The sequence below is a fragment of the Eschrichtius robustus genome, chromosome 11 (assembly GCF_028021215.1).
Source record: "Eschrichtius robustus isolate mEscRob2 chromosome 11, mEscRob2.pri, whole genome shotgun sequence".
NCBI lineage: Eukaryota > Metazoa > Chordata > Mammalia > Artiodactyla > Eschrichtiidae > Eschrichtius > Eschrichtius robustus.
The window spans coordinates 48,291,996-48,364,084 of NC_090834.1; positions in this window are offsets into that span (position 1 = coordinate 48,291,996).

The following is a 72,089-nucleotide window of genomic DNA, read 5'->3' on the forward strand; positions in this document are numbered from 1 at the left end:
CCTTTGTCATAAGTTAATTGATCATCTGTGCATGGGTTTACCTCTGGGCTCTCTATTCTGTTCCCTTGATCTATGTGTCTATTTTTATGCCAATGCTGTAGTGTTTTGATTACTATATCTTTGTAATATAGTTTGAAATCAGCAATGGAGGCATGATGCCTCCAGCTTTGAAGTTCCTTCTCAAGATTGGTTTGGCTCTTGCTTTTTTTTTTTCTTTGTGGTCCCATACAAATTTTAGTTTTATTTGTTCTATTTCTTTAAAAAATGTCATTGGAACTTTGATAAGAAATGCATTGAAACTGTAGGTTGCTGTGCATAGTATGAACATTTTAACAATATTGATTCTTCCAATCCATGAGCATAGAGTATCTTTCCATTCATTTGTATTGTCTTTAATTTCTTTCATTAATGTCTTGTAGTTTTCAATATACAGGTCTTTCACTTCTTGGTTAAATTTATTCCTAGGTATTTTATTCCTTTTGATGCAGTTATAAATAGGATTGTTTTCTTTATTTCTTTTGGATAGTTTGTTGTTAGTGTATAGAAATGCCACAGATTTTTGTATATTGATTCTGTATCCTGCAATTTTACTGAATTTTTTTATTAGTTCTAACAGTTTTTCTATGGAGTTTTTAGGGTTTTCTGTTTATAACATCATGTCATCCGCAAATAGTGCCAGTTCTACTTCTTCCTTTCCAACTTGGATGCTTTTTATTTCTTTTTCTTGCCTAATTGCTCTGGCTAGGACTTCAAACACAGTGTTGAATAAGAGTAGTGACAGTGGGCATCTTGGTCCTGATCTTAGAGGAAAGGCTTTCAACATTTCGCCCTTGAGTATAATGATAGTTGTGGGCCTGACATATATGGCTTTTTTTATGTTGAGGTGCATTCCCTCTATACAAACTTTGTTGAGAGTTTTTATCATAAATGGTTGTTGGATTTCGTCAAATGCTTTTTCTGTACTTATTGAGATGATCATATGATTTTTAGCCTTTGTTTTGTTAATGTGGTGCTTCACATTGATTGATTTATGGATCTTGAACCATCCTTGCATCCCTGGAATAAATCCCACTTGATCGTCATATGTGATCCTTTTAATATATTGCTGAATTTCATTTAATATTTTGTTGAGAGTATTTGCATTTATGTCCATTATGGATATTGGCCTGTAATTTTCTTTTTTCTTGGTGTCCTTGTCTGGTTTTGGTATCAAGGTAATGCTGACCTTGTAAAATGTGTTTGAAAGAGTTCCTCCTCTTCTGTGTTTAGAAAGAGTTTGAGAAGGATTGGTATTAACTCTTTGAAAGTTTGGTTGAATTCAACAGTGAAACCTTCTGGTCTTGGGCTTTTGTTTTTTGGCAAGTTTGTGATTATTGATTCACTCTCCTTACTAGTAATTGGTCTGCTCAGATTTTCTATTTCATCATTCAGTTTTGGTAGGTTGATGTTTCTAGGAATTTATTGATTTCTTCTAGGCCAATTTGTTTGTGTATAATTGTCCATAGTAGTCTCTTATGATCTTTGTATTTCTGTGGAATTAATTGTAACATCTCTTTCATTTCTGATTTTATTTGAGCCCTCTCATTTTTCTTGGTGAGTCTAGCTAAAGACTTGTCAATTTTGTTTATCTTTTCAAAGAATCAGATCTTGGTTTCATTGATATGCTCTCTTGTCTTTCTAGTCTCTATTTCATTTATCTCTGCTCTAATCTTTGTTATTTCCTTCCTTCTGCTAACTTTGGGCTTCATTTGTTCTTCTTTCTCTAGTTCCTTGCAGTGTAAAGTTGGGTTATTTACTGAAGACTTTCCATATTTCTTGAGATAAGCATTATTTTGCTATGAACTTCCCTCTTAAAACTGCTTTTGCTGCATCACACAAATTTTGGTATGTTATATTTCCATTTTCATTTGTCTAAAAGTATTTTTTGATTTATCTTTTTGATTTCTTCTTTGGCCCATTGGTTGTTTAGTAGCATGTTGTTTTAATCTCCAAATATTTGTGAATTTTCCAGCTTTGTACTTTTAGTTAATTTCTAGTTTCATACTGTTATGGTTGGAAAAGATCCTTGATACGATTTCAGTCCTCTTAAATTTATTAAGACTTGTTTTATGACCCAACATATGATCTATCCTGGAAAATGCTCCATATGTACTTGAGAAGAATGTGTATCCTGTTGCTTTCGTATGGAATGTTCTGTATGTATCTGGTATAACATGTTGTTTAAGGCCAATATTTCCTTATTGATTTTCTGTTGGATTACCTATCCATTGATGTTGGTGGGGTATAAAAATTCCCTACTATTACTATTGTTGCCTGTTTCTCCCTTTAGGTCAGTTAATATGTGCTCTGTATATTTAGGTGCTCCTATGTTGGGAGATTTGCATAAATATTTACAAATGTTATATCCTCTTGTTGGATTGATCTCTTTATCATTATGTAACACCCATCTTTGGTGTTCTGTTCTTACAGTCTTTATTTTAAAGCCTATTTTCTGATGAAGTATAGCTACTCTAGCTTTCCATTGGCATGCAGTGTTTTTTCATCCCTTCACTTTCAGTCTGTGTGTCTTTACATCTAAAATGAGTCTCTTGTATGCAACACATAGATGGGTCTTGCTTTTTATCCATTCAGCCACTCTGTGTCTTTTGATTGGAGAATTTAGTCTATTTCCATTTAGAGTAATTATTGATAGGTATATTTGTATTGCCATTTTGTTAATTGTTTACTGGCTGTTTTTTTAGTGCTCTCTGTTCCTTTCTTCTCAAACTCTCTTCCTTTTTGATTTGACGACTTTCTTTAGTGGAATACTTATTTTCCTTTCTCTTTTTCTTTTGTGTATTTATTACAGATTTTTGCTTTTTGGTTACCATAAGACTTATATATAACATGTACTGAAAAATTCTCAGCCAAAATTAATTCCAATATTACTTCTGTCCTTCCTTTTTCTCCTCTTGGAACTCTAAGATATATGTTAGATTTTCTTCAGTATCTGTGGCTCTTTGCTTCTGTTTTATATATTCCATGTCATCTCTCCATACTGTTTTGAGATGATTTCTCCATACTGGTTTGAGATCCATCTTTTACTTTACTAATTCCCTATTCTTCTCTCTCTAATATGCTGCTAAATCCACTTATTCTTTTTGAACTATTTTCAATCTGGTCATTGATTCTAGTTCCTTTTTCTGTATGCATAATTTCAAGCTTGTATTTTATTTCTTTAAACATATTAAACAGTTATAATCTGTATCTGATAATTTAATTATCTGATTTTGTAAGAATGTGTCAGCTGTCTGTTGTTTAATGCTGGTTCTTATTTATGGTACCTTGTTTCCTTGCGGATTTAGCTTGCTGTTTTTTATTTTATTTTTTCATGTACTTAGTTTCCTTGGACTTTTATTCATGGGAATTATTTGAGGCCTGGTATAAAGGTGAGTACTACAGTGGGGATTTACCTTTGCTTTTGTCAATTGCTGCCAATACAGGACCACTCTAATTTAAAAATGTGACCAGGTTTCACGACAATTAATCTTTCAGTTCACTGAAAGAGGTTTTATTGTTTTTCTTTTTGGTTCTAAGTTATCCTCATTTTGCAGAGGTTCTTATACTCTCAAGGTCCTAGCTTTAGTCGTGAAATCTACTCAGCTTTCTTCTTTCAGCAGGCTCTAATGCTTTGTTCCCTGTCTCTTTCATTCCATGCATCCTTGAAAACCTAAATTCAGGTTCATGTAGTTTGGCAACTGTCTTTAGAGTGACTTCCATCTGCAGAGCTCTCGTTAGCTATTCTTTGAATTGCTATTCTTTATCAGTGCCTAACCTAGATTATCTTACTTTCTTGGTAGCTTATTAATGCTTCAAATTTATTTTTAATATACGTATTATCCAGTATTTTTAGGACATTTCAACATGAAGGGGTGATCCAGGAAACCGACCTCCTTCCTATATTACTAATAAAAATAGCCTCGCTGCTGCTCATAGCACAACATGCATCAATTAAAATGTCTTGAATGTATTTGTTTGAGTTTCTTTCTTCCCTACCAGACTTGTAGATTGTCAAAGACAAAGACTGTTGTTCATTTCAGTGCCTGTCTTATAATAGGAACTCAATACATACTGAATTAATGAATATTAGTAAATTCTACATAACATCACATTTTTGTGTCCTTTATTGATTACGTATGAAGCAAATTTGTGGACTTATAATTAGGACAAGGTAAAGAAATTCCAATTTGAAATATGATTAACTGATGATAGAACATCTGCTACTTTTGAGTTTTTGTGTTCCTTTTTTTGTGTGTGTGGCACAGCTTACAGGAGAAGTTGATTATTAATGTAATTATTAAATTCAGCGTATTATCTCATTATAATCTGTAAGAAACACAAACTAGTTGCCCTCACAGCATAGAAATAAAACAAAAAAACCTGTTATATAACATTGATTTTTAATTGTCTCAATGTTGGGTGGCCTGTTGCTATGGAAATCTCCCCATACTATCTGCAGGTATGAATCACATACTGGGTAGCACTACATCTGCAGTGCTGCAGTGTACCATATGGCAAATTTACTGCAGCCAAAGGAAGCAAGTAAAAACTTTCCACGGATGAATTCAACACTTCCAAGGTAGAGGCAACTAGTAAATAGTCTACATTGCCTGTTTTTGGGCAATACCAAAACTTCAAAGGCATTTGTCCTGAAAGACTGAATACATAGGTTCTGAGCTGAATCAGGTAGGAAAAAGGGGCTGCTGTAAGAACAGCTCCAGTAAAAAAACCTCAAACTTGAATTGGTAAACGCTGCCTGTACCCATCACAGTTGTCTGGTCTTCATCTGAATCCAGTTCATCATTAGTGTTTATAGACTGCTACTGATTTATAGATCTATAGCTCTTGGAAAATCTCAATGTTTGTTTCATAATAATTGTTTAACATATGAAAATTGGATGGATGGATGTATAGATAGATGGATGATAGAACTAAGAGGTTAATTCTTGATGTATCTAGAGTTACAGTTGATGTGAACAGATGATGGCTACCGTTTATTGACCACCACACATGCTGGACCTTTATCAATTGTTTTACATAAATTATTTGATTTTCATTTTCCAACATTCCTACAAGGATAGATATTATTCCCATTTGACCTATAAAAATGCTAAAGATAAAAGATTAATTTGTCTGTCACTTATAGTAGTAAATGTGATGTGAAGCTTATGTTTCACTGCAATTCTATCTGACCTCAAAACTTGTGTATACATAGGTCAAAGGTCAACACTGTGCTTTAGAGACAGACTGCCTGGGTCCAAATGTCAGTTCCATCTTTTACTGTCTATGTGTCTTCAGGCTACTTTCTTAACTCTCTTATCTTCAGTTTTCCCTCTGTAAATGGAGGTAATGAAAGTATTTACCCAGGAGGATTCTTGAGAGAATTAAATGACCTATATTGCACAGGGTCTAGTAAGTGCCTAGTTAAGTGCTCAGTAAGTGTGAATTACTATCGTTGTGTTCATTCATTTATTTAAAAATATGGCATACTAGTTTTGTATATTCAAGGATGAGTAATTTTATTTTTCTTTTAGAGCAGCTTGTTTACTAGGGTGGTAATTGTCAAACTGTGGTTCCAGACTACCAGCATTACCATCAGCTAGGGACCTGTTAGAAAAGCAAATTTTCAAGCCATATCCCAGGTATACTGAATAAGAAACTCTAGAGATGGAATCCAACCAAATGTGTTTTAACAAGCCCTCCCATGATTCTGATGTACACAAAAGTTTGAGAGTCATTAGTGAGAGAGAAAAAATGTTGTCTTTCCTAGCTTTACCCAGGGCCAACTCTGCCCAAAGGACGCTTTTGGAACTAATCCTGAGACACTGATTTTTCTAGAATCAATTCCCGTAGCTTCAAATGGATGCTGCAATCACTTTGTTCTATGAGCCCATCTAATCACCAAGATTCTTGATTAATCGTTAATAATTTTGTCTTGACAGAATTTGAAATTATCAATTATTTGATAATGGTTTCTTCTCGTGTGGAATGAGATGTAATGCTGTGATTATCACAGCCATTAGAAGACGCTGCTGGAATTTCTCCAGAGTTGAAGCAGGCATAACATTTGAGTTGCCCCTAAAAGCAGGCCAATTTCTATTTCTCCATAAAAAAAATGAATATTTGATTAATTTTTCTGACTGGTGATTATTTGAATCAACTTTGTAAGGCTTTTTCTATTTAAGTTTCACATTGTTAAGTTTCATATGTGGAAAATGACACATGGCAAACTTTCAGGTTAAGCCTGCTTCAATGCAGAAACAAAGCTCAGTAGAATGTACTTGAGCCTTAGGAAAATTAATTTAACATCAGTCTGAAAACTGAAAATGAAACTACCTATTTTAGAAAAGTCAAAAGAGAGGAAATTAAGTTATAATCATTTTTATCAATATTTTTTACGAAATGAGAATATTTAAATGATTTAAATGTTTCAGCCTCCCTAAATTTTTTAAGCCATTTAACCTTCCTAAGTCCTTTCCTTAGTCTGCAAAACTGAAGGGTTATTTAAATTGATTTCTTAGTTGTTCTTTTTTTTCCTAGCCAGGAGAAAAGAATAGTGCATTGAAAACTATCATTTACATTGAGGAATAGAATGTTTAATTTCTTTGGGAGTCTTTCTGAAGTAGATCCCGCTCTAACTAGGTAAAAACTTTAAGCAAGATCTTTTGAGATGTCCACAAAAACTATCAATTTGATAGACTTTATAGCAGTTCCTGGAACTGCTGGCACCCAGTGGTTATGTAGAAACTCTTGCTCTGAGCAGATGGAAAATCCCAATTAGGTTAAGGGTGTTAATATATCTTCCCAGCTGACCCTAAATATCTTTATCTGATTTATTATTATTACCTACCTCGTAAAGTTCTTAAAGGCCTCCATAATGTTATACATGATAATAAACCTGACGCTTAACTCATGTATGGAAGGAGTTCCACATACATGCTGTTATTGCTCTAGCACAGTGGTTTCTAAACTTTACCATGTCTCAGAAGCACCTGGGAGTGATGCTTGTTTGAAACTATAGATTCTTAGGTGTCATCCCATAGATAAGGTGGGTTCACCAAATCTGCATTTTTAACAAGCTTCCCAAGTATTTAGAATACAGTTTACCCTGTATGTATTAAGGTTTTCCTAAGAAACAAACCCAATAGGGAGATGGGGAGATTTATTTATTTTAGGGAATTGTCTCATGTGATTGTTGGAGCTGGCATGTCTGAAATCTGTAGGACATACTGGGAGACTGGAAATTCAGGCAAGAATTGCTGCTGCTGTCTTGAGTCTGAATTATGCAAGCAGCAGGCTAGACATTCAGGGAGGGTTTCTATGTTGTAGTTTTTAGGAGAATTCCTCCTTCTCTGGGAAACCTGTCTTTGTTCTTAGGGCCTTTAACTGATTAGATGAGGCCCACCCACATTATAGAGAGTAATCTGCTTTACTCAAAGCTTCAAATGTTAGTCACATTTTAAAAATACCTTCACATCAGCATCTGGACTAGTGTTTGACCAAACAGCTGGGCACCATAGGCCAGCCAAGTTGACACATAACATTAAACATTGCAGTATAAGACCACACTTCAAGAAAAAATTTAAATCCTATGAGAAAGAAGTATAGATGTAGCTGAGGCTTCAGTCTTTAGTTTGAGAATGAAAAACTTGAAGAATCTATTATAGTTAGCAGTTTTAGGTCCCAGGAAAGCTGCTAGTGGTAGAGGGAGAAGGAATGATAAGGCTAGATCAGACCTGGAAGACGTAAGGAGGGCTGTATTTTTTTAAGGCATAAATATCAAGACCAATATTATTAACTTCTGAAGGTTAAACAGTATTCAACCTTTGCTTCTCAAAAGCTAGATGCAACTCAAGAGCCCTAGGAGATGGCGGGGGTGTGGAAAGTATCAGTGAGTGATTTGAGGAGTGTATAGAAGGTGAAATAAGAAAAGGTATTAACATTTAGCTTTAATGTTCTAAATTGTTCTGCTGTTTGTGAGTAAAAACTAATGCACGCAATGGGGAAAGACAACACAGAAGCTAATTCTAGTGCCCAGTCACCGCCCAGGGACTGGAGCCAAGATTAGATGAGTCAGATGTTGGGAAGAATAAGCCAAAAGTAACATTTTCAAGCCCCCATCATTCCAAAACCATGTAGCTGCCTCTTAACAGATTATCTTATTTAATTCAAGCAGCTTCATGAGGTTTTTACGGATGAGGAACTTGAATCTCAAATGCCTCAGGTAAATTACCTGGAGACATACAATGTTTTAATAATAGATCCGTAGTTCAGATCTAGGTCTCTCTGACTTGAAAGCTCGTTCTCTCTCTGTTTCATCATTCTGCCTCAGGAAAAGAGGAAGGGAACATGAGTCATGAGGTCAGGTGCTATGGCAAATTTGCACACGCTGCTTCTGTCCACAGCGGGTCTCTCAATTCTGCATTCTGCCTTCCTGGTCACGCCTGATTCTCTCACAAACTAGCTCAGCCTCACTGCCACAACTCCTTGTGGACAGGTGAGCGTATCCAGGAAAGCTTCGGGCCTGGGATCTTGGGAGCCTAGATTTGGTTTGGGGAAAAAGCAAGACTGGCTTCTGAGCTGCAGAGCTTGAAGTCAAATGTGTCTGAAAGGAAGTCCCCCAGTTGGAAATCTAAATTGAAATCCTGGCCAGTAGAACCAAGGTGTCAATCCAATGGAGTGAGAAAGTGTCGGGGTCTGAGGCTATGCGAAAGAAATGAGGCTTGCCAAACCAGAGCAAGAGGTGTAAGAACAGAGCAGAGAAGGCATTCTCCATTCGATAAAGCTCCTGAGATAGTGAAAATCCACTAAATAGCATCAAATAGGTACACTTTGTTTGGATTTTGGTTCCCTGTCACTTATAAGCTTTGTGACCTTGGGCAAGTTCCTTAGACTCTCTAGGACTCAGTTTCTTCATGTGTACAATGTAAATATTTAAGGTTGAATGAATTTATGCATATAAAATATCTCACCCTGTATTCATAAGTGCTCACTAAGTTGCAGCTGTTTTTGTTAATTATTGTCAACCCTGGTTGAGAAGAGAGCTGTAAGAGGTTGGATGTGCTTAATGCTTCAAGAGCCACACCTGACACCATGTTCTCCCAGAGCATTCTGGGAAGTATCCTCTTGCCCCCTTTCCCTAATGTTGGAGACAACGAGACCACAGGGGATCCATGACATGGATCTCACAGGGTCCTAGATGGGGCAAAGAGCTAGGTAACTGTCACTAGTATTTGCAGTGTTTATAGTGCTAAATGCAGATACCAGCAGACATGTCCTGAAGGGGAACTAAGGTGGAAGAAATGCAAACTTGAGGTGTCATCAAAGCAGTTAAGAAGAGGAGTCAAGGCTCACAGCCCAAACCAGGAAACTGGAGGAACCAGGAAAGCTGAGAGTGAAGAGAAAGGAGCATGTATTCAGGAGTCAGCTAAAATGGATCCCCAAGGTGGAGTGCCCACACTGGCTATGGTAGGGCTTTAAGAGGTTCCAGTGAGGTTTTGTTTGGTCTTAGACAGACCAGTTCACTTGAAAGAACCAGATTAGGAGAGACAGAAAAAGGGATAACTGTTAACATCTAGTGTGACCTCTTGAGAAGGCAGTGTTCTTCAAGAATCATAAGCCTAAGTGCAAGTGTTAGATCTTGTTCTACCATACGATTCCCCAATCCTGGAAGTGACGAGAAGTCTTTGGCAACTGTAGCCCTCTATCTCAAATCCTAAGAAACTTCTTCCTGGGGGCACAAGTATGTGCTGGTTCTCATCCACCCAAAGTGTATTCATTTCCCAGGAAAGTGAACTAAGAGCTGTTCATCTGATTCTCTCCCCTACTTCCCACTCTTGATTACCTGTCTCCTGGAAAGGGAGAAAGAGGAGTCTTAACCTTGAATGTGATGAATTGATTTCACCTTAGGACTGGCACAGTTCTCCGTCAACATACTGTGCTGCCTTAATGCCCAGATGGATTTAGAAAAGAGCTTAGGAATCTTCGTCCTTATACCCTACCAAAATTTATTGTTTGAAATAAATTCCGCTGAGGTTTCTCAAATGGTCATTTCTGCTGTTCTCATTGGACTGAAGGATAGGAAATACCATCTGCATTCTCTTAGAATTAGGATACCATACAGAAAAACAGCATTATTTCCTCTACCTCCTATTATGTTACTAAAGTGAGGTGGAAAAAGAACTATGGTTTTGGCTGTGGGTGGTAAGAAGCACTGGGTCTTTTTCAAAAAAGCAGGCATTTCTTGTTATGAAACGACATTGCTTGTTTTCGGAGAATTTCTTTAGAATGTAGCCTTTAAATTTGTTTTTATTCCAGGGGGGGAAAAAAAAAGAGAACCAGTGTTTCAGTCTCTATATTCAACAGGAGAATGTAGAATCCATGATTTGTCTATATTTCTCTAATTTGTAAAGGATTAATTCACTGCTGACCTAAATTCTTCCACAGTAGCAAAGTGAGAACTGTTTCCAAGCAACCAGAAATTACTGACATGAGGATTCAATCTTTCAGCATTTTTCACAAAAGCCAAGAAGTCTATTCTGCTGGTCAGATGAATGGAAGATGTGTGATGAGAAGCATGGGACCTCCGAAAGACCACCAAAGCTTCTTATGACTCTAGAATACACCCTCTGTCTGTACAGTCAGGACCATGCATTTTGGTTGGAAAAACACTCACAGTTCCATTTACCGAGAAATCCCAAAAGACTCTTCATGGGCTTCTTATTCTGATTGAATGTCAGTAATAGGTATATGTAGAACAGTTTTCCCAACAAAAACATGCAACTAAATGTCTTCTTCAGTCTTAGGAATTGAAATCGTGTCTACTTTTTTTTATAACTTGAATTTTTATATATTTGCAGAGCAGGTTAACTGAGACAAAGTGGGCTCAGTCAGACCCGTGCTCGACACACGGGAAGTACTCAATGGAGCTTTGGCGATGATTTAATCATTGGTGATGGAGGGGTGAGGCCAGCCTAATGGCAAATCAGAACCTCTCCATGGATAACAGGGAAGTTTGTGTACTCAGCAAAAAAAAGATTCTTTTTTTTAAGTTGAGTGACCCATTTCATTTTACAAATGAGATAATGAAGTTGTTTGCCCAACTTCAGTGGTGGTCAAGGAGAGATCTTAATTCCTAACTATTGAATTCTTCTCTACTTCATAGTGAATAGCATCCTAATTTGAAGTTCTCTAACAACCTCCTCCAGGTTCATAGTTTGAACTATGGCAAACCATTAGAGTCAGGCTGATCTGAATTTCTAGGAGGATACAAAATGTAAATATTTTGTAACAGAAACAAATAAAGGAAACTCAGATGGCTCACTTGTAATTACTGCCTGAACAAGGTACTATTTGAAACTGTATACATTTCAGTGTCTCCCAAATGTCTATAAATGCTCACACATGAAAGACCTCTAGTAAATTTCTATTTTATGAATCTTAGATACTTAATGTATAAAATAAGAGTATTATTTATTTAGAGAAGATGTTGTTAGAATTTTAAAAACAAATTAATAAGTACAATCCCTGGTGCCTTTTCCTTTTTCCTGATATGAATTCCTTTTCATATCAATAAAATATGATATAATAAAGGCTTGATTAAGGCAACCAAAATGAGGGAACAATTATATATGTAGAGCCAGAAAATAGGAAAAAGAAATTTTCACAGAGGAGGTGAGACCAGCAACCCCTAAAAGATTCCACAGCAAAGAAAGTGGTAAATGGAGTGAGCATTCCGGAAAGAGGGCCTAGCACTCAAGAGTATAGACCATGAAGTGCTTGAGAATAGAGGCAGAAAATATGCCTGAAGGAATAAGAAGAGGCCAATCATTGAATCTGGCCTTTTTTTCTCTACTCAGCATTGTATCATTGAAAACTTTAAGAAGGTGGGTGTATGATGCTATTTGCATTTCAGAAAGAAAGATTTATGAGTAAATACTACTTACTGTCTCCATCTGTGCTAATAGAACTTTGTCCTTACCACAGTGGAAAGAATATAACCATTGGGTTACAGAATTATTTATAACAAAGGCATAGCTAGGACTAGATTTCCTCCAGCTTTATGATCACTGCCTAACTTAAAATAGAATCTAATCTCTATTTGCAACTAAAATCTCCTCTGGGGCTGTATGATAATAGACAATCTAAATTTTTCAGAAATTTTGATGTATTGATGGAAAAATAAATTCTCTCCTACTCTTTTTACATGTCTGAGAAGTGACAGAAATTGGGGAGGGGCTGAAAGACATACAATTTAAAATAGTATCTTATTCAGACAATTTCAATTAATATCTGAGTTATCTTTATTACTTTTAAATACAGAAGAGATAAAGTATATGGAAATTGGATAAGCTTATCTTTTCTAGTTTATAAAGAACAGGAAAATCTTGAGAAAAGGAAACAATCAACATTATAATCAAAGTTATTTTATTTTCAAGACTTAGTGTCCAAATTATTAAGCAGATAACAAGAAATGAAGGACAAAAGGGCAGAAAAAAATAAAACTAGTTTCAGGAATAGACCATTTACCTTCTTGATACTTTCTTTTTTAGAGTTTGCACTATAGTAATTTCTATTCCTCTGAGAATTTGTTTAAAAACGAAAGTACTGTCATTGGGCTTCTGAAAATGGAAAGATTACCCAGGTTGAGGTAAGATTTTCTGTCTTTTCCCATGCGAATGTATGTCTTGATTTGGTATCAGTAAGTCCAAGTTCACATCAATTCTTCATCAAGCTGCACAGAGTGGTGATAAGCAGGAGTCTGAGGCCATGACTTGGTCATTGTTGCTGAAGGCACAGCTCAGCAGAACCACAGGCTGCAGCCCTGGCCCAAGACCAAAAATGGCTTAGTGTCTATCACAACTGAAGGTCTATTTTTACATCCAGGATTGAGTGTGAAGGTTCTTTTATAGGCTGAGCAAAACAGTAGTTGTGCCATCTTTTGTTAGGAGTTCTTGGAATAATGTTTTACATCCTCTTACTTTCAAAAGATCTGTATCCTTATGTTTTAGATGTGGCTCTCGTGAACTCATTTAACTGAGTTTTATCCAATTCAGCATTATTTTTCTTTAAGTTAGATCATTTATCCCAATTATAGTAAATGAAATTCCTCATATGTGGGTTTAAACCCACATAAATCTTATTGTGTGATTTCTGCTTGTCATGCCAATTTTGGGCTCCTTTTTCTCTTTCATCTTGCCTTCTATTGGACTGATTACTTTTGACAATTCCAGTTCCTTCCCCTCTACCAGTTTAGGGGTTATGTGCTCCATATCTGTTATTTTTATGATTACCCTTTAGCATGCATCTTTAATTTATTAAAGTCTAGTATTAATTGACATCTTTTCCCCCCAAGAAAATGCAGAGCTTACACACTTTAACTCTGTCATTCCTCTTGATGGATATATTATTGTCATGTATTTTAATTATACATGTGTAAAAGAATATATTAAAGATTCATGCTTTATATATTTATGTATGTATATATAGATATATTCTACAAATTTTGATATTTTAATTTCAATTTTCATTTAGATTTACCCACCATTCTTATTACTTCATTTGATCTTTTTCCTTCCTATGTTTCTGAGCTTTCTCCTGGTATAATGCTCCTACTACTTCTGCTACATGTTTAGAAATTCTAATACAGTGGATCTACTGAAGGTGAACTGTCTCATATATTTGTTATCTTACAATGTGTTTATTTTGCCTTCATTCATGAGGGATATTTGCACTGGGAATAGGTCTCTAGACTGTCAGTTACTTCCTTTCAGTGCAGTACAGATATAATTCCACTGCTTTGTGCTTCCAGTGTTTTACATTTGAGAAGTTAGCTGTCAGTTTAATTGCTCCTTCAAAGGTAATTTGGCTGATTTTAAGATTTTTCTCTTTATTTTTGGTTTTCCAAAATTTGTATGCACCTATGATTATGTGTATATACATGTATGTGTATGTGTGTATATCAACAGATGATTGATAGATGGATGGAAGGAAGGAAAGGAGGAGGCAAAGAGAGATGGAAGGAAGAGAGAATAGGAGAAAAAAGGAAGAATTTTGAATGTTACTAAGCAGGCTTTTTCACACTCCAGATACACCAATGCTTTTTTGCACTCTCCTTTTGCCACCATCCATGTAGAAAGTACTCAGAAAGTGAGAGGTACTTTATTTACTGCCCTCTGAGGGCGGGCATATACCACTTAGAACACAGAGTCAAAATGTTGACATTGATTTCCAAAGTAGGCTCTTAAAACTCATTGAGGAGAGGACAACCTTGAAAACAAAGGTTTTCATTGAAGGCTGAGATCTTTGAGAGACAAAGGACTTTTTGAGTTTAAACTCAAAGCAAAAAGTTGAAACTAAAAATAATAAATTTGAGAAAAATCATGAAGATTGTAAGACAAGTTTTCTTTATATAAGATGAGGAGGTAAAATAATTTCTTCTTTGGGGAAGCACTTCTTTTTCATGTATATAGAAAATAGAGCGAAATAGTAAATGATTTATAGATCATGGACAAAGGGTTCACTGTCTTCAACCCCAAACTCTAGAGCAAATCCTCTCAAAGGGAAATGATAGAATCCCCAGATAAGTTTTAGAGGACACCTTGAGAGAGGCATTTTTGCCTCACTTCCCAAGCAGAAAGCCCTGTAGAGAAGCTATTTGCTTGGTGCAGTTAAGTAAGAAAGAGCAGAATAGTCTGAGTGGGCTACCTTGGCAAACGGGCCTAAGAGCAACAGCAGAATTTAAATCCTCACAGCATTGTAGAGAAAGGTTTTCTGTGTCCCAGGAGAGCAGTAGAAAAGGCTGAAACTAGGCAGACTAGAGGATGCAGACCTGTTGACCCGTGGCCATGGTGAAGCCAGGATGACCTCAGCAGAGCCAGTGCATGCAAACAAATGATCAAAGACCAGTGCTGAAAACATAAAAGGTGTTGAACACCCACATAGGACAGAAGACAGAAGTGGACCAGATGTCTCAATCCAATACCAGGACAATATATACACTCACTGCTTCTCCCCACCCCAGTGTTTAGATCACCCACTGGAAAGAGGTGGAAAAGTAAAGAAATAAAAGCAGGAAGGAAACCCCTGAACTAGACTGAATATTTTCCTAAAGATCAACAAATATCTGGAAATGAATACGTTTTCCTGGAAGCAAATAGATCAAGAAGTTTGCTATTTATCAGAAGGGAGAGTTAAGCAGTAATTGGCTCAGTTACAGAACAATAAAGGAAGTCATAGCTTTGGTAGTTGCATCACAGTGAAAAATTCGTGCCTGGCATGTAGATATGTGGAAACGATACATTCACTCAGTCACAAGGTACAAGGTAACTGTCAGATCACAGAGAGGTTTGATTGGGTTTTGGCAGCACAAGGGTTGGTTAGCAGTACCTGACAGGGCCTTTCCAGTGAGGTTGAAGAGAGTCCTCCTTCCGGAGGTGTCTTTTCCAATAGACAAAACCTCTAGGTTGTAATACGTGATGCTTAAGGTCTTCATCTACTGAGAGTGTACTCTGAAAAAATTGCTCTACCAAAACATGGTTATCTTTAATAGAAGCAATTAGGCCTTTGCAATATTAGATTGTCTCTATCAGTTGTGGGTCAAAGAGGCAGGAACCAAGTGCATTGGGTGTCCTGTGACTGTCTCAAAAGGTGAGGGTTTATGAGTTCCAAAAGGGATGGATCTGCAGTTTAGAAGGACCAACAGCAATGCTTTTGGCCAAGGTATTTGGAGGGCCTCTACAAATTTTGCCAGTTGAGTCTTAGTAATGCTGTTAGTACCTTTGACTAAAACAGAGGATTGAGGGTGATAAGCACAGTGAAAGTGTTGTATAACTGGCCAAGTAGCACAGACTTGTTGAAGTACCTGACGAATAAAATGGAGTCCTTGGTCACTATGAAGTTCAAGAGGAATTTCCCAGGTAGCGATAATCTTTTCCAAAAGGATTTTAGCTACAGAAGAGGCAGTATCTTGTCTTTAAGGTAAGGCTTTTATGTGAAACATACAGACCATGACTAAAACATATTTATATCCATGAGACAGAGGAAGTTGTATAATATCCACTTGTCAGATCTTGAATAGTCCATTAGGTAATTTCAAATGTCCAGGAGCAGTACGAGCAGGCTTCCCTGGGTTGTACTTCAGTCAGATGAAACAAGTGAGGCAGACACTTTTGAAGCCTTGTTAATATTTCCCAACCAATAGTGATTCTTGAATAATGAGTACTATCATTTTGTCAGTAGATCAATGGTTTAATGCACGTACAGTGGTGAGGAGTAGTCATTTTAGAGTCTCTAGTATTTGGTTCGAGCCAGAGCTTTCTCTTTTTATCAAATCAACAATTGTTAAATTTCCAGTCTTGTTTTTCCTTTTCTGAGGCCAATTGTTGTGCTTCTATAGCCAGTTTTTCTAAGTTATCATTTGAAGAAATATCCCTTTGGACCATGACAGAGCTTTGGTTGCTGACAGACCCTTTAAAGGCAGTGTTCTTTAAGGAAATACCAACAAGGTGATTTCTCTTGGCTTCCCGAGACTCAAGTTTAGAATGCCCCAGAATCATAAGAGCTAGAGTGGCAGGTAAAAGTATTGCATCCAATAATTCCTAAACATAGGGGACATTTAAAATTTTATTCCCACTGAAAGTAAAGAAGCCACATTGCCCCCACAACATTCCAAAATCATGAGCTACTCTGAAAGCATATCTACTATCAGTATAAATGCTGGCAGTTTTGTTCTTAACAAAGGTACAAGCCCATGTAAGAGCATATAATTCAGCCTGTAGCCATAGGTAAAGATGCTACCTCAACAACATCAAAAGGAGCTGCAATAGCCTACCCAGCACAATATTTGCCATTGTTACCGTTTAAATAGGTTTAATACAATCAGTGAACCATGAGAAGTCAGCATTACCCAAAGGTGTTTCCTATAGATCATCACAAGGAGTCAAGAGCTGGTCCATTGGCATTAAGCAGTCATGAGAGACTTCATTGGTGATGAAGGGGAAAAGAGTAGCTGGGTTAAGGTTTTTAAAATGTATAAGAGTTATATGAGGAGCAATTAACAAAAGGACTTTATAGGAAGTGAGGTGGCTGACTGAGAAATGTTGAATGTGTTGAGAGTACAGGAGAACTTCTACTATATGAGGTACAAAAATGGTCAAAGGTGATCCCATAACAGTTTTTTTGGTGTCATTAACCAAAAAGGCAGTGGCCTTAATGGCTCTAAGGCAGTGGGTATCTGAATGACACAGTCTATTTGCTGGCTATAATACCCTATAGGTCAATGGTGACTCCCATGTTGTTAGGTGAGTACTCTAAGGGCATTCTCTTCCTTTTCTTATGTAAATAGGAAAAAGGGAATCTGATAATTGGGATGCCCAAGAGCAGATGGGTTTATCAAACTCTCCTTTAAGATCTTATTGACTATGTCGGCTGGTTCTTCCCATAAAATTGGGTCAAGGTGTTGCTGTTTAGTAAAACATACAGAGGTTTGATTAGAGGAGAGAAATTTGGATTCCAATTTTGGCAATAACCAACTAGCTTGAGAAAACCTCACAGTTGGCACTTGGTTTTGGATTTGGGGAAACTTGGGACACTATGAAGTATATCTGAACCTAGTTGTAGCGCTTGTTCTGATGTCAAATGCCCTAAATATCAAACCAGGGTTTGGGCAAACTATAATTTTTCTTTGGTGACCTTATGTCCCTTTAAGGCTAAAATCTTTAGCAAGTGGTTGCTGTCTTCCTGTGAGGAGGCTTGAGAAGGAGACCAAAAAAACAAATCATTTGCATATTGTAACAAAGTAGAACCTCTAGGGAACTTATACCATCCAGATCAGCCTATGGGACTTTTGAGAAATAAGAAGGACTCTCAGTAAAACCCTGAACCATTACCATCCAGGTGAACTGTTTTTCTTCCCAAGCGATGGCAGAAAGGTATTGGCTAGCTTCATCAACTGTAAAACTAAAGAATACACTGCAAAGCTCAGTACAATAATAAATTTGCTTCCAGCAGAAATGGATGTTAGTAACAAATAAAGGTTATGAACAACAGGATGTCAAGGGATAACAATGTTGTTTATTGCTTGGAGGTCCTGGGCAAACCTCCACCCTTGGCCCTTAGGTTTTTCACCTGTAAAATAGGAGTATTAGAAGGACAAATACAAGGGATAATAGACCTTGAGCCTTGTAATCTTCCATTATGGGATTTATGTCTTAAAGGGCTTCTTTACCTTTAGAATATTGATTAATTCTGGGAAGAGGTTTTGAAGGATATACTTGAATCTTGATAGGAAGTACACTGTGAATTTTGCCAATATCAACCAGAGATTTTGCCCATAAAGAGGGTGATAGCTGATTTAACAGGGGACAAGTGATCAGTGTTTCCAGATTCAGCTCTAGTGCCATCAGAGAAAACACAAATAAAAGATATCAAAGGGTCATTTAATTCATCTGATTGGTTATTTTGATAACTACTGTCAAATTTTAGAATTATTAACCCCTTTTGGGGGAAAGAAGTTCCAGTATGATGGTTCTCTAAGAAGTTTTGGCCTAATAAGTGGAGAGGGGCAGAGGAACTAAGGAGAAAAGGGTGTATATCTCTCAAGGAGCCCAAACAAAAGAGAATAGTTCAGAGACAGGAACCTCTTGAGGTTTATTAGAGATCCCCACTATTTAAACTGTTTTAGTACTTTAAGGCAGGGGCTCCTTTAACAGTAGTGGGGTTGAGCACCAAGAGTGTGGCTCTGGTGTTAATCAGGATGGGAAGAGATTCATCCCAGTCTGGAGAAATGTTTCTCCAAGCCAATTAAGAGGGAAGATTAGGAAGGACCCCAGCAGTTCTTCGGGAGCCCTATCATTGAGAATTGAGAGGATGTTGGAAAGGATGGCTGGAAGGCTGAAGGCGCCTAAAGTGCTTAAATTTGTAACAATCTCTTTTCCAGTGCCCTGGGCTCTTGGCAATAATAGCAGAAACTAAGAGGGTTTCATTTGGGGGCCTTCATTTGCTGGAGTTGAAGAAGTTAAGAATTTTAGCAGTCTTTCTTGTAGGTGACTCATGTAGAGTGCAAGAAAGCTGGTTTGCCAGATTAACTAACTCTGGAGTGAACATGGTTTCCATTCCATCCTGGTCCTTTTTACTAAAAGGAAAGGTCCTGGTTCAGCCCATTAATAAACATAGAATTAAAAGCTACCTGGGTGAAATCAACAGCTGAAGGAAGACTAGAACTTTCTTTAAAAAGAATCTGAAGTCAATTATAATAGTTATGTACCGGCTCATCAGATTTTTGTGTGCAAGCCTGAATTTTGTTCCAAGCGACAGGCTTTGGAAAAGGCCTAGGGATTGCCTGATGAAGTTGCCTAACAATTGCCTAAGCTTGATCATGTAATAAGTTAGTGGGATGGTCTCCTGGTTATAATTCTAGAGACCTTTCATGATTTTCCCAGTTAGCTCTTTTCAGCCAATGCTGGGCCTGGCCTTGAACAACAAGTATGAACTAGCTGGTGTAAGTCAGAGAAACCAAGTTGATAAGTTTGAATGACTATTTTAAATTCCTCAGCAAATCTCTGAGGATGTTCGGTTGCCTTGGGACAATCTTTGACTGTGCTTGCAGTTCAGCTTTCGTCCAGGGAGTATAAGAAGTTAAGCGTTTAGCTTCTGGCGTGTTTTGATGAGTTCAGAGGAATAGGCAATGGGGAGAACTTCCAAAAAAAGGGAGGTGCAGGGGGAGAATTAGTGTGAGGGAACTGAGGGTGTAGAGGAGGTGCAGGCAACGCAGAAGGGAGGAGGAGCCTGAGACAAAGAAGCCAAGGAAGAAGAGCCGGAGGCTTCAGAAGCCACTTTATCTTTCTTTAATCATCTGCTTACCTCAGTTAATCTTAAAATCTTATTTTTCAAAGAGGCAATTTTAGGTTCCTGATAATGTTTGGAAGACTCAAAATGCCAATTGAAATAGGCATACCATTCAGTTCTGGAAATTTTAGAGCTATTGTAATCCAATTCGGTTTAAAAAAGTTAAGTTTGGGGATTTCAAAAGTTCCCCACAAGGGCCATTGATATTGTAAATTGCCTTTGATCAGGTGGGTCCTTTTAGGTAGAAATATGAAAGAGGAAGGACCACGGTTTTTAAACACAAAGTTGGCCACAGTCCCTGTGGGAGCACCCTCAAAATGTTTAGATAACTGGGATCGCATTTCTCCAAGGTTTTTCTCTAGAGTAAAAGAATAATTTTCAAACAATTTAAACAGCTTACAGCTCAAATAACTCAATTCAAACAGTTTGTAGCTCAAATAGCTGCAGGCCTAATACCAGCCAGTTCTAAGGGAACAGCTTGGTCCTGTAGAAGCCAGGCTGAAGGCTTCTCGGCCAGTTGCCATAGAATAGTCCCTTTTCCAAATGAATGGACCGGAGGCTGAAGTGGCACAGTTTCAGTGAAACAACCCCTGTTCCTAAAGGAATGAGCCAAAGCCTTCTCATCCAGTTTCAGTTGAAACAGTCCAATCTCAAAATCAGACTGAAGTGTCAAACAACTCTTCACATATAGAACAAGGCCTTAAACAAAAAGGATGAGACTTTAAAATAGATCCCAAATAAAGCCTGGAGATCTTCAAATGCAGAGGGCGTGATCTTGGATCCAGGAGAAAGACATAACTTCAGACTTCAGGGTTGGTGATAACAACAGTGAGTTCATTGGACTCACTTGTGGGTACCACACTTGCTTGCTCACCGGCCTCCAGGGGTCTCCTCTGGTCCCTGTATGGGCCACAAAAATGTTTTCCTAAAACAAACAGACTGCTAGTTATTTCTCCATCAAAAATGGGTTTATTTGGGATCAGCAGACAGCTGCAACTCAGGGTCTGCAACCATGGCAAGCCACATGCAAGTTGCCACACAGTAAGGGAAAGAAAACACTTTCATACAGAGGAGAAGGAAGTGGGGGGTGGAGGCAGTTCTAAGAACAGTCCATGGCTTTTCATCGGCTGAGTTCTTGCCAGGAAAGAAGAGAAGTCTTTCTTCTTCCTGTTGGGCTCTGCTGTCACTGCAGTGTGTAACCACTCCCTCTTCTGGCCTTCTGACTCTATTTAATTGAGGTTTCTGTTTATTAATTTTTTTATTGAATTTGTCTTCTTTATTACCTCTATTACCTACACCAGGTACACTGATGATATTCAATAAATATTTGTGGAATTTGCATGAGGGATTTGCATTTCTTAATGTCAGCGAGATATAATCTCAAATTGGAAATTACTGACATTATAGAAAAATTAAATCATTTATACAACCATTTAATAAATAGTTCTAAATTCTAGAATAGGTATGATGTGACATGTCTGTGATGTCTTGCATATTTCAAAGTGCCAGATACTTAGAATCACAAACTAAACATATCATTTAACTAAAATCAAACAATCCACCCTCACAGCCACCTTCTCCTGACCTTTTCAATAACATTTCCTTATGCCTCTATGATGACTTAAAAGCCCATACATTTTCTCAATTCTTTCTCGCAACGACTTCAGGTGTTTAAGTGACTTTCCTTATTCTCAATGTTATTTTTATTCATTATACTATTATACCTCTACCATAAGAGGTTAATAGAGATAGTATGGGAAAGCATAAAAATAATTAAAGATGGAGTAAGAAGGTTTATGTCTGGATAGCCACTTGATGGCTTTGTGAACAAGAAGGAAATACTAATAGTTTGGAATATAAGTTCTCATAAGTAAAGTGCAAGCAATCTTCATAACAGTTTTGCTGGAAAGATTAAATGTGATTATGAAAAGTTTCTGAAAAGTGTAAATTAAATTAAATGTGATTATGAATATGAAAGTTTTGGTTAATTATAATTTACTCTGTAAGTGCCAATTATTATTGTGATCTTAGAGAGGAAAGGTGAAGAAACACTTAGATTGAGATAATGTACCCACTATCAGAAATCCACTTAATTGCCTAAGATCTATACTCAACTACTTCAGCTTTCTTGAGGTGATGGTGATTTTTCATCTAGAAAGAACCTTTGTGTGTATGTCAGCTCATCATGAATTATTACATTTGTCAAATAAGCCCAAGGTCATCAGGTTTCTCACTCCCAATGTTCTCTTTAGGGCAGGTATCAAAAGGAAAAGATTAGCATTAATGTAGACGTTTATTGTATTAATGTAATTACATAAATGAGGCCCATATATATATATATATATATATATATATATATATATATATATATATGTATGTATCCTTTGTTAGTGTGAAAATGACTAAATCACATTACTCTTGGAGGACAGGCAAATAAGAGCAGAATGTGTTTATTACCAATAATGCTCAAAGAAAATTTTAATATGAAGGCAGGAGATATGGGGAACATTTAGGTGGAATCATTGAAAGCTTTAACTTTAGACTATTTAATTCAGAAAGTAGTCAGACTCCCAGTTTTGTGAGTTGTGAGATGCAGATATTCAGGAACAGGAACATACCAGAGATCAGAAGTTCTGGGAATCCAGGAAGTTTTGTTACAGCAGTGGTTTGTATCAGCCAGGATTCTGGCACAATTCTAATTCACAGTGGATCCAGTGGGCCTAAGGATCTATCCTCTATGGTGATTTACCTGGTCTCTCAGTTGAAGTTTTAGAGCAGCTGAGAGAACCCTCTCTTTTATCCACTTACCTGTGGAATAAAAAACATTATTGTAGGAAGAGTCATGTGAAAGTTTCTGAAACTGTTCATCACCATCCCCCCAGCTGCCGCCACACCAACCAAGATAGGAAGCTAGAAACAATACCTTATCCGAGGAGGAATGGCTGACATTTAGTGACGTCATCAAAGATTTAAAGAGGTGGAAACCACCATTTCCCCCCAGTTTTATTGAGATATAACTGAATTGACATACATCACTGAATAAATTTAAGGTATACAGCATAATGGTTTGACTTACATATATTGTGAAATGATTACTGCAATAAATTTAGTTACCATCTGTCATCTCATTTAGGTACAATAAAAAGAGAAAGCAAAAAAATAAAAGTAAAAATTTTTCCGTGTGATAAGAACTTATGTAATTTACTCTCTTAACATCTTTTATATTTATCACACAGCAGTATCATATCACATCATCCCTAGTACTTATTTATCTTGTAACAGGAAGTTTTTACCTTTCTCCAATTCCTAGTCCTCCCTATCCCCCCACCTCTGGTAACTACAGATCTGACCTTTTTTCTGTGAGTTTCGTTTGTGTTTTATTTTGTTTTTCAGATTCCACATATAAGTGAGATCATACAGTATTTGTCTTTCTCTGTCTGACTTATTTCATTTAGCATAATCCCCTCAAGGTTCATCAGTATTGTTGCAAATGGCAAGATTTTCTCATTTTTATGGCTGAGTAATATCCTGTCGTATACACAACTTATTTATCCATTCATCCATCGGTGGTCACTTAGGTTGTTTCCATACCTTGACTACTGTAAATAATGATGCTATATGAACATGGAGCTGCATATATTTTTTGGGTTCGTGTTTTCATTTTCTTTAGATATATTGCCAGAAGTGGAATTGTTGGATCACACGGTAGTCCTATTTTTTCTTTTTTTGAGGATCCTCGATACCATTTTCCATAGTGGCTGGACCACTTTACACATCCACAAACAGCGTTCGAGGGTTCCTTTTTCTCCACATCCTTGCCAGCATTTGTTATCTTGTCTTTTTTATCCTGGCCGTTGTAACAGGCGTAAGGTGATGTGTCTTTGTGGTTTTGATTTGCATTTCTCTAACGGGTAGTTGCCATTTAGTTAGCCTGTATAGATGCTGAAGACCCAGGTGGATTATGCTTGATAATGGAGGAGCACTGTAAACTTAGCAGGTGGCAGCCCCAGCCTCAGCTGCTGAGCTGGGTGTGGTCTGTGTCCTGGCACAGATCAGCACAGCCTCTGGTGCTGGATATGCAGCTCTTCATCTGGCAAATGTGTTCTTCTTGAATTTCCTGCATTAGGGAGGAAACTGATTTAGCTACTGCCACTGCAGAATAACAAACCTGCCAGAGCAGAGGCCAGTGCTAAGCCCTCATTATTGGATAATTTCTTGAGGAACCCAGCCAGCCAAGTGGAAGCATGAATACATCAGAACTTTTCTACTTTAAATTTAACCCTACCGAAATTGAAGCCTGGTAAGTGATTTAACCTTACCAGCATGGAAATCTTCTCTGGATATGTATTTGCCTCTCTTGCCCACAGTAACTCTGCCAGAACCACCATCTGAGGGCTTACCAAATGTTTCATCTGTCATTGTAGTCAGCAGGGGAAGTGAGACAGTTGGCATATGACTATAACATCTACTAGCTTTATCTTATAAACTAAACCCATAAAGCAGGTAGCATAACAGAACAGTGTAAGGGCATTAATACTCAAAGTGCCAGCTCAGGCTTGGAGATTACACTCCAGGAACTATGCCCATGGTACTATGTCTCTAATGGTTAGAGTACATGATTCTAGGCACCAAGGGCTAGAAGGGGTATTGACTCTGATCACCATCATTCCAAGTGATCCACTTGTAGGATCTTTCTATCTCCAAAATCTTTGGTCTGCTAAATTAAAAGCTAGGTTCCCAGTGGGTGAATGCTTCCACCAAGGATGCAGTAAAGGCTCCTCTGAACTTGACATTGTGACTACAGCCTGGACACTTTGGGCTGCTAATATCCGTGTACTAACAGACAAAGAAAGCTACTCACATGAGGGAGAGCTGACTGATTACCATGATGAGCTGCCGCCCCAAAATAGAACAGGGCAGGAATGAGTTTTATCTGGAGTCCAGGGAGTTTACCAAGGTGTCTATGTATCTTCTGTACCCAGTGACGAATGGGCAATTGTTGCAAACAAATCTTGACAAAGGCAAAGAAATTAAGGGGCTCAGATCACTTGGGAATATAGGCCTGGATCACCCCACCAGATAAATAACCCAGACCAACTAAAGTGCTGACCAAGGGTGAGCAGTATCTAAAATGGGTGGTAGAGGAGAGGTTGATGAGTACCATTATAGCCACATGACCTGTTACAGCCATGGGGACTATAGCTTATTTTATTTCCCTAGTCCTCTCACATTATCTTTGCAGATATTGTCAGTGCCCACCATCTAGAAGGGACTTCTGCAGTAGGTTGGACTTGAATGAGGGCACAGGGATGATATATAAGGATGACATACAGCAAACACTTCTTACGTACTGTTTGGAAATCTTCTCAGCTACACTACTTATTCCAGCCATGGTTGCCTTAACTAGTTCAGCACAAGTTCCAACGAGTTTCATGCAGTTACAAACTGAGTTATCAGGCTCACACTGCTTAGCCTTTGCCTCGCCCCGCAGTCGGGAAGCAAGTCACCTGTGGGAAGCACTTAATACTTACACATGCACAGACCAGAAATATGGAACAGTTAACAACCTGCAAGGTGACTGTTTTACCAATGGGAAATAGAAGCCAATGGACAAATGCTTTCTTCTTTGTGCCTCTGATAGTTCTGAGACATACTTTGTACTGTTTCTCAGATGGTCTTGGATCAATCAACCAGCCAGTAATACATTTCTGTACTGGTTCTTCTTTCCTGCTTTGCTCCCATGTCCCTCATGTCTGCTGCTAGAATCATACGCCCCAGGAAGGTACTCCCACATAAACCTGTCCTGGGCTCTGCTTCCTGGAGAGCCCAGTCTAAGATGCTCTGTGAGAAAGCTATTATTAGACCTGCAGTCCAGATGAGAAATAAATCCGTGACTTATTACCTAGAGTCTCACAGATGATGATGGTCTGAGCCATCATCCTAATCATCTTTTGACTCAAAATTGCTATATTTAACCCTGGTAGTCTCTACACCAGATCACTTCTCAATGAAGATGGTAAATTCAGTGACTTACCAAAGCTAGGAGATAGATAGGATATTGTCAGTTCTAGTGATTATGACTTAATGTCAAATCATGTTTTCTCTTTTATTCTAGTAAACTCAGAGGCAGAGAAACATGAAAGAAAATAGCAGATTTCTCTACTTTAAACAACAATACAGGAGGGGAATGCTATCGAATCTAGGCAGCCCTCTGTTTCCCAGTAACTGTGACGGCCCTAAGAATCATGGCGTCAAAGTTTGTGAAAAATGATGCTTACTGCCCCCACTTTTAAAAACAAGACACTGAGGCCTGGAGAGATTAAGTTCTAATTTCACTAGCTTATTAGTGGCAAATATTTAAGTTGTGACTAGATAATCTAAAGGATGGAGTAATTATGCTTTTGGTAAGTTTAAATACAGGTCTATAGAGGAATCTGGGAATTTTCGACAAGGCCTCATGAGAGCCCTTCCAACACAGTGTTTCTGTGATTCTAAGTGATCATCACATCCAATGAATTAATTATGCCACATGATATTTTCCCAGTGCAATACAGATGGCTTCATCATATAATTTTAGGCTGTAGTTAGAGATGATTCACTGGCATTTTAAAGGCACTGTTGCAACTGTTCCCCAGAAGACACTCAAAAAGAATGCTTCAAATTGCTGTGTATTGAAAATGTATCACTTATCTAGTGACAAGTCCCTTTGCATCTGAAAGGGTCCATATGGAATGAAATTCTGGCAGGCTGGGTCAGAGATGCACACCTGGTATATACAGCCAAACTGCCCTTTAGAGCCTGAGCTGCAACGGGCATGCCTGTGCATCGGGGTCTAGAAGCCTATCTTGTACCATGTGCCAGCGTAGGTCAGAGCCAAATGACAGAACCCACTGTCAAAAGATCCTGGAAACTCTGAGTCAGGACAGCTAGAAAGCATTGGCAGAATACAGTGCCTCATTAAAAATGTGATGCTTGAATCCCTTCCACAGTCTCCCCGGCAGACAGCTAGGTTCTCTCTGAACCCCACCACTAGCTGAATTAAATAGTGAATCTGCTGCTGTCTGGGTTAAAGTAAACCTTCCTCTACTTGCTGAACATTCCTTTTGTCTCTAGAATTATCTTTGACGTTCAATCCATTCAACAAATATTTATTGAACACAACGTACATTGGGATCATGTTAGACGCTGGGAATATAAAGATGACTACAGGTTTGGGTATATCTCGCTTCTTCCAAGAAGTGTTTGAGGCTTCTGGAACCAAATATAACATAAATAGCTCCCTCAAAGAACTCTCAATACGGAGCAGATACCAAAATGTAAACAAATGATTACTATAAGTGTTATGATAGAAGTGCTTCGAGGGACAGACTATCCACCTGGATGGTCAAGGAAGGCTTCTTGGAGATGGGATGTCTGAGTGGGCTGAGCATTGGAGGATTGGTGGAATTACCTAGATGATAAAGGGGGAAACAGCCTTGCAGACAAAGCAACACATGCAAAGGCAGAGAGTGCACGATACAGTCAAGAAGAGGCAACCAACTCAGGAAGCTGGTGTGAAGTGCGTGAGTAGGCTGGGCAGGCAGAAAAGGCCAAGTCATAGAATGTGCTGTAGAAGCTTAAACTTTATCCTGAAATTCATGGAGAGTGACGAGGAGTTTTAAGTAAGGTAGTGATGTGTAGAGATCAATCACTGAACTGTTACACTAATCATTATAGCATCTTTGTAAACTGGGTCGTAACTTCGGCAGGTCTCCCCATACATGTCTGCTAGTAAGTAGAATAAGTGGAAACTTTCCCTACTTCAGAGCTGAAGGGAAGTCCATGGCAACTATAGCTCCCCATTGTCTTCCCTCTACATCAGAGTATATTTCCTATTATTTCAGGCAGGAAGGAGATACAAATTAATAAGCAATTATAGTGGCAGTACTTTTCACAGATGATAATGTTCTTTCCGACTTTTCCTACATCCATTTCCTATCTCCTGTCTCTGGCTGTCTCCTCTACACCCTGTCTGCATATTTCTCAACCCAATCATATGTCGCTTGTCTTTTGTGCATTTAGCTGACCTCTGTATTCTCTTTCATCCAAACTCACCTGTAGAGGGTTTAGTACCATCCCAATTCTAGGGATAGCTTTACAACTCTTAACCTCTTGGAAAATTGAGTTGGTTGGTCTAGATCACTGTTCCAAAGGTAGAATCACATACTGCCTAATGCTGTTTCATAATGTAATTTAAAACTGGTCCTTAGGGAAACAGAGAAAAAAAGACAATACACTGAGGGATTTGTGGTCTTGTTTTGTTTGCCTTTGGATCTCAGGTGACAAAAATAGATTATTAATAATTACCATTATTATGTAATAATAATATTATTATAATTACTGGTTTGTGACACATTCCCATAATTGGTCAACACATAACCCTTGTTTGTTTGCAACAATAGAATCCAATAAATACAGGTGTATCTCCTATCCAACACAGAAATAGAGCATTGACTCTAACTTAATTCTATACATGTAATTCCCCTTTATCTCATTCTCATGCCTCCCCTCACCTGAGATACCTTATTCTCATTCTTTAAACAATTATAGACGCAGATACACATAAACTTTTATGTTAATCCTAAAAAACATATCATGAATTTTACTTCATAAATAATATACTTTGTTGTATGCAATCTTTTCAGAATTTTTACCACCCAATCTTTTATTAAGATCCATATTTTTTGAATGCAGCTGTTGTTAACTTATTCTAACTACTGTGTCTAATGTAATTATGTAAACATACTATATATGTATTTATCCATTCTTCTGTAGATGGCCATTTGAATTGTTTCCCAGTTACTTCTGGAATGAACAGGGCTGCTTGAACATTTCTGTACATGTTTCCTGGTATATATTGATGAGTCATTCTCAGATAAAAACCTAGAGGTAGAATTGCTAGATAGTAGAGTATGCAAGTTATCCATACAGATGGATGCATTCAATTTAAAGGACACCTTTTATTCTTAGATTGTGCTCTTTTACGGTAGCAAATGCCCTTTTTAATTAAATGAAACTAATTATAGATGGCACTGTTGCTTCTTAAAAATACCTACTTTCAGTAAAATTAACCACCTAAGTTGGGAAGTTTCACTGCTCTGTGAAATTCAAAAGTCTGGGGAACACAAGACTAGGTCGTATCCAAGAGAAAGGCTGAATTTTATCCACATCTGTGAAAGAGTCGTAATCATTGTGTTTATCTCACTGGACTGTCACAAGGATTCATGAGCTAAATAAATGATAAGCTCTGGCATACAATAATTGTTCAGTAAACCACAGCCTCCAGTGGTTTTAACTTCTAAATGTCTGGGATTATTCAGCAGGTTTTGTTGTGCTTGCTGCAGCATTTAGAAACCTCTCTTAAGGTGACAGCCCAGGAGAGCAGCATTTCATGGAGTGTTCACTTCTTGCCTTTACCAACAAACATCACAGCCCTCAGGAGATGGAGTTAACCCTTGCTTGTAGCGATGCCCTTCATTTTGAGGTAATTCTGTTTTATTTTGACAACATGGAGGAAGCAAGGCCACAGCACAGCAGGTATCTTGAATTGAGCTGCCTCTGACCCTGGGTCTTTGTTCTGCTTCACAGTTTCCTTTCCTGAGGATGCAAATACCAGAGCTAGTCAAAGGGGGAGTAGCCAGATCTGAGGCAGGTACTAGAAGAGAAAAGAGGGAGGAGGCTCCTGGTTTCTTAAAAGAGAAATGAACTTTTCTCCAGTCACAAGGCCAAGAGGCATCTCTCACAGGGAGCTCTGTGGTGGTCTTCCCTAGCTGAGTGCTGGGATCTGATGGGCTGAGACGAATTTAACTTCATACAGGAGATAATTGTGGATAGTGGAGAGACCACAGCACCCAGACCTTATTCCCATTCACAGATCAAATCCATCAGTTACATAGCCAGTTATTATTTAAATAATTCAACAAAATACTTACCATTAGTTTACATACCAAGGGAGAATTTTTACCCGTTGTTAATAGTTGGTTCTTTGCAAGTGGAACCTAAGAGAGAGGTTCATTTTGATGTAGAGGTATTTGTACCAGGAGAGGAAGGGACCCTAAAATAGCAGGTAGAAGTGTCTCAGAGGCAAACTTATGGAGATCAGCTCGATGCTTTGTGATGACCTAGAGGGGTGGGATAGGCAGGGTGGGAGGGAGGCCCAAGAGGGAGGGGATATGGGGATATATGTATACATAGAGTTGATTCACTTTGTTGAACAGCAGAAACTAATACAACATTGTAAAGCAATTATACTCCAATAAAGATCTAAAAAAAAAAAAAAAGCCAACATATGCTTGGCACTTACTATGTGCCAAACCCTGTGCTGGATATTGAGGTTACAAACGTGAGTAAGACATTCTTTCTTCTCATGAATTTATGGCTGATGGGGGAGGTAGACAACTTACCAGACAATTACAGCGTGGCTGCTAATTATAACAGTGCTATGGACAAGCACTGGGGAACACAGAGGAGAGGCAACTCACTTGATGAGATTGGCTAGGGAGCCATCACATGGATAGGGTGCCAGGGAGGTAGGACGTTGAGACACAGGTGGCATATTTCCAGGTGGAGAAGGAATTCCTGAGAGAGAAACCATTTGAGCAAAAGCCTGGAGCTGAGAAGATTCGAGGTCTACTCCAAGATCAAGGCCTTCTTCCCAGGTCCCAGGACTCAGAGCAATTTTTCCTGCTCATTTCCCTCCTGTCATGCTCTGCAAGAGTGCAGGTGAAGAGCATCAGATTGTGCACATAAAGTATTCAGTGCCTGGCACAGACACTGGCCATCAAATGGTGATTGTCATTATAATGAGGCTGCTGATGAAAGTCCCCTCTCTCTGCCCAATTTAACTCCCTTTTTGTATCAGGTAGTCTAGACTCCTAAGGTTGTGGGCTCAATGAGGTACCATAATTTCTGTGAAAGAACTTTATTTACCTATACAATAGCATTATTGGTTACACTCTCTGTCGGGCTTGGGAGGTAAAAAAGGATAATCTGCTACAAAATTGGCAGTGCTGGGTAAATCAAACCCTTTGTGACTGTGGGTTTCACATTGAAATCTGAGGTAGGTTGAATCTGTGGGTACAAAAGCATGGATATGGAGAGCCAACAGTGTTTATTTTACTACGCCATTCATATAAGGGACTTGAGCATCCTCAGATTTTGGTATCCACAGGGGCTCCTGGAACCAATCCCCTACTGATACCAAGGAATGACTGTTCCTGCTTTAAGGTCATTGTAACTGAATGAAAAGTTAAACATAAAAGAACCTACGCTCTGCCTGGATCGTGTCAATGGAGAAGGTTACACTGGGGTTCGAGATGACGATGATGACGATGATGATGATGATGATAGCTGACTTTTATTGAACACTTACTACCTGGTAGGTATTGTACTGAGAGGGTTAAGTGTATCATCTCATTTGATGCTCATCACAAATCTATGAGGCTGATATTCTTGTAATTATTATTATATCTATTTACAAGTTAAGAAACTGAAGGGGTAAAATAATTTCTCCAAGATCACAAATATTGTAAATTATTAGATAGACACCAGGATTTGGGCCCAGATATCTGGTTCAGAGTGAGGTCTTAACCTCTACCCATATGATGTTAATAATAGCTGCCATCGTTCACTGAGCTTATAGTAAGTAGTATTTAGGCAAAAGCATGGTGAATTACTATTATATCCATTTTATGGATAAGGAAATGGAGCCTCAGAGAAGTTAAGTGACTTCTCCAAAGGCACATAGTGGTAGAATTAGAAACCAGCCCAGGTCTGCCAGACTAGAAAGCCTATGTGTTTTCTATTGCTCCACATGGCTTCTCATAGTTAATCCATGATAGGTATTCTGGGGTTGACTAAGCTCAAAGAACAACCTGCAGAATCCTCCAAATATGCCCTAAGCCTGGATATTTGAAATATTCTGATTAATGCAGTTCCCGCCTGTCTACCAAGTCAGCATTTGGAAATTGCATCTCTTGCTGTGGCATCACCAGACAAGGATCTCTTTCCAGCTACCCAAGTCACAGCACTTGGAAACTGGCTTCCCTTAGGACAAACATCTCAGACCAAGGCTTTGAGACTCTAAATGATGTTCTTATCAGTGTCGTTTATTTCTCTTCCTTGCCATCATGAATTTCACTCTTACAGAGCAATCATTAGATAACTTCACTCACTTTCTTAAGAGTCCATCTCCTACTGCTGACTAAATCCCAAATATTGAGCTTCAGATTCAGGATGAGAAAACACTACCCTTCAGGCAGTCTCCTGAAGGCTGGGCCATCAAGTGTTTTCAATTTAATTGTGACGAGAAAAGATTGTATGCAGGATTGAGGACTTCCTTTTTCCATTTCTCGGAGAATTTAGGGATCTTTCCAAGCCTATAACAGAGTATGACTCAAATCTAAGGGGAAGTGAGTCTAAGTCATTGTTTACCTTAATTGGGAAGCCCCCCAAACCCCAATCTCTAATCATAACATTAGAATTAACTTCTACTTTCCTCAGCTCTGCTCTTTGAGCATAGGGTTGACCCCATGACCCCATTTTAGCATGCCCTAATGAACTGTAATTTTTCTGCAGCTCATTGTGATGTGTATGTATGTGCACACACCTATTTGATGTAGTGGCTGGGGATAAATATCTGTCTCTTCATCTTGTGAGCAACTTGAGGGTAAGGACACTGTATTATTAGTCTTTGATCACGACATCCCCCCAAGGTTTAGACTTAGAAATGTTCAAGAAATATGTGCTAAATTAACATGACTAAGATGTGAAGTAATTCTCTTTCTAGCAGAAGAAAAGACACATGTCAAAATAGATGTTTTTAAATTCTTTTTACATTCCCTAAACATTGACTGAGCACTGGTATGTGTCAGGCATATTGCCAAGGTGACAAAGGGTCACTTCCCCTAAGGGCCTTTGCAGTCTTTTAGGGTAGATAACCCCCAACACATAAATCTTGTAGAGCAAGGTAGGTGCTGCAGTTTGAGGTGTGTGAGGATGCTGTGGGCATGGCTCGCAGTAGGAGAGTCAGAAAGTACTTCACAGAGGCTGGAGGGTGGAGGAAGAGGAAGGACAATCTGGGCAAAAGAAATAGAGGTAAATAAGGGCAACATGTTACAAGAATGTCACATTAAGTGTGTCCTGGGTGTAGAGATTGTGGAGGAAGAAGAAGAGGTTGGGGTGAGTTTATAAAGGTTTTGAATATCATTAGAGGAGTCCAAAATGTATCTTCTTGTGGTCAGTGATTATTAACCTTTTTTTTAAACTGCAGTCATCATATTGGCACCTTTGTACCATGGGCATAGCCAGGGTGATGGAAATCCCCAATGCATTCCAATCCCTTTCCTTTACATTCAAGAAAGTGTGGTATAATGCCCCTGGGTGAGTGTAGTCTTATATTAGTTACAATCTTGAATCTGTTGTAATAAAAAATAAGTATTCTCAAGCTTCCATATTTTAATTTTTAGTAACAATGATATGTGACAGCCCTTTACCTTCCCCCTCCCTGTAAACTGTTATATCCTAACATCATGGTTGTACTGTGGCTCTGGGGATCATATGACCGGGGAGGGGTGGCTAGTAATGGCATCACATGGTCGCTTATATATATTGTTACCATGGTAAAAGCCATCAATTACCTACCTTGGCTTCAAATCAGGGAATGTTAAAAACATTGGAAATGTGAGGTCAGTTACCACTGAATTCTTGTTCCATTCTCAAGAACTTAGAAGGTTGTTTTTTTTTTTAACTTTCCATTTGCAGTAGGTTTGGATTTTGCAGACCTCCCCTTGGCCAGATTGCCTTTGGAGAGATATTTGCCACAGAATACATCCTGTTTTGTTGTTGTTATTTCAAATTGATCTCCCCACCTTGGGAAAAAGTCACCAGTCTTGCAGTTAGGAGCTGCTGTGCTCACTTGTTTTTAGCTGAAGTCCCATACTGAGAAGATTGCATTTTACTTGGCTTGAGTTCTATTCTTGAGTGATGCTCAAGTTAAGAAGCAGGTGTGCCTGGTAGCATTTAATGCCTTCAGTGGATAAAGTGCTGTAAGTGAGATGGCCCGTGTCAACCGAGCTCTGGTGAATGGAGAGTCATTAATTTTCATTTTCTCTTCCGTACTTCCAATGGGGCCATGATTTAAACTTTTATGATCTCTTGCTTTGACTATTACAGTAGCCTCCCAACTGCTCTCCCTGCTCCAGCTCAAGTGCTTTTCCGGTCAACTCGTGCAGCACTGCAGGAGTGATTCCCCAACAGGCAGCATCTTGTTACTCCCCTTTCATAAAACCATTAATGGACAATCCTGTTTCTGAGAGATTAAAATTGGAAGTTCATGAATCAGTCTCAAGAAACCTTTCAGGTCTTTCCGCTAACCTGAGCTATTATTCAGTGATCCTTCAACACAGCAACGTCTATCTCTCTGTCTCTCTCTCTCTATATATATATATATCCCTCCCTCCCATCCTCCATCCCTCCCTCCCTTCCTCCCATAGTTTCGAATGTTATTCTCTGAGAGTCATTGGTTCTTAAAATGCCCTTCTACCCCTACTGACTTTACTCTTAACCTTAAATTGAGGTTTTAGCATACAATTCAATCATCTTTTTGTCTTTGAAACCTCAAGAATTTCTAAGTAAGGTTCATTGCTCATTCATTCATTCACTCAATATCTGTTAAGTGTCTTCTTTGTGCCAGTTACTGTTCGCACTGCTGACAGTACAGAGATGAACTAGACAAGGTTCTTGTCCTCAATCACCTTACATTCTGGTGTAGGTCACACAATAAAGACGGTAATTAAATACATGAATATATAATTCCAAATAGTGAGGAGTGCATTAAGAATAATAAATCAGGATACATAGATAGAGCTATTTTTTATTTGGAGGGGGCACCTTTTATATATTCAACTACAGGCTGCATATAGTACTTTGGGAAATTGTTTCATGTGTTTTTCTCTTTGTTATAGCTCCTTGAGGTGATAAATGCTATTTACCTCTGTGATCTTTGATCCCTCCTGCAAAACATTCAATAATCATGTCCTGACTGAATAAATAAATGTACACATATATGGATAGGGGAACAAATGAATTATTCTTAGCCATGTTTTTTATTTTTCAATTCATTGGAAAGGAAATCCTCTGTGAAGTGATGAGTAAAATACTCCCAAGATAAACTAATTTCTTAACAAACACTGAGGCTTTGGCCAAAAACCAAATTACCTTCAGCACATGGATTAGAATTATAAGATACTCCTTAGAACCAGGCATCTGAGTCATTTAATGATCAAGGTATCTTCAAAGAGAGATGGAGCCTCTATTAGCCAAACTCTCTCTGTTCTATAATTTCACAAATGAAGAGATTCCCCCCCTTCCTCAAAAACAATAAATTGATCATACCAGTATTATGAATTATTTTAATTCAGTATTATGAATTATTATTAATTATTTTAAACTAAGATTTTGTTGCAAAACAATTTTCCGGGGGAAATAAAGCAAACTTTGGTTAAAGTTTGGAAGAATATATATTATCTAAAGAGATGTTTAAAATGTTGTGATTGTATGGCCACTCTATAAAAGTGCATTCTTAAGTGGATGGCTGATGCCTGGTTTTAGGTTCTAGTCCATTAATTCACTCTAACAGACTGATCAATCTTTTACTCACCTATTTCTCAGTTTCCACATCTATACAATGGGCTTCTGTAAGTCTGCAACACATATCTGTAAGCCCCGGGGACCCTCTTCTCTCTGTATGTCTCTATATTAATCTTTTGAAGCCCCCAACCCTCACCAGTGGTGTGTTCTAAAAAGAGATCAGAGTAAGAATACAGCATAGGACAAAGCAATGTTCTCCATAAGGATTAGTTGTCAATATTTTGTTTTTGTCTTGGTTTGTTTTGTTTTTAATAGACAAAGTGCGGTACACGGCAATGTTTGTTGGAGTTCTTTGGTTGCAGGCAATAGACACCCTGTTATCAACCCTTGTTAATTTATGCCAAAAAGCACTTCGTTGGAAAGTTGTGAGATAGCTCAAAAAATTAAAGAAAAATCTGAATAACAAGGCTCAAAAAGGTCCAAACTAGGGTAACTCTGAAATTTAGACAGCAGAAACTAATGGAGAGTCTCTTTAGGGCTTCATTCACCACAGGGATAAATAAGTCTCATCAATCACCATACTATTCCACACTGTTCCAAATTCAGAGTCTAGGGACAGAGCATTTGATTGGCCTAGCTTGGGTCACTCCCGTGTCAGTACAGCTGGGAGGTGAGGCATTTTGATTGACAGGCTCACTATGAATATATCTAATGGGAAAGGTGTACTTTTCTCCAATGGAAAAACCAGATGCTTTTAGTAGAAGAAATGAGAATAAATGTTCAACAAGCAGAATGCTCACCCCAAGCAAAGTCTCAGGAGATCAAGAAGAGGCTTGTCATACTGGAACAAGCTATGATATCAGCATTAAATGGCCTGGAGTTCAAATCTGAGGTCTCTGACTTAGTAGCTATTCTATGGATGTTATTTTGCATTCCTCAGAGGGTTGTTCTCAGGATAAAATGAGGTAATCTATACAAATTAGTGTCTAGCTCAAACTGAGTACTTAATATATTGTATCTATTATTATTACCAAGGAATGAATGTGTTTAGGGTATTTGGGGACAAGAATGCAAACATATAATAACATGTTACTGGAGGACCCTGAATGCCTCTAGGAGGGCACAGCTGAGAGACAATCAGGAAGCAGCCTCAGGATGTGTGTGTTTCCAGATATCTGATTGCAGAAGTCACTATCCTAAATTAATCTTAGAATTGCCTATGCTGTGTCCTCATTGTAGTGTTGGCCTCTACTTTTCATTATCTTTGGCCCAAAAGTACAATATTCAAATAATGGAACTGAGGGAGTAAATTGTGATGTTTGATTAAACCATGAGATATTATGTACTCTCACTCTACTCATTTGATACTTCCCAAACACAATCCTTTTATAATCAGTAATATTTTTATATGTGCAGAGCATACTGAGATGTGAGACGGGCAGGAGGAATCTGTGTAGGTGCAGACAATAAGTGGATATATTGCCTGTAGAGAATTTAAAAATAACAATAAAACCAACTAAAGGCTATCTGCTTTTTATTGTCATGATGTTCTGGCAGTTCTAAATAATGTCAGTGATAAAGGATTTCTCCTCACTCAGAAGAAAGCTCCCTTCTTCTGCACTCTTTGAGTCATTACCTTATAGGTGTGTCTTGTCTTTCCTATTCTAAGTACTGGGACTATGGGTGGTTTTTACTTTCTTCCCTATAAGAAGGGAGGAAAAAGGAAAGACAAAAATTTTTTTCATTTCAAAAACAACCCAAAAGGTATGATGATAAAATCAGAAAGAAAATGCTATGTTTTTAAAAGAAGGTGAGCAAATAGCATTGAAAATGTATTTTGGAAAGAATGTTATTTTCTAAGCTCAAAATTCTGGTCCCTGGGCTGTAGAAAGCTAAAGGCTACATTTGTTACAAATAAAATTTTATTTACTAGGCTGTACAGTGAGCATCAGCTTCAGCCAATAAACTCTGAAAAATCCTCTACTCTTTGGACCTCTCTCCTGAGTGAGATGTGACTTTTGTGATTGGATTTTAGAGAAGATGGAATGGAAGGTTACCCTGCAGAGGACAGTGAAGGCAAGCTGCAGCGAGATGTGTCTAGTTTTCTGAAGCTTTAGAATGTGTTCTGAATACTCAATGCCATTCTTTCACAAGAAATTTTGGGCCATTAGATAAATAATGAGTCACTGATTTTGAAGTAGACCCTTTCCTACCTCTCATTCTTCTCTGAATACTCTTCTGCTTTTCTACTGGTGAAAGCCTATTCCCCTGCCAAGGTCCTTGTCATCTAAGAGTAGCTCCAGGAGGACTGAATTGGCTCCCCCCACCCCGACCCCCTACTCAGTTTTTCCAGCACTGAGTGTGCATCTTCATCAAAGCTCTTATCACACTGCCCAGAAATATTCTGATTGCTTGTATGTATGGACTGTGGTTACCGTGAGACAGGACCTAGCATTATTCTGTCCTAAATATCCTGTCCTAACACAGTGCTTTAAACATGATAGAAGATGAGTAAATGGTTGATCATCACCTGTCAAATCTGAGTAATATTTCAGTCCCTATCCTCCTTGACAACACTAAGGCTGTTGTCTGCCATTCCTTAACAAATTTCTGTCCTGCTCCATCTACAGCTCTGAGGATTCCTCCCCAGTCCTTTTCATTGGCTCTTCTGCTAATAACTTAAGTGTGTATGCTTTCCAGAGTTCAGTCCGTAACCCTCTTTTCTTCTTCATAGGTTCTGTCCCCGAGTGAGCTCGTTTCCTCCTCTCAGTTTGTCTCCAAACATAGGATAATAATGTCCATATTTCTTTTCCCAGCCCAGACCTCACTGCTGAAATGCAGACTCACCCTGCACACCCTGGACATCTTTATCCAGATATCCTACAGGCACTCATGCTCAACATGGCAAATCAGGACCCTGTTTTTCTTGTGTGCTTCCCCCACTTAAGATAAACATCTTCTTCCTGAGTTCTTTATCTCAATGAACCTCACTCTTTTTCAACTTCTTTTCCCTCTTTCTCCATGTTATATCGATGACCATCTCCTTCCTATTCTGTATCTGTAGCATTTCTTTTATTCCCTCCATCTCTATTCCCACTCTTTCTTCCTAATTTCAGGTCCCTATCAACTCTTATAAGGACTATGGTGATAGTCTAATAACTGTTTTATTAAATAGTATCTCCAAACTGTTACTAAAGTGATCTTCCTAAAGTACCATTGCTGTCATGTTAGTCTTCCATTTCATGTCTCTTCATTACCTACAGAAAGCCTCCTTAGGTAGTAGGTTATATCCTCAGTAAAGCAGTCTCTGAGATAGAGTTGAGCATATAGGATGTTTATTATTATTTGAGGTCAAAACCGATTGAAGGGAGGAGAAAGAAGCAAGAGAGGGTGGAGAGAAAGCTTGAACAGTGATGTGGGCCTAGTAGCAACCTGTGCTTATTTCCTTTCCCTAACGCTCCAACTTCCGACTGTATTTACCTACTTGCAGCTTCTCATTAGCTCAGCTCAAGCTTTCCTGCTTTCCCTTTTAGATAATATTGACCATTTTCTCTTCTGATCTCCCATAATACTCTGTACAGACTTCTGTGTTAACACCCAAACTGTAACATTTTATTACACTTACGGATTTATATGCCTATATCTAGTAGATGCTAAGCTTCCTGAGATCAGGCAGTCAACTTATTCATCATTTACTCTAAGGACAAAAATACATATAATGTATGTGGCATGTAATACCTGCTCATAAAAATCGTGTGGAAAAGATGGATAAATGGATGGATGGATGGATGGATGGATGGTTGGAAGGACAGAAGCATCTTGACCATGCCTTTCCACAGCATGTACATAGGGGCCATCATGAGATATCGAATCGTTAATCAGTTCTAGTGTAGCATTTCATAGAATGATGCCATTTTCTGATGTTAATGGGAGTGAGACAGGGAAGAACAGAGACAATATGACATACAGATGAGACCCAAAACCCAGACAAGTTAGCAGAGCCAAGTATAAGCAATAAACTATAATAGGCAAGATAGGATTCAGACTCCAGCTGGTCTAATCTAAGCAATAGGAATCAGGGTTCTTGGCAGGGAGAGAAAAAAATGGCTAGGAATATAGAGGTACATTTTGGAACTGGAACACTAGCCAATGAGTCATAGAATCCCAGCATACTAGTAAAGGTCTTAGAGGTATTCATCAAACCTTCATTTTTCAGAGAAGAAATGTTAAGGTCCTAGGAAATAAGAAGTCAGAAGTCATCTTTCCATCCATCCATTCATTTATCCATCCATCCATTTATCTATTTATCCACCTACCTATCCTTGCAATTATTCATGCATTCAATATTCATTTGCAATTAATGAGAACCTACTGTGTTTAGATAATCTGCTGGTCACTGGGAATACAAATATGAATTAGTCATGTTTCTTTCCATCAGGTAGCCCACAATATGCTAGGAAAGAAAGCAATATAATCAAAAGAAAGCTGCAATTCAGCATGATGAGTGCTTTAATGTAAGATTATCTAGGCATTGGAGATACCAAGAATGCAGCTCTCAGACTGACCTTGTGGGGGAAATTGTCAAGTGTTCTGGGACTAGATAATGATTGTGAGCCACAAGGATAAAGTCTGATATGAAATCAAAAGTTTTGAGAACCAGCATCTCTGTTTTTTCTCCACCTGTATTCAGAACAGATATCAGACATGGGCAGAGTTGAGAAGATAGAGGTGTCTGGACTGAAGGAGGAAAAGGAGTTGATTTCTGACATGGCAGTATCTGTGTTTAGCTTCCACTTCTGCCTCCTTCCATTCCAGGAGTTACCAAAGGCTATAACATAAGCAGCACTGGACTCGTTTTCGATTTTCTTAGTCGAACTTATTTAGACAGTGTCCACTTATCTGTCTTTATTTAAGTAACAGAAAGAAAGAAAGAGAAGGAGAGGTGGAGTGAGGGAGAGAGGGAGGGAGAAAGCCCTCCTAGAAACACCTGCTTTTCTGAGGCTCAATACTGAACATGGCTTCATGATCACTTTAGTGGCACAGTGATTCCACAAGCCCTTCAGGGATCAGGCATGAAGTCAATACCTCATAAAACTGCTCCTGTGAGTTACTTTAATGAGTCAGGTCAGACTGACACAACACTTCCCAGATATAACCTTAGGCAATAAACTGAGAAGAGGTGTTGCGTATGCATTTAACCCGATGAAAATTTACTTCAGAAAGAGAATAATTGTCTAAGCAGTCATTCTGATTCATGACTCTTAAATTTTTATCAGCAGCTGTCCTAGCACTGAAGCTGTCTCACAGGAAAACAGGGCAGGGTATGGAAAGAGTTAAAAGAAAAAACTTAACAATGTAAAACTCGAAGAATATAAAATATGCTTAATTGTCTCATTTTGGTACTTAGGTATAAGTTGAGAATTTAACTGATAGGTGCCCAAATTAAACTGCACTCACCCAGTTTCACCACAGAAGTGTGTACCCGAGAATACTTAGAAGTTTCCCATATGTTTTTCTTAACATTTTCTTTTCATTTTGAAACAGAAAAACAAGACAATGAAGGACTTACTGAGAAAGCTACTCCTACTTTTTGTCCTTAGGTTAGTTGGCAATTAATAAAATTTCATTTCTAGGACTAGACCCTGAAACTTAATGTTATATCACAAATACAGAAAAAGCCCGTGTCTTTCCCTATTCCTTCACCTTGAACACTAGATCACTCTTCCTTCATCTGGGCATTGTCTCTTCCCACAGAATTTGCACTAAATGGAAAATAATTATAACCACTCTGAAGGCAGGGTCTGAGTCTTTGTCTTTATAATATCTTGCTATCAACCTCATTTATGACCAACCCTTAGTATGTCACCAAGCCCATCTGTGAATCCTCAGTTGACTGGAATGAAAACAATAGGAAGTCACTATAGAATCTGGAGTCAACAGCTTTTTTTACTAATATTCACTATACTTGAATTATTAAGGCAGAAGCAGTAGGCTCATAGAGAACATGAAAAGATTTTAAACAAGAATAGAAATTAAAATGATTTTAATTCCATGTAAAATTTAAAAATAAACTAACCAGAGTCCTTAATTCTTGACTAAAATTTAGCATTTTAATCTCAAAAACAAAACAAAATAAAACAAATCACTTCTCTAGTTCAAATAGCCTCCAAAGAAAATTCAAGGAAAAAGAAATCAGGAGCATAAATACAAATGAGTAGATATTTCACCAAAGATTCCACAACTTCTGAAATTTTCTAGGATCACATAATCATTCCAGAAAAGACACTAGATCTCTCAAGTCTATCCTGAACTTCTTTGTGCAGATATAAATTTCTTCCTTTTTGACCTAATCACAGATATCCTGAAGAATAACTTTTCCCTATTCATATGTAATACTGTGTCTTTGAGATTTATGGAGTTTACTGTTTAGCTTTTCTTTCTAAAGCTATGTCTCTACTAATGAAAAGAATATGCTCTGATGCACACATTATTGTTCAAAATATTTTTTCATACAGGCAGAACTAACCGTTATGCTTGTGTGTAAGTAAAACATTACCTGCCCCTCTCCTGACCCTTTCAACATTCTTGGGGGGCCCTCCACTCTCAGATGGCTTCCCATATTGGATCACAAAATAGGCTTTCTCCAACTACCAGGTGCCTGCAACAACTCAGGGCATGCTTTCTTCCTGAATCCTAAACTCCTTCCAGCCTTTGCTGAGTTCTGGCTGCAGGATTCTAGCTAGAATATTGTAGACATCCTAGGATTCGGCCTCATAACACCCTGTTGATATTATGTGTCTCTCCTCTTACATTCCTGAATGAGGCAACAATAAGGTACAAATCTGCTTTCTCCGTCACAGATGCAGACCTGCCCAGGGAGTTGACTAGGCCAATTTTCAACTTCCTAAGATCTTAATTCCACAAGGTCTGGGGGATCTAGTTACGGACAGCAAAGTTGGAAACCCATTCTGAATGCCAGACAACTTGGGATGGATTGCTGTGGTTGGGCAGGAGTCCTGGGAGATGGAGAAGTCAGGAAAAGAAAAGGGGAGAATAATACACAAAGAAATTGCTTCCATTGTTGAGAGTATGACTTCCAAGATGTTATTCCTGGATACTTTGATAATCTTTGAGATGAGGATCTTAAGCTCCTTGCAGCAGATGGGGCAATGCTACACCTCACAAGGGCAACCCCACAGCCAGCCAGTGCCAAGCCTCATGCAGCTCCTGAAGGGGTCTCAGGTTGTGAGTATACCAGCGTTCTCCCTTTCACTGTTTCAGAGGCCCATGACTGAGCAGATCCAAGTGCTTTCATCCTTTTTGTTGTCCGGGGTAGCTTTAATAAAGGTATTTTGCTATCAGAAGACCTGTTAACGGCAAAATGCCAAGAACCCCATTTCGTTTAATCTTTCTGAAATCACTAAATACACTGTCTTTGCTGTAATTTTTCAGTGATGATATTTTACACAACTGAAAGCAAGAATAACTTCTGCTTATGATTAGTAAAGCCAGATGGACTCAATAATCATTTTTTTAAAATACATTTTAAGTTGGGCTGTTGCCTTTAATCCACTTATCACAGTGTCTCTACCAAAATTTTAAGACTATGAAAAAAATAATTTGTTAAACTCCCTCCAGAAGAAAAAGAAAAAGCTCAGCCAGAAACGATATCAGGGAACTAAGAAAATTAGTTCTTTAGAACAGGTGAAAAGAAGGAATGAAAGGGTAGTGAGGGTAAATCTTGGCTTTCAGAATAGAAAGCCACAAGAGCAGCCAGAAAGAAATGGAATATTTTAAAAATGTGACAAGTGGCTCTATGCTTCTCTTATATTAGCTATTAACTGCTGGGACTCATTAGGTATAGTATGCAAAAGGCAATAATTGAATGTGGGAACGCTCTGCAAGGCCACAATGGGATTCCTATTTCTAGTGTCCACTGTAATTATGAATCATCCTCGAAATATGGGACTTAGAGAAGAAATGCTGCCCTTGAATCAAGCTAGCCTTGCTCAAGGTATTTTTATCCTAGGTTTAACTGATGGAGGTAGACACTCAATTTACTGGATACAGAAAACCTGTTGCTTTAGCCTCTATTTGGTACTTCTGCGTACAGTACAGGAGATCTTATCACAAGGGGTTTGAGGAGATGGGAAAGATGAGAGGCTCCACGTTCTCCCAGAGCTCACTTCCTCCCAGCCTGCACCAGGCCTTACAGCCGTTTCTCATTGCAGCCATATTGTCTCTAAGCCCCTCACCCTCTCCTGCAGGGTCTTCTCTCAGGCAGTCTCCCTTCTTCTACCAGGCCAGCTCCCTGGACCTAAAGCCACTTATCAGTCTCTTCAGCCATCCCTGGACATACCTTCAGCCTGACAAGCCCTTTCTACCTGGAGGTACATTCAACCTACCCACTCCCATCATCTAAACAATTCCTAAAACTACATCTTTCAAATAAGCCATCTCTTCATGAATAGCCCAACAGAAATCATTGTCAAGTCCTGAGTTTCCATTTAAAAAAATCAATCATACATGTGCAGGATATTGGGGTTTCTGTCAAAAAGTTCTCAGATTTCCATTAACAATAAGCTTAGAATAGATCTGGGCAAATGTGATGCCATTGTCAAAACACTCTGAGGTTGCCTTAAGAAGTCTAAGGACCCAATAGAAACAATAATCCTCTTATAGGAGGCATCGATCATGTGTCAGTCAGTATATAACCCCTGGAAAGTGTGTTCACATCTGGAATGTTGACAAAACAGAGAGTACACAAAAAGGAGACAAGCAAAATACTGAGCGACTTAGAAGACAAGTCAAAAGGACTATAGAAACCTGTAGGGATATTGAAGACCAGTGGTCCATTTTCCCACCCAGCCTGCTCCTCTTCCTGACTTCTCATTTCCTCTTCCGTCACCATCATTACACCAACACATACTCAGTCCCCATTATCTGCCCTGCCCTGTGATAGGCACTGAGGAAATAAAGCTGATTGATTAGAGCTTTGTCTCTGATCCCAGTTCCTGAGGCTCCCCGTCGCTCATCCTCAGGATCCAAACACTGGACATAACAGTGCAAACTTTGTCACGAATTCCTTCTGCCATTTTGCTTTGTGATGGGTGGCACTTAAGCACACTTTAGTTAGTATTATTATTTGAATGAATATTATTGCATAGTGGAAAGAACATGAAGTTTCCAGTCAAGTATAACCGGGTTAAAATTCCATTCTGATCATTACTACCTGTGAAACCTCTATTTAAAGTATGTTTGCACTATGTAGTGACGATAATAACGACTCAAATAACACTGGTGATTCACCCAGCAAAAGGTCTGCCACATTGTAGTTAGTCAAAACTGTTAGTTTCTAAATCTCTATCTATTCCTCCTAGCCTGAAAGTCCTTGAAACTTCTTTGCATTTCTCCTGATATATAATCCAGGTCCTAATGTACCTCACATTTGTTTGTTAGGTTACATGTTTTATTGGATGAACCCCCTGAGTTGCAGTTTCTTTGCCTCGGTGGATTGTTATAAAGATAGCTAAGTTAAGGAATAGGCAAGCTTTCTAAAAAGCATAAAGCACCCTATCTACATGTGACAGTGATGATGACTATGATCTTGCTAAAAAGGGCACCGAATACAAGTGTCAACCACAGTGTCAGAGACAGGAAGGCTGAAGTATGAATAAGTGCTAATAATGATTGTGGTAGCTCAGCATGTTAAGTATAATAACAGGTTTAATTCTCAGAACAGCTCTATTATCTTCCCTATTAATGGGAAAGAAATTGTGGTACCAAGGGATTAAGGAATCTTCTTAAGAGAACACATCCAATAAGTGATGGAACTGTGATTCAAACCCACTTGGTTTGACTTCAGGCTAAGTGTAAAAAGCTCCATTGTCAGGTCAAAACCAGGGTGGTGCCACAGCTTTAGTCAATGGTCTCTGTATGCTCAATCCATATACATGGAAACAAGCTGCATTATTTTTTTCAGAAATCTGAGATTGTTTCCAGCTCATGCAATATATCCTTTGCCATGTGGAAATAGGCCTCTGCACCCTGAGAGTAATGGACTGGACTTGGCAGAGATTACCATGATGAAAGCCACTCTGCCTGACTGTGGTTCCATTCAGATACTCTCACTTATTCTGTCAAATCCACTTGTACAGTGCACTTGAAAATGGCTGTGCTTTTTCCACAGGCAACTCCTCAGGCAACAACTATTGCTCTTTCCTTTCATCCAAGCTTCAGGGGTAACTGGAAGGTATCTGTGAGTGTTGGCACTTTTAAAGCAGCTGTTGACTTGCTCTCACTCACAACAGGAGTAAATGCTTTAGTATATAAAGGAACAAATCTTAAGTCCAATCAAATGGATATATATTGTGACAGTTCACTATGCAAAGACAAACATGCTGAGAAACTTTCCTTCAGCCATGTGGGTCCAAATGATCTCTGAAAACAGAGCCAGGTCCGAGATCACACAGCCAGTAAGGGGAGAGAGCTATGATTCTGACCCAGGTTTGTCCGAGCAAAGTTTGTGTTCCCGCTAATCTTTGAAACAAAACTGTGTCCTAAATATTTGCTTTGAAGTGACCTAGATACCCAAATGTTTATCATTGGGTCAGTGCTCTTATTTTCTGTTTTCATGTTACTGTGTGTGCAAATTTATTACACATGCTTGATTTTTCATTTGGTCTCCTCAGGTACATTACATGAAAAAATTTTAGATTGTATACAGAAAAGAAATGAAGTCCCACTTTGGTTTAAAACAAGTAAACAACTAAAATTCCAGTTAAGGAGTCTGTATCTCATAGCAATTTAGAATAAAGGCTTTGAGTCACACAGCCTGAGATTGAATTTTGTTTCTTCAACTTGCTAACTCTGCAAATCATGTACTTCTTCTGAGTCCAGGCTCATCATCTATCATATGGTGCGTGCGTGCAGTGTGATTAAACAAATGTTTATAGTGTCACTTGGTACAGGTTGGAACCTGTAGTCAGAAGAATGAATAGATGCGCAAATTCCCAATTCCCTTAGAAGAGTTCAGAGAGCATGCTTGGGATGAGCCACAGCTGGACGCACCATGGAGCTTTGGTCCAAGAAAGGATCCCCTTTCTGCAAGGTCAGAAGGAAATGGAGGACCTGTGCCACAGTTGACACTTCTGCCCATGAGTTCTAGTCTGCATTAAGTGATGCCTCCATATTTGTGCAAGCTCCTGGTGCAATGATAGCTCCTCTGTCATACAGAGAGCACAAAGCAGCAGGCATTACTTGGTGCAAGCTGGAACCCATGGATAGAAGGACCAGCAGCTGCATAACGAATTAAAATATCGATGCTGAAGTTAAGGATTGTTTTGAGAATTTAATTAGAATATATAAGTGCTTAGCAGTTCCTGGAATATGATAAAGTTTCAGGAATAGTTAATGATGATGATGATGATGATAGTGATGATAAGGATAATGCTGGTGATGATGATCGTAACTGTGATGATGTGAATAACATTACCTCATCTAAGATTCTATTAAAACATACCGATCCTTTACTCTGTGTTAGGCACCGTGCTAGTGCTTTCGTTAAAGCTCACAAAAACCTTGAAAAGGCTATGTTTATATTTATTTTCTAGATGAAAAATCTAGGGCTCACAAAAAAGACCCAGGTGTTCTGACTCCAAGCATTCATTATATTGGGTTGGCCCAAAAGTTCGTTCAGGTTTTTCTGTAACATCTTATGGAAAAAACCGAACAAACATTGTGGCCAACCCAATATTATAAAGTCTTATAAAGAGCCCTTTTTATTAAAATATTTTGTCATAGGCTCATTTTTCTATATAAGATTTTGTATATTTCAAAGTATTTTATGCACATTTTCTCAGTATTTATTTGCTGACCTATAGAAAGGAGTTGCTGAAAATATGATAATATGTGAATCAGAAATCAAATTGTATTTTTCCCCTTTAAAACCCAATAGGGCCATTAGAAGAGCTTCCGTTGAAAATTCTTACAAAGACATGTATTAGTATAAATTTAGAGCAACTGGAACTCTCATAAATTACTGGCTGGAAAACTAGCAATTTCTTATGAACATAACATACATCAACCCTATGACCCATTAATTCCACTCCTAGGTATTTATTCAAGAGAAATGAAAACAAATGTCCATTAAAAATACTTATACATGAATATTCATAGTCACTGTATTCATAGCAGTCTAAATTTGTAAATAGCCCAAATGTCCATCAATAGAAAAATGGACAAACAAGCTTTGGTGAACTCTTGTATTAGAATCCTACTCACAACAACACAGATGAGTATTAAAACTCATTCGTCTGAGTGAAAGAAGTAAAGTCGTATATGCTCTTTAATTTCGTTCCCATGAAGCACTAGAACAGGTAAAACTATTCTATGATGATGGTATTCAGAACAGTAGTTGCCTACGTGTTGGGGACTGACTTAAAAGAGGCATGAAGGAATGTTCTGGAGTGATGAAAATGCTTACTCTCTTAATAGGGGTTTGGATTAGAGGGGTATATATATTCACTGAAACTCATTGACTGTAACAGTTAAGATCTGTACATTGCACTCTGCATAAATTATGCCTTGATAAAAATTATGCAGCAGAAGCCATAATTAGATTTTTCATCAGACAAGCATTGATATTTCACTTCATCTCTTTGGATTGAAGATTAGTTTTAAGGCTATCCATAGGACTAAGTCTGAGACAATTTTTATTGCTAAAGTTCCAGACTCAAGTGCTTTTACTGCTGCAGCAGAGACTTGTCATTACCCCCACCACGGAAACACACACAGTATCCCATCACCCCTTGTACTTCTGTAATTCCCAAGTTTAGCTGTACATGAACCACCAGCTAAAGACCACACTCCTCAGCCTTTCTTGAAGCTAACTGTGGACATAAGATTAAGTTCTGCCTATTTGAACATAAGCAACTTCTGGTTATGACTTAAAAGGGAAAGAGTGTGCTTTGTCCTCTCCTTTACCCTTCTCTGCCGGCCAAAATGTACTCCCAGCAGTTACAATGTCGAGCTAGTTTGAGACATGCGGATAAGACAATGATAGAGCATTAATATAAAAGGAGCTTGGGTTCTCACCCTGTCAAACCACCAACATAGCCCTGGACCACCTACCAAGACTTCTAAAGGAGAAAGAAATAAACTTCTCTCTTGGTTATGCTGCTGTATTTGGGATGTCTTGTTAATAGCCACCTAATTAATATCCTACTTAAAATAACCACCCTGTGTGTTAAGCAACCTCAGTCCTCGGGGATCCACTAAAGTCTGCTTGAGAAGAAGATCTCAGAAGCATCTGAGGCAGAGGTCACTGTCATATTGGATCTTCAGCACCCACAAAGGAACCTCCAGCCCCAAGTGAGACAGCCTCTCTGAAAGATACACAGGGTAGACGGTATCTCCAGCTGTCCTGTGCGGCTCACAAGCTTCCTCATTAACATTACATTCCAGGTATGGAGGATTTATAGAGCCAGCAGATGGACCTCCAACTGAACCTCCAGACTGTGTTTCTTCAGAGGAAGAACTATGGAACAAATCCAGAATCCTTCCTCAGTGCTTTTTTCCCTGACTCCCCAGAGAGATTATTTCCCTGTCAGTCTGACCTGACTTTCAAGGTTTCATTGCATCTCACCAGTTTACATTTTGCTTATTTTATTTTCATTTGCTTCTGGTTTTGACACAGCAAGATTGTTATATCCCTCACTGCATTTTAATCTGCTATGTGATACCCGCTGCATCAATTCTTAATTTCCTAACACAGATGTGCTCAAGAGACTTAATTCACCTCTTAGATAATACCGGACCCTTTGCACCTCCCAAAGTAAATTCACTTTTTTCAGCATATTTTATCTTCCAACAAGCCTTGAGCTAAGCAGAAAGTTTTAGTATTTCCATTTTACAGATGAGATACTTGAGCTGCAGTGAAAATAATATGTCCAAGATTACATAAAGAGATGGTGTGAAACTGGGTCGCCTGTTTACAAATGTAATACTCTCTTAATGAAACCATGATCTCTCTCCTTGGTACCTTGTTTGAAGTGCAGGATCAGAGATATAAGCAGAGCACTTATCTCTAGGTGAGGGGATGATAGTGGGGACAAAAAAAAAAAGAAGGGTTTTCAGTTCTCACAATTTAATCTTCCCTCCCTGTTTTGGTGAATGGCGGCATCAAAGTAGCTGTCTAAGACAGAAAAATAGACTTCATCCAAGACATTTCCCTTTTAATCATTTCCCACAACAATCATCTGCTGTTGTTTTCTTTCAACCTCTTTAATATCTCAAAAGGTATGTCTTACTCCTTTTCCGATTCTTCTGCATGAGCCTTTATGATATCCAGCCTGGTTTAATCAATAATATTAGAACTTTTATCCTTGTCTCCACTTTTTATCTCCTTCAATCCATCCTGTACACTGCTGCCTCATGATCTTTCTGTAAGACAGATCTGACCCTGACACTTCCTACTTGAGCTGCTTTAATTGCTTCCTTTATTTTTCTGGATGAAACTCAGATTCTCTATCAGTGCATACAAGGTCCTTCATGTTCACATACCCACACACTGCAGATTCCTTTCTCCTCCTTCCCTGCATTCACCCTTTGTTCTGCTCATACCAAGCTACGTAAAGCTTTTCTGATGCCTCATTCTGTTTGCTTTCTCTATGCCAAAGTTTGAAAACTCGAATATGTTTAGAGACCAAGTGAGTAACATAAGTGTGTAAAACAGCCTGGGTTTAAGATAATAAGGAGCAGTGGAAACTATGGCATGTGTGCAGAAAGCACTGGGAAATGAATGGATAAAGAAGATGTGGCACATATATAAACGGAATATTACTCAGCCATAAAAAGAAATGAAATTGAGTTATTTGTAGTGAGGTGGATGGGCCTAGAGTCTGTCATACAGAGTGAAGTAAGTCAGAAAGAGGAAAACAAATACTGTATGCTAACACATATATATGGAATCTAAAAAAAAAAAAAAAAAAAAAGGTTATGAAGAACCTAGGGGCAGGACGGGAATAAGGATGCAGACCTACTAGAGAATGGACTTGAGGACACGGGGAGGGGGAAGGGTAAGTTGGAACAAAGTGAGAGAGTGGCATGGACTTATATATACTACCAAATGTAAAATAGATAGCTAGTGGGAAGCAGCTGCATAGCACAGGGAGATCAGCTTGGTGCTTTGTGACCACCTAGAGGGGTGGGATAGGAAGGGTGGGAGGGAGGGAGATGCAAGAGGGAATAGATATGGGGACATATGTATATGTATAACTGATTCACTTTGTTATAAAGCAGAAACTAACACACCACTATAAAGCAATTATACTCCAATAAAGATGTTAAAAAAAAAAATGCTATGCTGAGACCAAACAGAACTGTTCTGAAGTACTATTCCAACTGTACGCAGCCATATTATAACCTTGGTGTTTCTGTACAGGCTGTTTGATGTACCAGCAAGATCTCTTTCCCCTTCTACTTTGTCTCACTCACTACAACTAAATCTTTAATACTTAACTTGATCACCACTGCCGCTGATCACAGGCCTCCTCATTTTGCATAAATTCTCTCCTAATGTGGCCCTTTTGCACTTTTCTGCCACCTCTCTTACGACGTGAGATCCTTGAAGGCAAAGGTTGGTTATGTCTTACTGAACCTCAACTTCCATTGCCTAGCATACAGTTGGTGCTCAACAAGTATTTGAGTGAATGTCTGTGTGAGTCAATTTACGTTTGAATGGAATGGATGTCAATGAATAAATGGCCTAGATTTTATGCTTCTGAGCTACATCTGGAAAGTCTGTGTTGATGGGGAATGAGTTTTCCTTCATCAGTCCACCCTGTTTTCCTCAGAGAAGGAATATTTTGTACAGCTCTGAGGTAGTGTTTCTCTTTAAGGTCCCCATGTTCCACTTTTCATTTTAAATAGCTGAATGTCAGTAATCTGGGCTTATACAGAAATATACTTTCTTCCTGAAAAACGCAACTAAGATTTTGTTTTGTTTTGTTTTGTTTTTGCTGTTAATTGACTGTCATTACTGTCATACAGTAGAGAAGTGCCACCACATCAGAGTTTCATTTCCAAACATATACCACATTATGAAAAGCAATTAAATATTAAGATCATAATCTCTTCATTTTTCCATAATCTGTGTGTGCATATTGTAGCAAGTTAGCAGAGAGAATGGGAACATAAATGGCTTGGAAAATGAGGTTAGAGGAATAATGACATGAGATAGGCTTCAGAAGGAATGAAGGAGGCAAATCTTCAGTGTCATTGGTGTGAAGAGAAAAGCAAGTGGCCAGCAGGGAGAATCCTTCTAGGAGGTGCCATGCCTTAGTGAGCTCAGTAATGAATTGGGGTGGGGACAAAAAGAAGAAACTTACCAATTGCCCCTAGAGGAAAGGAAAGAAGGACTCACTTGGTCCTTTAAAAGGTTGGGTGCTTCATAAATAGTGAGTGCCTAATAACTAGGAAATCAGAGCTCTATTGAATCGCAAGGAAGCAGAAATAGAAGGACAGACATTCAGGCATGACGTTGCAACAGAGCTCCAAAGGCGGATCTTTGAAGGGGGCATTAAGCTGCTGCTGAGTTAGCGTGAGATCATTAAAGGAACGTGATTGTAATCAAGCTACTTCTGTGCATGACACCAGGATCCCACATCTGCCTGAGGCTGCGAGCTCTGAAGAGACCACTGATTGAAGTTGGGAAAATGGCAAGAGTAAATTGAAGCCAGATAAACCATTTTTCTCTGAGTTAAGTGATGAGTGTACCTCAGAGTAGAGAGAGGTCTATTGTAGAAACAGAGTCAAGAGGGACTGTTAAACGCCTTCTATTCTATTCTCCTGCCTTCAAGAGGAATGGCACCTAAGCCAACAGGGGAAGATTTGAAAGGTGTGCTTGGGCCAGAGATGAGTAGAGCATGAGGGTGCCTGGTTATGGAATCTAACAAAAAAAAAAAAAAAGGTTCTGAAGAACCTAGGGGCAGGACAGGAATAACGATGCAGATGTAGAGAATGGACTTGAGGACACGGGGAGGGGGAAGGGTAAGCTGGGAAGAAGTGAGAGAGTGGCATGGACTTATATATACTACCAAATGTAAAATAGATAGCTAGTGGGAAGCAGCTGCATAGCACAGGGAGATCAGCTTGGTGCTTTGTGACCACCTAGAGGGGTGGGATAGGGAGGGTGGGAGGGAGACGCAAGAGGGAGGAGATATGGGGATATATGTATGCATATAGCTGATTCACTTTGTTATACAGCAGAAACTAACACACCATTGTAAAGCAATTATACTCCAATAAAGATGTTAAAAAACAAAGTTACAATATAGCTTTGCTAAAGTGACAAGAAAAGGGGCTTCCTGAGGAGGGCAATTTCCTGCAAAGAGCTACTTACACTACTGCTATTGGGAAAAAATCCAAACTCTACAACGTGACATGCATGGCTTTTCTAGATCTGAGCCCTATGGACGTATTCCAAATGATCCATCCCACTCCCTCACATCCTCCCTCTACCTGGGCAAAACTTAAAGGTCAAGCTTCTGTACATCTCTTTGCTTTTGTATATATATTCACTTTGCCTGCGGTGTCCCCACCCAAACATGCCGTGGAGTCTTAACCATCCTTCAGTGCCTGCTCTAATGTATCCTCTTATGATGATGAATGGACCCCCTCAGCAGATCTACTTCCTCCCTTTCTTTGGCCACCATGCCCTTCATGCATTTCTCTGTTTTTGTACATATGTGTCAACACAAGCACTTAAGACAGTACTTGGCAAATAGAATACACTCAATCCATGTTACGTGGTATATTATTATTTTTTAGCACAGAATTTTGCAATTATCATTTATGCCTGCACCTGTCTCCACTACTAGACTATAAAGGTCTTGAGGGAAGGGACTATGAAGGGTTTATGTTGGCACTCCCAGCTCTCTCTCTCCAGCTCTGTCTCCAGTTAGAATATAAGTAATTCTCTTTTATTTTTATTCCCAGTTGAAGGCAGAATATTGCAGTATAAAGAGCTTTGAAGGGAAGAAATAACCTCAGTTCAAATCCTAACGTTGCCATTTCCTACCTGGGATTTTCTGTATAATTCTTAACTCCTTAGATCCTTAGCTTCCTCATCTTTAAAATGAGGAAAAAGTATCTACATCATAAGTTTTTTCTTAGGCTTACATGGGGTCATATTTATTAAGTATCCGTCCCACGGTAGGACGGCATGGACATACAACCTGACGTGGAGATGAAAATGAAAGTCATCAGGATGCTGGAGATGGGAATGTGTTAACACGAGGGATTTATTAGAAGAGAAAGCTTTTCCAAACTTCAGAGTTACAAAAAAATGAGTCACACAAGCCTTTTCTAACTGCTTTGCTCTTTTACTGTGAAATACAAAAGGACGTAATTGTGTGAAGTTGGCGAAGATTCTTACCCTTAATGTGAAACTTGCAGAAATCCAAAATGCAGTCTAGAGTTTTAAAAATCAGATCCAGAAGTATCCCTCTCCTTTAGAAAGTGACTCAGTGAAGAAGTCCTTCAGCTCAAGGGGAAAGAATTCAGGACATTAAACTTCAAAGAGTAGCACTTCACTTTGAACCCAGTGCTGGAGGAAAAAGGAAGATTCAAGTTTTGGATAAGGCTAGCTCTCTCTCTCTCTTTTCTCTCTCTCTCTTTCTCTCTCTTTTCTCTCCCTCTTTTCCCTCTCTTTTCTCTCTCTCTTTTCTCTCCCTCTTCTCTCTCTCTTTTCTCTCTCTCTTTTCTCTCCCTCTTCTCTCTCTCTTTTCTCTCTCTTTTTTCTCTCTTTCTCTTTTCTCTCTCTCTCTCTCTCCCCATTTTCACCCTCCCTGCGTCCCATTCTCTTTTTCTATTTGCAGAGCAACAATTATTGAAAAGAATCAGCATTTTAAGCATATAATACCAAAGACTTTAACTTACTGTAGAATCACTTCAGGTAAAATCGTATTTTTTTTTTTGTTACCCGTGTCTGTCTTTCTGATTAAAGAATAAGAAGAGGAACTAGTTCTATGAAACAAAGAAGGAAGAATGGCCTCTGGTTATTTAACAGTCATTACTTGGGGGTTTTAACGGCCTCTGTCGTGCAAGCAGGGGGAGCAATTACAATCTTTTCATCTTCCTGTCAGATTTCCTTATGTTCTTAGGCACAGAATTCAGCCTCACATAGTTTCCCCTTGCCATCCATTTGGTTGTTTTGTTTCTTAAGGATAATAATCCAGATTTTATATTACCCATTAAGAAGTTTTATTTACTTTTCATTATTTCTATTGATGTTCAAAGAAGACTTGGTGAGGAAAGGGAGACAGATATTATATCTCGCCCTAGAAGTGAAACTGAGAATTCAAGAAGTCAAGTGATTTTGCCTAAGATTATAAAATACACGGACTCACGCTAGTATCTCCAAGCCCTGGACTTGGTTACTTGTACCAGCAGGTGTTGACTGGCTGTGGGCAGGGCAGGACCACCAATCCAAGTGTGGTTCAGGCTCTGAACTCCAGGTCCTCCTTACCACGTGTTTGGAGCTGTTTTATTGATACAAGAGCATCCTCTCTTGTTTTCACTGCTTTTCTGCTCAGCTGCAAATACCCTCTGAAATGAAGAAAGTTTCCTTCTGGAAGGATTCAGAACTCATAAGCCACTCTCACTCTTCCCTGCAAACACCATCATTACTACCACGTTTTCTGATTCTAATCGTGTTCCATCTTCAGCCAGTCTCAATTTCTCTTCTGAATGAGATGAAGGAAGGTGGGGAAATGGAAACAGGGATATTAAGTCCAATTGTCTAGGTTGGAAAGTGGTAGAGCTTGTGTCCAGACTGTTACCTTCTGCCTTGGGATGAATGAATCTGTTTGGCTGAGCTTGGGCCAATCTCCACATTAGTCCAGTTATCTTTGGCCAAAGGCAGAGATCAGCTGTTACAAATACAAATGTTTAGGTTGACCCCTTCAGCAAGAACTGGCAGATGATACCAGAAAGGGAGGCAAGGGCTGAGATAACCTAAATACTGCCTTATGCAGATAGAAGAGTGAGAGATAAGGCTCCTAGTAAAGGATAGCAGGTCTGTCTGGGTAGGCAGGGCACAGTGAATCTGCTTAGTATTGCTCAGTACCCAGGACATTTTTCCGCCGCACCCAGGGGCTGAGAAAGAAGTTTCCTGGCCCGAGGTATTTTTGCAAGAGTTGGGGTAGGAAAAGAAGAAAGATGAACATAAGACAGATTTGTCTGCTAAACTAAATCCTATAACATTGCCTGATACTTTGACCATGAACCTGTACACTAACACATATTTGGTGCCCTGAAATCCCAAGTTAGTCAAACATGAAGTCAAACTTTGAATTCATTCGTTCACTGTATTCAGCCATTACTGATTGAGAACTTAGTGTTTTTTCAAGTCCCGGAAATACAAAAATGTCTGAGACATAGGCTTCAGGAATCTCAAAGACTGGTGGGACAGACAGTCATATAAAAAATTAAATGCAATACACTTACCTACGTACACTATGCCGTCAGGATGTAATTGAAAAAAATGAGTTTCATCTGGGTGGTTAGCAAAGACTTCAGAGAGAAACTAGAAGAATCTTGGGAAGAAATTTTACTTGATTTATTAAAAAAAAAATGTGATGCTCTGGTAGACTCTAATGAGTAAAATAATTTGATTCCTTTATAAAGGATTCCACTGAATAGAGTGGCCATGGAAGGCCTCTCTGAGATGGTGATATTTGTGCTGAGATCTAAAGGATGAGAGGCATCAGCCATGTGAAGGGAGGACAAAAAGACTGTTCCAGGTAGACAGAATGGCATGTATAAAAGCTTTGCAGAAAGAAAGAGCTTGGCCACAAAAGGTGCATAATTAAAATAATGGACAGGCAGAAAGCAGTAAAAGATGAAGCTGGAGAGGTTGGCAGTGGCCAGATCATACAGGGTCTGGTACACAGAATAAGTTCAGGTTTTATATACTTTCAGTTCTGTGGGCAGCCATTGGAAGACTTTAAGCAGGACTAAGACATGATCTGTGTGCAGGAACCCACACGCCAGTGTTGCTTGAACATAACCTGAGAGCAAGAAGAGATGCAAAACGATGTTGGAGAGAGATACAAAGGCAGAACACTCCAGTGGAATGTCCTCCCATTTCACCATGTTGATGAAGGGGAGCCAGCAAAGCTCTATTAAAGAAAGAGGAGCTATCCAGTGAAATTTCAATATTAGACTATTATTACTAAGGATAGACCAGAGAGAGGCAAGACTCTAAGCAATCTTGTAAACTATGCCTCTGAAAACACCAGGTAGGGAAGTGCCAAAAGCAACAGCATGGGCTTTTAGCACCACCTTGGCCTTCAGTAAGGTGGGAGAGGTACACTTGACAGTGTAGGTAACCCTTCTGAGATATAGATAGAAATGGACTGGAAAACCCAAACACGGGAGATTTTCCCTTTTTCTTTTTCCTGTGATTTTTATCTATTAATTTCTTGCACTGACACAAAATCTTAATAATGGTCCAAGTTGGTAATAGTAATATGTGCCTAGATTCTGGCAATTTCTTAAATGTGGTATAGGTAGGCTTCTCTTATGACATGTTACTGTGTCCTACTGGCCCTCTGGAAATTTGTAAAAAAGTGCTTTAGGATGGGAATATTAGATCTTTGGAGGTGCCAGTTCTAATTTGAGAAATGCATTCAGCAGCTGCAGAAATAAACCAGAATTGATGAAGCAGGCAACACAAGGTTGAAATGGTACAGAATAAGGGGGAACCGGGGGATAGAAAACTTAGGGATTTAATTTGTCTTGAAAATTGAGAAAGTGTTTGGGGGAATTATAATTTGTTGTGGGAATCTAGATGACACTAGAGTTAACTAAAATAAAGTAAGATGGACCTAAAGAGAGGATAATCTCTACCAGTGTTGCCAGAAACACAGTCATGAGTTACCTCATGTTAAAACCCAAGGGCCTGTTGGTTTAAACTAATCTAACAATAAAAAGAAAGAAAGAAAGAAAGAAGGATGCTACGCACCACCAGTCCCTCCCATCAGGAAATTTGCACAAGCCTCTTAGATAGCCTCATCCACCAGAGGGAAGACAGCAGAAGCAAGAAGAACAGAAACAAGAAGAACTACAGAAGCAAGAAGACAGCAGAAGCAAGAAGAACTACAATCCTGCAGCCTGAGCAACAAAAACCACATTCACAGAAAGATAGACAAGATGAAAAGGCAGAGGGCTATGTACCAGATGAAGGAACAAGATAAAACCCCAGAAAAACAACTAAATGAAGTGGAGATAGGCAACCTTCCAGAAAAAGAATTCAAAATAATGATAGTGAAGATGATCCAGGACCTCGGAAAAAGAATGGAGGCAAAGATCTAGAAGATGCAAGAAATGTTCAACAAAGACCTAGAAGAATTAAAGAACAAACAGAGATGAACAATACAATACTGAAATGAAAACTGCACTAGAAGGAATCAATAGCAGAATAACTGAGGCAGAAGAACGGATAAGTGACCTGGAAGACAGAATATTGGAATTCACTGCTGCGGAACGGAATAAAGAAAAAAGAATGAAAAGAAATGAAGACAGCCTAAGAGACCTCTGGTACAACATTAAACGTAAAAACAGGGCTACCCTGGTGGCGCAGTGGTTGAGAATCTGCCTGCCAATGCAGGGGACACAGGTTCAAGCCCTGGTTTGGGAAGATCCCACATGCCGCGGAGCAGCTGGGCCCGTGAGCCACAAATACTGAGCCTGTGCGTCTGGAGCCTGTGCTCCACAACAAGAGAGGCAGTGACAGTAGGAGGCCCACACACCACGATGAAGAGTGGCCCCCACTTGCCGCAACTAGAAAAGCCCTCGCACAGAAACGAGGACCCAACACAGCCAAAAATAAATAAATAAATAAAAAATATTCCTTATGAAAATGTTAAAACAAAAACAAACAAACAAACAAAACGTAAAAACATCCACATTATAGGGGGCCCAGGAGGAGAAGAGAGAGAGAAAGGACCCGAGAAAATATTTGAAGAGATTATAGTTGAAAACTTCCTAACATGGGAAAGGAAATATCCACCCAAGTCCAGGAAGCGCTGAGAGTCCTGTACAGGATAAACCCAAGGAGAAACATGCCGAGACACATAGTAATCAAACTGGCAAAAATTAAAGACAAAGAAAAATTATTGAAAGCATCAAGGGAAAAATGACAAATAACATGCAAGGGAACTCCCATAAAGTTAACAGCTGATTTCTCAGCAGAAACTCTACAAGCCAGAAGGGAGTGGCATGATATACTTAAAGTGATGAACGGGAAGAACCTACAACCAAGATTACTCTATCTGGCAAGAATCTCATTTAGATTTGATGGAAAAATCAAAAGCTTTACAGACAAGCAAAAGCTAAGAGAATTCACCACCACTAAACCATCTCTACAACAAATGCTGAAGCAACTTCTCTAAGTGGGAAACACAAGAGAAGAAAAGGACCTACAAAAACAAACACAAAACAATTCAGAAAATGGTAACAGGAACATACATATTGATAATTACCTTAAACGTGAATGGATTAAATGCTCCAACCAAAAGACACAGGCTTGCTGAATGGATACATAAACAAGACCCATATATATGTTGTCTACAAGAGACCCACTTCAGACCTAGGGACACATACAGACTGAAAGTGAGGGGATGAAAAAAGATATTCCACGCAAATGGAAATCAAAAGAAAGCTGGAGTAGCAATACTCATATCAGATAAAAATACACATTAAATTAAAGAATGTTGCAAGAGACAAGGAAGGACACTACATAATGATCAAGGGATCAATGCAAGAAGAAGATAGAACAATTATAAATATATATGCACCCAACACAGGAGCACCTCAATACATAAGGCAACTGCTGACAGCTATAAAAGAGGAAATCGACAGTAACACAATAACAGTGGGGGACTTTAACACCTCACTTACACCAATAGAAAGATCATCCAGACAGAAAATTAATAAGGAAACACACGCTTTAAATGACACAATAGACCAGATAGATTTAATTGATATTTATAGGACATTCCATCCAAAAACAGCAGATTACACTTGCTTCTCAAGTGCGCATGAAACATTCTCCAGGATAGATCACATCTTGGGTCACAAATCAAGCCTCAGTAAATTTAAGAAAATTGAAATCATATCAAGCATCTTTTCTGACCACAATGCTATGAAATTAGAAATCAATTACAGGGGAAAAAATGTAAAAAACACAAACACATGGAGGCTAAAGAATACGTTACTAAAAAACCAAGAGATCACTGAAGAAATCAAAGAGGAAATCAAAATATACCTAGAGACAAATGACAATGAAAACACAGCGATGCAAAACCTATGGGATGCAGCAAAAGCAGTTCTAAGAGGGAAGTTTATAGCTATACAAACCTACCTCAAGAAACAAGAAAAATCTCAAACAATCTAACCTTACACCTAAAGGAACTAGAGAAAGAACAAAGAAAACCCAATGTTAGCAGAAGGAAAGAAATCATAAAGATCAGAGCTGAAATAAATGAAATAGAAGCAAAGAAAACAATAGCAAAGATCAATAAAACTAAAAGCTGGTTCTTTGAGAAGATAAACAAAATTGATAAACCATTAGCCAGACTCATCAAGGAAAAGAGGGAGATGACTCAAATCAATAAAATTAGAAATGAAAAAGGAGAAGTTACAACAGACACTGCAGAAATACAAAGCATCCTAAGAGATTACTACAAGCAACTCTATGCCAATAAAATGGACAACCTGGAAGAAATGGACAAATTCTTAGAAAGGTATAACCTTCCAACACTGAACCAAGAAGAAATAGAAAATATGAACAGACCAGTCACAAGTAATGAAATTGAAACTGTGATTAAAAATCTTCCAACAAACAACAGCCCAGGACCAGATGGCTTCACAGGTGAATTCTATCAAACATTTAGAGAGGCACTAACACCCGTCCTTCTCAAACTCTTCCAAAAAACTGCAGAGGAAGGAACGCTCCCAAAATCATTCTATGAGGCCACCATCACCCTGATACCAAAACCAGACAGAGATACTACAAAAAAAGAAAATTACATACCAATATCACTGATGAATATAGATGCAAAAATCCTCAACAAAATACTAGCAAACAGAATCCAACAACACATTAACAGGATCGCACACCATGATGAAGTGGCATTTATCCCAGAAAAGCAAGGGTTGTTCAATATATGCACATCAATCAATGTGATACACCATATTAACAAATTAAAGTATAAAAACCATATGATCCTCTCAATAGATGCAGAAAAAGCTTTTGACACAGTTCAACACTGATTTATGATCAAAACTCTCCAGAAAGTGGGCATAGAGGGAACCTACCTCAACATAATGAAGGCCATATATGACAAGCTCACAGCAAACATCATTCTCAATGATGAAAAACTGAAAGCATTTCCTCTAAGATCAGGAACAAGACAAGGATGTCCACTCTCACCACTGTTATTCAACATAGTTTTGGAAGTCCTAGCCACGGCAATCGGAGAAGAAAAAGAAATAAAAGGAATACAAATTGGAAAAGAAGAAGTAAAACTGTCACTGTTTGCAGATGACATGATACTATACATAGGGAATCCTAAAGATGCCACCAGAAAACGACTAGAGCTAATCAATGAATTTGGTAAAGTTGCAGGATACAAAATTAATGCACAGAAATCTCTTGTGTTCCTATACACTAATGGTGAAAAATCTGAAAGAGAAATTAAGGAAACTCTCCCATTTACCATTGCAAAAAAAAAGAATAAAATACCTAGGAATAAACCTATCTAGGGAGACAAAAGACCTATATGCAGAAAACTATAAGACACTGATGAAAGAAATTAAAGATGATACCAATAGATGGAGAGATCTACCATGTTCTTCGATTGGAAGAATCAATATTGTGAAAATGACTATCCTCCCCAAAGCAATCTCAAATTACCAATGGCATTTTTCACAGAACTAGAACAAAAAATCTTAAAATTTGTGTGGAGACACAAAAGACACCGAATAGCCAAAGCAGTCTTGATGGAAAAAATGGAGCTGGAGGAATCAGACTCCCTGACTTCAGACTACAGTACAAAGCTACAGTAATCAAGACAATATGGTAATGTCACAAAAACAGAAATATAGATCAATGGAACAAGATAGAAAGCCCAGAGATAAACCAATGCACCTATGGTCAACTAATCTATGACAAAGGAGGCAAGAATATACAGTGGAGAAAAGGCAGCCTCTTCAATAAGTGGTTCTGGGAAAAGTGGACAGCTACATATAAAAGAATGAAATTAGAACACTCCCTAACACCATACACAAAAATAAACTCAAAATGGATTTGAGACATAAATGTAAGACCGGACACTATAAAACTCTTAGAGGAAAACATAGGAAGAACCCTCTTTGACATAAATCACAGGAAGATCTTTTTTGATCCACCTCCTAGAGTAATGGAAATAAAAACAACAATAATCAAATGGTACCCAATGAAACTTCAAAGCTTTTGCACAGCAAAGGAAACCATAAACAAGACTAAAACACAACCCTCAGAATGGGAGAAAATATTTGCAAACGAATCAATAGACAAAGGATTAATCTCCAAAATATATAAACAGCTCATGCAGCTCAATATTAAAAAAAGAAACAACCCAATCCAAAACTGGGCAGAAGACCTAAATAGAAATTTCTCCAAAGAAGACATACAGATGGCCAAGAAGTACATGAAAAGCTACTCAACATCACTAATTATTAGAGAAATGCAAATCAAACTACAATGAGGTATCACCTCACCCCAGTTAGAATGGACATCATCAGAAAATCTACAAACAACAAATGCTGGAGAGGGTGTGGAGAGAAGGGAACCCTCCTGCACTGTTGGTGGGAATGTAAATTGATACAGCCACTATGGAGAACAGTATGGAAGTTCCTTAACAAACTAAAAATAGAATTACCATATGACCCTGCAATCCCACTACTGGGCATATACCCAGAGAAAACCATAATTCAAAAAGAGACATGCACCCCAATGTTCATTGCAGCACTATTTATAATAGCCAGGTCATGGAAGCAACCTAAATGCCCATTGACAGATGAATGGATAAAGAAGATGTGGTACATATATACAATGGAATATTACTCAGCCATAAAAAGGAATGAAATTGGGTCATTTGTAGAGATGTGGGTGGATCTAGAGACTGTCATACAGAGTGAAGTAAGTCAGAAAGAGAAAAACAAGTATCGTATATTTACACATATATGTGGAACCTAGAAAAATGGTACAGATGAACTGGTTTGCAGGGCAGAAATTGAGACACAGATGTAGAGAACAAACATATGGACACCAAGGGGGGAAAGCAGTGGTGGGGTGGGTGGTGGTGTGATGAATTGGGAGATTGGGATTGACATGTATACACTGATGTGTATAAAATGGATTACTAATAAGAAACTTCTTTATAAAAAAATAAATAGAATTCATAAATTCAAAAAAAAAAAAAAAAGAAGGATGTAGTGGCATCACCTGTTGTTATTGTGTAGTATCTCTTGTTTGGTCTGCAGACAGGACATTCCCATGGTCCATGTGTTTGCTTTTTAGAAGCATGTGATTGGCAACTCCACTTAGAATATGGCTTGGTTATTTCTAAAAAAAAAAAAAAGAAAAATATATAGAATAACTAGAATAAAATAAAGGTAAGCATAATAATGTATATTTATATTAAATGAAGAGTAGATGAGTAATGGTATTGAAAGCACTTTGTGAGATGCTCTATAAGAATATTACTTCCAAAACTTATTGAGAGTGTGTATTATTGAACATAATAATTAAGGAATAATTAAGATAGTGGCCATCATACCAGATCTGAAGAATCCCCAGATCATCTTTTGACAGTCTGGATTTTCCCAATTTGGTTGCCTCATCATCACCTTATCAATGCTGGGACTTCAGCTATCGTTGAACTGTATGGAACTAGCTTCGCAATTTCTTAAGCATAACACAATGTTGTAATCAGACATATTCAGATTTGGTTTTTCAAAAGTCATTGTCTTCTCATAGAATAAATGGAATCTCATACTGTCTTGAATATCTTGACAGATGGGCTTGTCATTTCAGAGCAGATGGCAAGATGATTAGGCTAAACTCTGAAATCTTAAATACTAGACATATGAACGGCTATTCAAGAGCTAAAGACACTGAAAATATCCCTTTAGACAGTCTGCATTTGAAGGGGATATTTGTTTAAAACTCAAATATTCTTCTACTCTGGGGGAACTTAGATTTCCTTGCAACAAATGCATTCTGTTTTGAAAGAGTAGAGACTTAGTGTCAGGCTGACTTGGGTTTTGAATCTGGATCTGCTGTTTATTAATGTGTGATAAGATACTTCATCTTAGTTTCCAGATCTGTAAAAGCTGGGTCAATAACACTTGCCTCATGGAATTGGGGGGATAATTTAATGAGATAGCACAAGTGAAATATCTCACAGATATCCATCCCTGCAAATACCTTTCTAGACTGACAAATGATAAACTTGTTCTGCACTTGTAGCTGAAGAGAAAATGGTACATGTTTTTCCACAAACATTATTTTTAGAGTTTAAAAACATATAGAGATTTTAATAAAGAAGACTTTGAGAAACAGAAAACAACAAATAGTATAAAATGTATATAAATGTACCAACATGCAGGCATACATGTGGAAGATACACATTCACCTTATCTTTATTCAACATTAATTATAGATTTTTTTTTAATAATTTTTTTAAAAATTTTTATTTATTTATTTATTTATTTATTCATGGCTGTGTTGGGTCTTCGTTTCTGTGCGAGGGCTTTTTCTAGTTGCAGCAAGCAGGGGCCACTCCTCATCGCGGCGCGCGGGCCTCTCACTATCGTGGCCTCTCTTGTTGCGGAGCACAGGCTCCAGACACGCAGGCTCAGTAGTTGTGGCTCACGGGCCTAGTTGCTCCACAGCATGTGGGATGCTCCCAAACCAGGGCTCAAACCCGTGTCCCCTGCATTGGCAGGCAGACTCTCAACCACTGCGCCACCAGGGAAACCCCTTCACATAGCTTTTTAATGGTTGCTCCAGGTATTGTACATACAAAACATATCACAATCTGCTGGTGACATTTCATCAGTTCAGTGAAGTACAGAAACCATACCTCCATTTATGTTCCTTTACCCTCCTCCACTTATAATTTGTCTTAAATATTTCTTCTATAAACATCAATAACTGCATCAGTATTATAATTTTAGCATCAACTGTCAAGCATAATTTAGAAACTCAAGAGAAGAAAAGTCTATCACATTTACCCACATATTTTTACTCTTTATATTATTTTTTTTCTTCATTCCTGATGTTCCAGGATTCCTGCTTTTATCATTTCTTTTCCATATAGAAAACTTCCTCTAGCCATCCTTTTATGGTAGGACTGCTGGTGACAGATTTTCCTAGTTTTCCTTTATCTGAAACCATCCTTATTTTTTCTTCACTTTTGAAGGATATTTTTGCTGGTATAAAATTCGAAGTTGACAGTTCTTTGTTTTCATCTGGAAGAATATTGTGCCATTTCACTCTGCCCTCTTCATTCCTCTGTTGAGTCTATCTACTGAGTTTTCTGATTTAGTTATTGTATCTTTCAGTTTTAAAATTTCCATTTGGTTATTTTTATATGTTTTCCTTTCTGGAACTTTCTGTTTTGTTCATTTGTTTCAAATATATACATAATTGTTCATTGAAGAATTTTTTTTATCATGGCTGCTTTAAAATCCTTGTCAGATAGTTCTAACATCTACCTTACCTCAGTCTTAATGTCTGTTAATGTCTTATCTCATTCAAGTTGAGGTTTTCTTGGTTCTCTGTATGCTAACTGATTTTCTATTGAAAGCTAGACATTTTAGGTACTATATCATGAGACACTGAATCTTATTTAAACTTTGTTTTAGTAGGCCTCATTTGACACTGCATCAGCAGGGGAAGGGTCCACAGCCTTGTTTCTGCCCGATTGAGGTGGAATCTAGGTTCTCCACTTGGTTTCTGTTGACACTCACAGAAGAAAGAGGCATCTCATTACCTTTGGGCATGGATGGAAGTTCATGCTCTCCACTAGAACTCTGTGATACAATTATGGCTGAGAGGAGTAGTGGTACTGTTATTACTGTCCACCTGGCCTCTACCCACTCTACAGAGAGATGGCCTCATTACTGCTGGGAAATGGTTAAGTCTTAACTCTTCACCATGCCTCCTCTGATACCACTCCAGCAGGGAGGGGGAGGAGATCCTCATTACTCTCAGGTGGGTGTGAAAGTCCAGCTCCCTACATGGTCTCCACTGGCAACAAGGTAGAGCAGGAGGCTCATTATACCCAGAAAGGATGAACGTACCAGCTCCCCAGTAGGGCTTGCTGACAACACCTTGCCAGTGGGGTCGGGGTACATCATTACAGCTTGTCAATTGTGGAAGTCCGGACTTTCCATATGTTCACGGACTTTCCATATGTTCATTAATAGCTGGGGTTGGAGGTGGGACCTCAGTTTTTTCCATGGTATTTGGCCAGAGTAACATGGTTATTACTGAAAAGTTCTAGATAGGCTATCTAAGACTTGCTAGGCTTCTCTCCTAGTCCTATGGTGAGAGAGAGTGGGTTTTTCTTGGGGCATTTTTTAAATCTACAATGATTATTGTTTCTGAGTTGATGATTTCCCTAGCACCCAGTCTGGGATATATGAGGCAAAAAGAAAACACAAGGAACTCACCACCATGTTGTTCCTTGGATCCTCAAAAGCGTAGCTTATTTACCTCCTTCTCTCTGTCTTTCAAAGTCTTCTTATGTTTGTTTTATATATAATGTCTAGGGTTTCTAGCTGTACTTGGCAGCAGAAACAGGGAAAAGTACATCTCCTCAATCTTTCTGGATGCAGAAAGTCTACTTCTGCATCATTAGGCAGTCACATAAACTCTCTGAAACCATTTATCTTATTTTTTGTAAGCATAGAAATTAGTACCAGTCTAACATAAATAATAAAATTAAGACTACCAATCTAAAGCTATTATAAGAATGAAATGAGATAATAGATATGTAAGCACTTCCAAAATTGTAATATGATACACAGAAAGAAAAGTGGTTTATGTGTATCTTTCCATATATCTCTGTGGATGGTTATATCTGTGTGCATACAAGTATATGTGTACACTCACATATACAGACAAATGTATACTTAACTATATCTAAAAAATAGCTCCCATTTCTCAGGAATGTTTAAAAGATTATAAAGAAATAGCTCAAATAGCTAGTTTCCATGGTTAATTCTATACTAACAATGATTTGAAATTTTAGTGTCTGATAGGTGATGTGAAAAGCATTTCAAAACTGGAAAAATAATGTATCTAGTTATTGCACGGCCATTTGAGAGGGACATGCTCTTCTGCATTATCTACTTGAATTGCCAGTGTAAAGATTACATAAACAATATGACAGCTACATCTCCAAGTTAGCTTTGCTGAGAAACAACAGCCAGAAATGCAGCATTGAAGGTAACTTATCTAATCATCTTTACCAAAATTAGAAGGACTCTTTGTAGTACAGTGATGAAAAAACTCACCGCAAAATGGCTTAAACCAGAAGAGAAAAATTATTGGGTCCTATAACTGAACAATTTAGAAAACAGGCTCCAAATAAGGCTTGATGCAGTGGTCAAAATGTCTATAAAACCCAAATTCTCCCATTTCTACTCTGCCTTCCATGCTGCCAACATCATTCTAGTACTACCCACCGTTACCCTTGACATCCCTAACCCAGGCCAGCAGCTTAAACCTTTCTCCTTTACTGAGGTGAAACACCTAACTTCCTTCTTTTCAGAAAAAGAATGAAGACATTTTCAGTAACTTTTCACATGGCCTGGAATTTATTGGCCCTCTTTGGCCTGAATTGATTCTTATGGAACATATTCTTTCTGATAGAACTTAATTAGGTCTCAGGCCTATCTCAGAAACAATCCCTCTTGCCAGGGAGTGGGTTTACAGTGACTGGCTTATATTGTTCAAATCCCCTTCCCTTCAGAAGTGGAGGCAGGATCTTATCCACTAAATCTGTATGGCTGTCATATTGGTCAGCTCAGACTGTGCTAAAAGCTGAATGTTTTTGTCCCCCAAAATCATATGTTGAAATCTTAACCCCCAATGTGATGGTATTTGGAGGTGGAGCTTTGGGAGGTGATTAAGTCATGAGGATAGAGCCCTCATGAATGGGATTGGTACCTTTATAAAAGAGACCCCAGAGGCCTCCTTTGTCCCTTCTGCCAGGTGAAGTCACAGTAAAAAGACAGCCACCTATGAACCAAGAAGTGGGCCCCACCAGATCTTGGGACTTCCTAGCTTCTAGAACTGTGGGAAATAAGTTTCTTCATTTATAAGTCACCGAGTCTGTGATATTCTGTTATAGCAGCACAAAAGGACTGTGATAACAAATACCATAGACTGAGTGGCTTAAACAACAAGCATTTATTTCTCACAGTTCTGGAGGCTGAGAAGTTCAAGATCAAGGTGCCAGCAGATTCAGGGTCTGGTGAGAGAGCCCTTTTCCTTGTTTTCAGACTGCCTTCTTCTGTATCTTCACACGGTAGAAAGAGAGAGAGTTCTGGTCTCTTTCTCTTTTAAGGGCACTAATCCTATCCTGGAGCTTCACCCTCATGACCTTATCTAAACCTAGTTATTTCCCAAAGTCCCCACCTCCAAATACCATCACATTGGCGATTATGGCTTCAACATATGAATATTGGGGGACAAAAACATTCAGTCCATAGCAGCTGTTAGCGATGGGAGAGAGCTAGGTAACCTAAAGAACTATCAGGGTACTTTGAGAGCAAGAAAGCATGGCAGTGAATGGGGAGGAATCTGAAGCTATAACCAACAAATGTTTATAACACCAGCAAAATGAGGTAGACAGTCTCACCTTTTTTTCAGTGTTATGTGCAAGTCACTGTGCTAAACACAGTTGACCCTTGACCAACGCAGGGGTTAGGGGCACCAATCTTCCACATATAAAATCCATGTATAACTTATAGTCGGCCCTCTGTATCTGCAGTTACTCCATATCCATGGTTCCACGTCTGTGAATTCAACCAACTTCAGATCATGGCTGTGTAATGAGCCTCCCAAAATTTAGTCTACTAAAACAACCACATTATTACACTCATGAATTCTGTGGGTCAGGAATTTGGATAGGGCACAGTCTTGTCCCTACTTCTCCATGCCTGGAGCCTCAACTAGGGAGACTTGAATGGCTGATGGGAAGTTGAATGTCTGGGGACTGTAAAAGCTGAGGCTGGAAGATTCAATTACAGAATGGTTTTCTCATTCACGTATCTGTCACCTTGTTGGTGGAGCTCCTACAAGTAATGTCTCCAGCATGCCCTTAGTAGTCTTACACGGCTGCTTGGTATTCCAGGAACAAGGAAGAAGCTGCAAGGCCTTTTATGACCTAACTTCAGAAGTTATATAGCTCACTTCCACTGTTGGTCATAAGCTCAACCAGATTCAAGGTAAGGGACACAGACCTCACATCTCAATGGGGAGTATGTCAAAGAATTTGCAGACATGTTTAACAACCACCATACATTATTATATTTAATCTTCACAAGAACCCTGTGATGTGGATTAAAGAATGTTTATAGATATGGAAAGTAACGCACAGAGGCATTAAGGAACCTGCTTGGGATTACTTAGCTAGCAGGTGGCAGAAACAGGATTTGAACCCATTTTCTGAGTCCAAAACCCATGTACTTAATTACTAAGTATGTACCTCATGTACTGTACTACTCTGTAAATTAAAGGGCTTTTTTCATCTGTTCATGTGTTTCACACAGATATACTTTGAGACAGAAGAAGAAGCATAATTTTAACTTTAGTGTAATTTCCATTTTGTGGATGAGCTGGTAGAGTTGAGATTCAAACATACATGTTCAGACTTTAATTAAGAGTTGTTGCACTCATTACCCTGCTGTATCTAAGGATAAACTCACGGTAAGAATCATCAGCTCCACTTAAGTATGTACAATTTCATAAAACTACATATTGTGCAGATGAGCCAACCCTATGCTATTTTCATTATATAAGGCTGTCAAGAACGTGATATGGCCCAGTAATTATATGGTGGTTTGATAATATGAGACAACAAGCAAACAATCCCATAGGAAAATGAACCTGATAATTAGGCTGAGTCAGAACCAGGTCCAGAAACAGGAGGAAGAGGAGAAGGCGGTATTACCTACTAACCCAGGATACTGGGAGTAAAATGAAGAAATGTTTTGTGTTTTGGTTATAATTTTTCTAAAAATTATTCAGGTAGTCATATATAACCAGAAAATTTCAATATTATATGGCTAAATGCTAACAAAGCATTGCATATGGTTTGCCCGTTTGCCGTGACGTGATAACACAAACAATAAGTATTTAAGATAACTCAGGAGGGCTTCTAGAGATGAAAACACTTTGGCAGAGTTTTAAAGGATGAGTATCATAATTATTTGTTTACATGATTGTATTCCCTACTTGAGCAAAATCCTTTATTTCAGTCCCATTTATCTTCATAACCCTGAATGATGCCCAGCCAAGTCTACAACAAAATAAGATATGAACAAATGTTTGTGCTGAATGAATGATTAAAGTAATAGATGAATAGAGTTCTTATTAGACACATTGCCTAATGGATGCTGGTAGGTCAAATGGACCATCATTTGTTTTCTCTGACCAGCTCACTTCACTGAGTAGTGAAGGTATAATCAATCAAGAAAAGAGAAAAGGAAGTTATCCAAATTAAAGCCATGTTGTACAGTTTATTGTCAGCCTTGTTGTTCAGTTTAGTGTACAGCTTAGTGTCACATTTATCCTGGAGGAATAATCTACATACCAACCCACACTGTGGTGTGGGAGAAGCCTTGAGATAAGGGGAATTTGACAACGTCACACAGATAGGAAGTTTTAAGGCAGCATAATGCTATAAAAAGACTTCAAGTTAAAATTTGGCTCTGATATTTTTCTCATGTGTTCTTATCTCATCTCTGAACCACAATTTCTTCAGCTGTAAAATAGGGACAATAATAACCTCCTCCAGCTCTAATGTGGGATCAAATGAAACAGTATTTTTGAAAGCACATGTCTCAATGGTTAGCACATTGTAGGTACTCAATAAATCTTACTGACACTTTAATCAGTGTTTTTTCTTTGTAATTCTGAGCAATTCTCAATTCATAGTTATTTGATATTAGAAGAAGACATATAGAGGTGTGCACACAGTCTACAATCACTCTATTGATATCAGCAGACAAAGGCTTTAAAGGAGGAGGGGGTGCTGTAATCCCATTAATCGGGCCATCAGGAACAGTGGTCCAGGTTTCACACAAGAGCACTGACCCAGGAAGGGCTAGAATGGAGCCTACACTCTGCTCACCAAGTTACCCGGCTGCTTCCACCCCGAGTGAGTACCTTGTACCAAGGCCTCCTAGGGGCTAGCTCAGTCCTGTCTTTTATTATATCACGTAGAGCACAGATGGTGGGCTGTGATAAAATAAGGTTGCAAATCTCTAGCTTGAGGCAGATTCTATGAGCAAGTCCCTTTCTGTTTTCCAAACAGAAAGCAAATATAATTTTGGGACAGAGACAGTTCTCATAGTATTTTGAAATCATTACATGTCCTCATCTCTTACTGTACTTTATATCATTAATTGACTTGGGATGAGATTTCAGTTCTTAATGTAACTTACTTAACTATAATAGATAGCAGTTAAAGAGTTACAAGAAAGAGAGGAAAGTTGTTAATTATTTGGTCAATTCCAGGAATTCTTCAGATCTGTAAAGGGGTATTTGACCAGTCATATCCCAGAAGAGCAGAAAATGCCAGAATTTCCCTTAGTGGCCAAGGAAAGAGGATAGAAATAATTATACATTTATAGTTTGTGGCCCTATTACACAATTGTTTGCTTTTGCATCATACCCCTAATCACTTGTTTCTATAGGTCAGCAGAGACCAGTCTCCAAGAAAATCCACCGGGGTGGGTATGAGGGTGGGAGGAGTATTCAACTGGGGATTTAAAGACAAGAAAAACTATGAAGTATCTCTTATGTTTTAGACTCTTCCACAGGTAAAATTGTATGTACATATCAAAATAACCTTTTGCAGGTATTTTATCTCCATTTACAGACAATAAGCTGAAACTCAAAAAGGTACACATAGCTACTAAGAAGCCAAGCCACAGTCAGCACCTGAAGTCAGGTTCCATGTTCTTTCCACTTTATCATAGCTCCTCCCTCTGAATAGCTCTGACCTCGGGTATATCCTCAAGGTTAGCTTCAGCTAAGCTAGGATCATCAGAGAATTTAAAAAGCCCGAAGTCTATAAAACCTCTCCAGAACCCAAGGACGTCTTCGGGAGAGTGTGGGGTCAGAAGCAAGCTGACCAACATTGTTCATTTGCACAACCCGCATTCCCTTACCTTGTTACAGTGGCTGACGAGAAACAGCTACCAAATCCTGCCAAACCCAGTGCAGC